Source organism: Suncus etruscus, chromosome 14, assembly GCF_024139225.1.
Source record: "Suncus etruscus isolate mSunEtr1 chromosome 14, mSunEtr1.pri.cur, whole genome shotgun sequence".
Classification (NCBI taxonomy): Eukaryota; Metazoa; Chordata; class Mammalia; order Eulipotyphla; family Soricidae; genus Suncus; species Suncus etruscus.
Genome location: NC_064861.1, coordinates 36,442,362 through 36,514,450, shown reverse-complemented (window position 1 = coordinate 36,514,450; position 72,089 = coordinate 36,442,362).

Sequence of the window (72,089 nt, the reverse complement as noted above, 5' to 3'; positions counted from 1 at the left end):
CTGAACCACACTGTCTGCCATGTAGGGGGAGAGGAGATTGACCCAGGCTGACCTATGGAACTCAGTCACTCCAACTCAAACCACCAAATGCAAAGAAATATGGACAAACTAAGGGAGACACTAAAAACTGGGGAAATGGAGAGAAATCCTAGCAAGTTCCCAAATTCATCAAAACACCTGGGCCTGATAGATAAAGGCCTAAAAGCAACATTAGAAGTCCTGGCAAAAAAAAATCATGGAATCACTAGCCAGCGAGTTCAAGAAATCCATAGACAAAGAAATAAACAAACTTAAAGAACTTTTACAGAACACGAGAGAATTCATACAAATTGAAATAAAGAAGAACTTTTACAGAACATGAGAGAATTAATACAAATGGAAATAAAGGAAATAAAAAATGTCTTAGCAAGTTATAGTAGCAGAATTACACAGTAGAGAATCACATAGAAGAACTTGAAGAAAAACTATGAACCAAAAATGAGAAAGAAGCCAATAAAGAAATAAAAGGTAAAGCATTAGAAGAAAAAGTTAGATATTTAATGAACAAAGACAAAGAAATTATCCACGGATTCTAGGAATACCAGAAAAGAAGGAAATAGGAAAAGGGGGAGAACAAGTGGTTAGAAAAATAATAGCAGATCACTTTTTATCCTCTGGAAAGAGGTAAAATGCAGGAGGTGAAAAGAATCCCTAATAAAATAGTAGACCCTAATAAACCAACACCAAGACATATAGTAATCCAAATGGCAAAAACACAAAGAGAAAGATGAACTCCTTAAAGCAATAATGGAGAAAAAAAAACCCTCAAGTACAAATGAAGGAATATAAGAATCAAACCAGATCTCCCATTTGAAATAATTCAAGCATGAAGACATTGGAATGACATATTTAAACAACTGAATGAAAGAAACTTCCAACCTAGAGTCCAATACCCAGCAAAACCTTCAGTCATATGGGAGGAAGGACTAAAACATTCTCAGACAAAAAAGAACTAGCATTATTTGCAAAAATAAAACTGATTCTAAATGATATACTCAGAGATGAATTACACAATCCAAACCCCCGATTGTATCAACAACCACCCTACACAATACAACTGCTCAACAGCCTTCCCTAGCAATAATCTCCTTAAATGTCAATGGACTAAACTCTCCCAATAAAAAACACATAGTAGAGACTTGGATTAGAAAACAAAAACCGGATTTCTGCTGTCTGCAAGAAACACACCTACAAGTGTAGGATAGACACAGGATTAGACCAAAATGACGGAAATCAATTATTCAAGCCTAAGAAACCAAAAAGAAAAAAAAAAGCTGGTACAGTCATTCTTATGCCAGATCAAATTGCACTCAACCTCAAGAAAGTGATCAGAGATGACAGGGGTCACTACCTACTGATCAGGGGAATGGTAGATGACGAAGTACTAACTGGTCAATATTTATGCACCAAAGGCAGAGCCAGCAAAATATGTAAGTCATCTTCTCACAAACCTAGAGAAACATATGGAAGGGAATATGATAGTAGTAGGATATTTCAACACTCCTTTATCACCACAGGACAGATCCACCAGACAGAAAACTAGCAAAGAGAAAAGAGCCCTAAATGAGAAATTAGAAGAAGTAGGGCTAATAGACTTATATAGGGCTCTCCACTCCCAGAAAGCAGAATACACATTCTTCTCAAGTGCTCATGGAACCTTCTCTAGAATAGACCATGCCTTAGGATATAAATATAACTTGCATAAAGTCAAATATAAAAATTATTAGAAGTACCCTATCAGATCACTATGTAACAGAGATCAAGCTTGACAGTAAAAAGAAGCTATGGAGAAAATCCAACACCTGGAGATTAAACAACATGCTGCTCAACAATAGCTGAATCAAAGAGGAATTCAAGGAAGAGATAAAGATTCCTTGAGACAAACAATAATGAAGAGATAAATTGTCAAAATCTATGGGACACAGCAAAAGCAGTAATTAGGGGATGACTCATAGCAGTACAGGAAAGAAGAGAAGGACAGAAACAATAATAAAGGGACAACTTTAGGAGCTGGAGAAACAGCAGCAAAGAAACCCAAATACAACCAGAAGACAAATAATAAAAACCAGAGTTGAAATAAACAACATAGAAACTAAGAAAACAGTACAAAAAAATCAATGAGACCAGGAGTTGGTTTTTGAAAGAATAAACAAGATTGACAAATCACTGGCAAGACTCACAAAAAAAAATAGAGAGAGAGAGAAAACCCAAATAAATAGGATCACAAATGAAAGGGGAGAGATTACAACAGAACCCCAAGAAATTTAATACATCATAAGGACTTATTATGAACAACTATACTCAGTCAGGTTAGAAAACCCAGAAAAACGGATAGATTTCTGGAAAAATGTCATCTTCCAAGACTGGATAAGGATGATGTAGAAAGCCTAAACAGACCAATCACATCTGAGAAAATTGAATCAGTAATTAAGAAACTCCCCAATGGGCCTGGAGAGATAGCACAGCAGTGTTTGCCTTGAAAGCAGCTGCTCCAGGACCAAAAGGTGGTTGGTTCGAATCCTGGTGTCCCATATGGTCCCCCGTGCCTGCCAGGAGCTATTTCTGAGCAGACAGCCAGGAGTAACCCCTGAGCATCGCGGGGTGTGGCCCAAAAACCAAAAAAATAAAAAAGAAACTCCCCAAGAACAAGAGTCCAGATCCAGATGGTTTTAAAGGTGAATTCTATCAAACATTCTGAGAAGAATTACTACCACTGATCCACATGCTTTTTTAAAACATCAAAAAGACAGGAATCCCTCCTAATTACTTTTATGAGGCTAATATCACACTCATTACCAAAGATGGCAAGACACTGCCAAGAAAAGAAACTACAGACCAATCTCACTAATGAACATAGATGCAAAAATCCTCAACAAAATTCTAACAAACCGAATCCAGCACTACATGAAAAAGATTATACACCAGGACCAAGTGGACTTCATCCCAGGGACGCAAGGATGGTTCAACATACACAAATCAATCAACATCATACACCACATCAACAACAAGAAAAATAAAAAATCACATGATTATATCAATCGATGCAGAGAAGGCATTTGACAAAATTCAACACCCATTTATGATAAAAACACTCAGCAAACTAGGGCTGGAAGAAAATTTCCTCAAGATAGTTACAGCTATCTATAAAAAGCCCACAGCCAACATTATCCTTAATGGTGAAAAACTGAAAGCATTTCCACTAAGATCAGGAACTAGTCTGTCCACTCTCTCCACTTTTATTCAAGATAGTTTAGAAGTCCTAGCAAAAACAATCAGACAAGAGAAGGGAATCAAAGGAATCCAAATAGGGAAAGAGGAACTCAAACTATCTCTTTTTGCAGATGATATACATAGAAACCCCTCAAGAGTCCACAGTAAAACTCCTAGAAACAATTAACCAATACAGCAGTGGCCAGCTTTAATGTCAATACACAAAAGACAGTAGCATTCCTCTATACAAAGAATGAAGTAGAGGAGAAAAAGATTAAGGAGACAATCCCATTTAAAACAGTATCCAAAAATATCAAGTACCTAGGTATCAACCTTACAAGAGAAGTGAAGGACCTATACCATGAAACTTCAAAACAGTCAAGAAATAAATTGAAGAGGACCTAAGAAAATGGAAGAATATCCCATGCTTATGGGTAGGTAGAATCAACATAGTCAAAATGACTATTTTACCTAAACTTCTATATAGATGCAATGCAATCTCTATCCAAATTCAGACATCATTTTTAAGAATTTAGAACAATCCATTATAAAAATCATCTGGAACCACAAAAGACCCAGGTTAGCCCACTACATACTAAAAAAACAGAAGCTAGGTTGCATCTCTTTACCTAACCTGAAGCTTTACTATAAAGCCATACTTATCAAAACACCATGGTACTGGAACAAAGACAGAATCTCATATCAGTGGGTTAGAACAGAATATCCAGAGATAAACCCCCAAATATATAGCCAACTAATATTTGACAAAAGAGCCAAGAACTTGAAATGGAACAAAGACAGTCCCTTCAACAAATGGTATTGGAACAACTGGATAACCACCTGTAAGAAATTAAAAATTGATTCATACCTCACACCTTACACAAAAGTCAACTCAAAATGGATTAAAGACCTTGAAATCAGACTCGAATACATACAATATATTGAGTAAAATTGGGCAGAACACTCAGAGATCTATATATCAAAAAAGTCTTTGAGGATAGAATGACAATGGCAAGAACTTTAGCATCAAATCTAAATAGATAGGACTACATCAAACTAAAAAGTTTCTGCATGGTGAAAAAAACCCTACTTAATGAAGACAGTTATTGGAATGGGAAAAATTTGCACTCAACACATCAGATAAAGGGCTGATATCTAGGATATACAAAGCACTCAGAAAGGTGAGATCCAAAAAATCTAATAAAGCCATAGAAAAATAGGGAGAAGAAATGAAAATACAGTTCTCTGAGGAAGAATGAATGATGGCCAACAGACACATGAATTCATGCTCACCTTCACTCATCATTAGGAAAATCCAAATTAGGACAACAATGATGTACCACCTTACACCAGTGAGGATGGCTCACATAAAAAATAATGGAAACAAATCTGTTGGCAAGGATATGGTAAGAAAGGAACTCTCATCCACTGCTGGTGGGAATGCTGCCTGGTCAATCCCTATGGAAAACAGTGTGGAGAGTGTTCAGTAAACTCAGAATTGAGCTGCCATATGACCCAGCAATTGCTCTCCAGGGTCTCTATCCACAAGTCAGAAGGACATTCATCCCAAAGTATTTGTGCACTCCTTTATTTATCGCAGCACTCAGTACAATAGCCAAGATTTGGAACCAGCATCGATGTCCAACAACAGATGAGTGGATCATGAAGATGTGGCATTTGTATACAATGGAATACTACATAGCAGTTAGAAATGATACAATTATAGACTTAGCAGCAATGTGGATGGATTTACAAAATATTATGTTAAATGAAGTAAGCCAGAAGATGAAGAATAAACACAGAATGATAGCACTTTTCTGAGGTACTTAGAAGATACACCATATATACATTTAATACTCCAGGAACCAATACAAGTCTAATAGGGTAGACACTCCAAGTGAGCAAACAGTTATGTAATCAGCATTTTACTGCAAAGGCCTATAATAATGTCTTAGGGATTTTAACAGGGTTATAGGTGAAGAATATGTTTGGAAACCAGAGACTCTAGCAGAAGCTTTTCATAACAATGTATTTCATTTTCTTAATATTACTAGATTTAAAATAATCTCTCAGCTTCTCTGTCCACAGGGGTTCTTGGATACAAAGGGTAAATACCCTAATTTGACACCTCTATGCTCATACTAGATAACTCATTCAGTTTGCATTATGAAAATGTCTAGATAAAACACTCCAATACACCCCTTTTCTCTGGTTTATAGCCTCCATTAGGACCTAAAGCATGTGACCATCCAGACCACTGAAACAATCAACTGCGAACCACAGACTTATATTACAGGACCCACTACTCATCGAACACATTTGGGCAAATTAACATTTCCGTACTCTCTCCTTTCTTCTCTATCCTCACTACTTCTTTCTTTCTCCCCTTTCTTCTACCTCTTCTTTCTCATAATCATCTTGATTTATTAATTTAACCTTATTTTTACTATATTTACCTATTTTTTGTTCTCTTATGTTTTGCTCTTCCTTCCTCTTTTTCTTAAGCTATACCTAACCTAATTATTCATCTTTATTCAACCAGTATTTAAGAGCTCAGGCCCATCCTATTAGGGTCAGACCTCTAACAACAGCTTAAGAACAGATCACTATTGTATGTTTTTATGTGGCCATGAGTACATAGAGAGAGGACTCCTCTATGAGAGCCAAACCTAAATTGTAAACAATCCATGCCTATAACATATATACCCCCTCCTTTATACTATCCCTCCTCCCCAACTTCAGATATTCTACTATCCCTTAACCCCACATTTCCAATTTGATATCCTGCCTTATTAATGCTCTTTACCCTCAGTTCTTAACCCATTAGGTATCAAGGCCAACCTTCTGCTCCAATAAGCCATCACCCAGCTCCCAAGTGAATGGACACACACTCAGCCCCACATCTCATCATCTGGCAAGAATCTACAACCAATACCCCTGCTAACTCATGCTCTGTGACCCTCCTCACCCTCCCAAATGTGGACTGTTGTTTAATACTGATCCCAGCTCCAGAAGATTACCTAGTGCAATAACTCTACCCAAGCCCTTTCTGCAGCAAATCGTTTCTCAATCTCAATAAGACCAAAGTGTGTGATGAAAATATGCTCTGAATTCCACCCCCACAAGAAAATCTCAAAAGGCAATGGGAAGTCTATATTTCCTTTATACGTTTAAGACCTATATAATACTACCTCTTAACCTGTTTATCTTCAAATGTAAGGTAGTCTCCTACATTAGTTTGTTCTCTTAATATTCTTAACTTATTTTTATTTATTTTTCTTATATATGCATATATTCATATTTATATGTATATTTATATACATATATATGTGTATATATATAATCTTGTTTTGGTTCTGCTTGATACAAAAACCTACAAGAAAAAGTCTTGCCTGGGATAATAATTCAGGTCAAAACCAGGGTATAGAGATGATGGAGCCTGACACTCTTACCCCCAAATGCACCAGCAATATAATATACCATCATTTATTCTTGCAAAGGCTTACTAAAAAGGGCAAATTTTATGTAAAGAAACAAGCTTTTATCTACTAGGGATAGGACTCATATACTTCATAATACAGGGGCACCTCCCACCTTGAACATATGTCATGTGGTCCCAATTTAGACTATGTGATTAGACAGTGATTAGACAGTGACTGTCCAACCCTGAACCCAAGATCTCAGACATAGAACTGACACAGTTCCCCGCAACAGCTCCAGGAACCAAACTCCCTCTGGGACATTCTTAATACTGCCATCATGCGCTGGTTTTGATATAACATTCACATAATGAGGAAATGGTCTAAGCTTTGATTGGTACAAAAGCCAACTTCAATATCTACAGAAGACTGACTGTGCTAAAGATGACTGGGCAGAACTTATCCTGGGACCAATAAAAAGACCCTAGTCTAGGCCTTGGCCTACGATCTCTACAAAACCAAGATCTCTAACTCCAGAGGTCTGATTGAGACAACTGCAACCGAGCAGATCCTCTGGAAACATAAGGAAAGACTCTATCCTATGCTTCATCCAAGGATCGGGGCAAAAACCAAGACCACCAACTATAAAAGTCTGATGAAAACAACAGTGATAGAATAGAACTCCTAGAACCATAAAGACTCCATCCTAGGCTCCATCCTTTGACCTGAGCAAATACCAAAATCTCTAGCTACAGGGGTAGGATTTTATCATCCACGATGGAGCAGAAAGTTTCCAGACACCACCAAAGGACCAAGGGGAGAGTAAAAGAACATGTATGGAGCCTGTAGTTATTCCCATAACAGTACACTTCAAGGGCAGAGAAACCCTGTATCTCTTAGACCAAGGGAATTTTCTTTCTAATTTCCCAATATTTACTGTGCCTATACAAGGGGAAAAAAAAAGAGAAGCACAAATTAACTTTTGCTTTTGGTTTTGTCATTGTTGTTGTTTTTTGCTTGTTTTTTTTTCCCATGGGTTTTCTTTCTTTCTTTTATTATTTTTCTGTTTTTATTTCATGACCCTGGTTATTGTGTGGTTGGTGTCTTTGTTGCTGTGGTGCAGTTGGAGTTTTTTGTTTGATATTTTATAATTTTTTTAGTATTGCTATGTTTTTCTTCCTTTTTCCTTTTCTTCTCTTAAATTGATATTTATAGCCTCTATAAGGACTCCTTATATTTTTGCTTGTTTGATTTTTGCCTCATTTTATTATTTTTTTTTTACTTAAAACAGAATCACATAATTTGAACCATCTTGTTCTGCCTCACAAACTGAGGGGGAAATAATGGAGGGTACCAAGACCAGACAGTCATATGAACATTAAGTAGAAATAAAAAAAATGATCAAACTTAAACACCAAATCCAAAACCAACGACAACAGAATATACAACATAATAGACACAGAGGGGACCACTTACACTAGCAATCCCGGGAGTAAGAGGGAGATATAGGACGCATGCTGGGAACAGAGGTGGAGGGAAAACAACATTGATGGTGGGAATGCCCTGATTCAATGTCATTATGTACCTAAAAAATTACTGTGAAAGATTTGTAATCCATTTTGGTAAAAATAAAAATTAAAAAAAGTTAATAACTTTTTCAGCTAAGATAATATGATCCATATATGATATTATCATCACACTCTAGAGTGTTTCAAATCCAGATCTTATTATTAGAAGACATTGGAAATAACACATTAAAATTATTTGTGGTGACTACCTAGAGACACTTCACTTTTTTTTTATTATAATGACTTTATATTTAAGCACCATGGTTTCAAAATGTTTTACGAATGAGTTCAACTCAGTTCTGTTATTAAATGTACACCACCTTTCACCACCAGTGCACATTTCTCTTCACCAATGTCCCCAGTTTCTCTCCCACTCTTCATTTTACTCTCTCCATTTTTTTTTTTGGGTCACACTCAGCAGCACTCAGGGCTCAGCAAGGGTTACTACTGTACTCTTCGCTCAAAAATCGCTTCTGGCAGGCTCAGGGGACCATATGGATTGCCGAGATTCGAACCACAGTCCTGCATAAAAGGCAAATGCCCTACCTTCATTCTATTTCTCTGGCCCTTTCTCCTTTTGACACTGTGATTTGCACTATTTTTAAAGAAGGGTTGCCATGTATGCTACTTTATCTCCTTTCAGTACCCATTACTTGTCCAGAGGCATCAGTTCCAATCACATGAGACACTTAACTTTTTTTAATATAATTTTTATTTTGACCATATTGGCTTACAAATCTTGCACAGTAGTACTTTAGTACTTTATTAACATTAAATCAGGGGAATTCCCATCACTAAAATTGCCTTCTCTCCACCCCCGTTCCCATCCTGCATCCCATATCCCCCACCCGCACCCCTGGGCTGCTAGAATAAGTGGTCCCCTCTGTGTCTAGCTTACTACTTAGTGATCTTATATCTGGTTGGTCCTGGTACCCTCCCTTATTTTCCCCTCTGTTTGAGAGGCGGAACTAGATAGTTCAGGTTATGTGGTTTTGTTTGAAGAAAGAAAAAGCAATGAAGTGGGATAAAAATCAAATAAGCCAAAAATGGGTGTAGTCCTGAGGCTCTCAACCTCAGTTCAATGTTCCCTAATATAATAGGATAAGTGTTTGAAAAAGAATATGCAAATTGTCACAAAATTCAATGATTTTTGCAATATTGATTAAAAGGTATTTTGAATTTTGAAAAAAAGTTCTGAATATGCAGTTTTGAATAAGATATTTTCATTTAAAATTGTGAGGTATAAATAAATAAAATTTAACAAATATTTATGAAATCAGATCTGAGAGAATTTTTAAGTCATAAAATGAAACACAAATTTTGTAACTTTCCTATAATCCCTACCTAATCAGATCTACTTTCAGTTTTCTTTACATTTTATGTTTTCCTTTATAAATTTGCCTCCATTATGCATCCTAAATGATGTGACTTAGTTTTTTATTTACAGGCATTTAAATTAAATCATAACATATCTTCATTGTTTTCTTATTTCATTTATTTAATCTTTTGTTTTTGAAATTTACTCACGTTTGTGGGTAGGGAAAATTTGCATTAATAACTATTTCTGCTCATTAAACCATTCTATGAATAAAAATTATTGTTTTATTCAATTGATGTTGGATTTATTTTCTAATTTGACTATTATGAATAATTTTTTGAGTTCTCTATATCTTAGACTCCCCAAGGCATTATACAGATTTAATGCTATCCCTCTAAAGATACCCATGAAATTCTTCAAAGAAGTGGATCAGGCACTTTTGAAATTCGTTTGGAACAATAAACACCCTAGAATAGCTAAAGCAATCATTGGGAAAAAGAATATGGGAGGAATACCTTTCCCCAACTTTAAACTTTACTACAAAGCAATAGTTATCAAAACAGCATGGTATTGGAATAAGGACAGGCCCTCAGATCAGTGGAATAGGCTTGAATATTCAGAAAATGTTCCCCAGACATACAATCACCTAATTTTTGATAAAGGAGCAGGAAATCCTAAGTGGAGCAGGGAAAGCCTCTTCAACAAGTGGTGTTGGCACAACTGGATAGCCACTTGCAAAAAATTGAACTTAGACCCCCAGCTAACTTCATGTACGAAGGTAAAATCCAAATGGATTAAAGACCTCGATATCAGCCCCAAACCATAAGATATATAGAACAGCACATAGGCAAAACACTCCAGGACATTACAGGCATCTTCAAGGAGGAAACTGCACTCTCCAAGCAAGTGAAAGCAGAGATTAACAGATGGGAATATATTAAACTGAGAAGCTTCTGCACCTCAAAGGAAATAGTGCCCAGGATACAAGAGCCACCCACTGAGTGGGAGAAACTATTCACCCAATACCCATCAGATAAGGGGCTAATCTCCAAAATATACAAGGCACTGACAGAACTTTACAAGAAAAAAACATCTAATCCCATCAAAAAATGGGGAGAAGAAATGAACAGACACTTTGGCAAAGAAGAAATACAAATGGCCAAAAGACACATGAAAAAATGCTCCACATCACTAATCATCAGGGAGATGCAAATCAAAACAACGATGAGATACCACCTTACACCCCAGAGAATGGCACACATCACAAAGAATGAGAATAAACAGTGTTGGTGGGGATGTGGAGAGAAAGGAACTCTTATCCACTGCTGGTGGGAATGCCGTCTAGTTCAACCTTTATGGAAAGCAATATGGAGATTCCTCCAAAAACTGGAAATCGAGCTCCCATACAATCCAGCTATACCACTCCTAGGAATATACCCTAGGAACATAAAAAATACAATACAAAAACCCCTTCCTTACACCTATATTCATTGCAGCACTATTTACCATAGCAAGACTCTGGAAACAACCAAGATGCCCTTCAACAGACGAATGGCTAAAGAAACTGTGGTACATATACACAATGGAATATTATGCAGCTGTCAGGAGAGATGAAGTCATGAAATTTTCCTATACATGGATGTACACGGAATTTCTTATGCTGAGTGAAATAAGTCAGAGAGCGAGAGAGCGAGAGAGCGAGAGAGAGAGAGAGAAATGCAGAATGGTCTCACTCATCTATGGGTTTTAAAAAAAATGAAAGACATTCTTGCAATAATAATTTTCAGACAAAAGAGAAAAGAGCTGGAAGTTCCAGCTCACCTCAGGAAGCTCACTACAAAGAGTGATGAGTTTAGTTAGAGAAATAACTACATTTTGAACTGTCCTAATAATGAGAATGTATGAGGGAAATGGAGAGCCTGTTTAGAGTACAGGCGGGGGTCGGGTGGGGAGGAGGGAAACTTGGGACATTGGTGATGGGAATGTTGCACTGGTGATGGGGGGTGTTCTTTACATGACTGAAATCCAAACACAATCATGTATGTAATCAAGGTGCTTAAATAAAATAAAAGAAAAATGATATCTATATGTCAAGGTTATAAATATACCTAGAGTGAACTAATAAGAAATGTATTTTCGGGGTCGGAGAGGTGGTGCTAGAGGTAAGGTATCTGTCTTGCAAGAGCTAGCCAAGGAAGGACTGCAGTTCGATCCCCTGGCATCCCATATGTTCCCCCCAAGCCAGGGGCAATTTCTGAGTGCTTATCCAGGAGTAACTCCTGAGCTTCAAATGGGTGTGGCCCAAAACAAACAAACAAACAAAATGTATTTTCACTTTACTAAATGCTACAAATTTTATCCAAAGTGGAAACCCACTGTATATACATTGTGGCATATCTAAGAGTTTCCAGTGTATTCCATCTTAGCCAGCATCTGGTTGCACAAGACATTTTATTAATGAATTTTTATTATGATAATATTAGCTACTACTATATTATATACAATAGATGTATATATTTCAAGATCTCAGATTAATCTTCAAATGAAGGTTATTTACATCCTTCACCAAATTACTGTGATAGCCCACTAAACTTCCTTCAATCTTTGCTCTTATCTTTTGCTCCTGGCCCTGATATCCTCATTCTGAAGTTCAGAACACAATGGTGAAAAACACCATGCAGAAAAACCTTCTGCATTCCTATGTTCATCACAGGGCTATTTACAACAGCTAGAATCTGGAAATAGTCCAAGTGCTTGAAAACATGAGTGGCTAAAGAAACATCTAAACAGCTGTTAGGAAAAATAAAGTAATGAAATTTGCTTAATCATGGATGATATGAAGATTATTATGCTGAGTGAAATGAATCTGAGGGAAAAGGATAGATATAGAATAATCTCACTCATTTGTAGGATATATAAAAAATAAAAGATAGTATAGTAATAATATTCATATATAATAGAGATGAGGGCCAGGAGGACCAGTCCATAGTAGGAAGCTTGCCACAAAGAGCAGTGAATGTGGTTAGGCTAGATAAAGGTCTCTTATGACTAATAATAATACTAATTGTGATCACTCTGGGCAAGAACTGGGTGTCATGCCTGGTACCCCTTCATTAGCAATAATGCAGATCACAGTGTCAAAAACATGAGAGAAAAAGAGAGTGAGAAGTAAAATGGGTGAGGACGGAAACTGGGGACATTAGTGCAGGAAAAGTGCACTTGTGAAGGGTAGTGTATATTATATAACACCAACTCAATCATGAAGAAAATTGTAGCCATGGTGCCTAAAGAAAGTAATTATTTTTTTAAAAAATAATATAATGGCATTAAGTTTAAATTTGGTTTGATCTATTTCCTGCTTTGTTTCTTTGTATTCCACACACTGAATGAAATAATCCAATATACATATTTTTCATTTTGACTCATTTCACTTACTATAATTCCTTGCAGTTCTATTTATCATAACAAATGGCAAGATTTTATCTTTCATTTTTGTTTTGATAGGCATAAGCCATATTACATTGCACGTTTACATAACACCTCTTTGTTTTTCAGCTACCCATTCATTTTGGGACTTGGATTGCTTCAGTTTCTTTGCTCTTTCAAGCAGGGCTTCAAATGATATTTTAACATTTGCTTACTGAGGAAACAATGGTATCTGATTGTTGTCTTATTGTAGCATTTTTTTAAAATTAAAGATGACCATTTTGTGTATTATTTTCTTCAGGGGTCACACTCAGCAATGCTCAATGATATATTATTAAAGTTGGGACATCATATTCAGATAATAATAATGTGAGAAATCAAGCAAAAAGCTTCTCACAGGCAAAACATGTGCTTTATAACATATTCCTGGCGAGACTCCAGGGAACATATGGCATAGTGTTCAAACAAGCACTCTACCCATACCAGCCCATGTTTTATGTATTTATTGGCTATATGAAATTTCTCTTTGATATGTTTATTAAAGTGCCACATCTTTCTGGTTGGGAAATGTTTTCTTTTTCATTTTTTGTATTAAGTTATTTTTGTGTAGGAGTTATTTTTATATGTGAGAATACTTCTTTATTCATTTAAAGAACTGCAAAGCATACAAATAAAAAACGAATCACTGTCTAGTTTTTCATTCTGCTCAAATGGTGAACAATATTTATAATTGTACTGTGATTATATTTGTCATATTTTTCTTTGAGAATAGTGCTTTTGTTGTTAAGATGCTTTCTTGAATTGGAGTGATAGTACATTCATCTTACTCATAGTACTTACTTACATACATACTTACTCATAGTACTTACTGTTTCTTTTTTAATCTTTTTTCTAATATTAATATATTTATTTATTTATTTATTTAAACACCTTGGTTACAAATATGATTGTAGTTGAGTTTCACTCATGGAAAGAATACCCCCCTTCACCGGTTCAACATTCCCACCACCAATGTCCCAAATCTCCCTCTTCCCCAACCCACCCCATCTGTACTCTAGACAGGCTTTCCACTTCTCTCATTCATTCACATTGTTATGATAGTTCTCAGTGTAGTTATTTCTCTAACTGCACTCACCACTCTTTGTGGTGAGCTTCATGTCATGAGCTGGAACTTCCAGCCCACCTCTCTTCATCTCTAAGGATTATTGCAAACATGTCTTTTATTTTTCTTAAAACCCATAGATGAGTGAGACTATTCTGTGTCTATCTCTATCCCTCTGACTTATTTCACTCATCATAATAGCTTCCATGTACATCCATGTATAGGAAAATTTCATGACTTCATCTCTCCTGAAGGCAAAGAATATTCCATTGTGTATATGTACCATAGTTTCTTTGGCCATTCATCTGTTGAAGGGCATCTTGGTTGTTTCCAGAGTCTAATTATTGTAAATTGTGCAGCAATGAATATAGGTGTGAGGAAGGGATTTTTGTATTGTATTTTTGTGTTCCTAGGTTATATCCCTAGGAGTGGTAGCTGGATCATATGGGAGCTCAATTTCCAGGTTTTGGAGGAATCTCCATATTGCTTTATTTCATTTATAAAAATCCTCTTTCTAATTCATAATTCATATCTGAACACTAGAAAAATCTAATGCTAGTTAACATTACTTAGTGTACTCTTGGTGTTATAGAAATTTTAGAAGATTCTTTACAGAATTTTTACAACTCTGAACCTACGTGTCACTGCCTACTTAACCAAGAAGACTTTAGTGCTGGAGAACTGAAAAACTATCCCATGATCATCTAGCATGCAACAGCTATGAGGCCTATGCACACTTCACTACAAAGCTTAATCAGTTGTCTGTTCTTGCTTCAAAAAGTATTAGCATATGACATCAATAGCCAAATAAGGGTAATTTACATTAGTGGTTAAGCCAGTCTTAATGGAGCCAGAGGTAGAATTACCATTTACTTTCAAACCATGTGGAATAATAAAACCTTTATTTTCCTTATATTGTCCTTGTGGAAGATTATATTATATCCACACTATATTAGAGGTAAAATCTGCTGTTAGGAAAGATGCAATTCACAATTTTGTATTATACCTAATATATGACATAAACTTAATTTTTTTCTCTTATACTTGACAATTTAAAGTAATGAGACTTGCATCCACTTACATCTTAAATTGCTCACTTTTTGAATTATTCACTTCACTAAAATCATTCCTACTTTCTTATCTCTCTTAAGTCAGTAACAGGTAAAGCAAGGTGAACTCTTCCTCAGGCTTCAGATATTCTTAATGTTGCTACTTAGCAAGCAACAAATCAGACTAGTACCAACATGGAAATCTTAGAAGAATGCAAAACTATGAGACAAAAAAATTTTCTGTTTGTGATTTTTTTTTTTTTGGAACTATGCTGAAAATTATAGAGCTTGCCTCTTCTATTCTGTTAGCCCCCTGGAGTTAATTGAAGCTAAATTATACAGTGCAAATTTAGACAAGGAGACTCCTAGAAAAATTTTCCCACTCTTCAGAATATATTATTCTACATGAAAAACTTGAGAGTTGCAGAACTAAATAAAGTTTAACTGAATAAATGAAGATGATGGAATTAATCCTCTGCTATTTAAAACTGTTTATCTTTAGTTCTTGCTTCAGATCTAGTGAGTGAGAGGAAGAGACAGGTTGGAGTTAAGAAGGATCATATGGACAAGCCCAATTCTTTATGTAAGTAAAATGATTGTGCTCTATTTTCTGTTTTAAGCATGGACCCAAAGAAAGAGGCAATTTTACATAACTAACACTTGTTGTTTAGGTACCTATTATTTTCTTGTTCACGTTTTATTATTTTCTTAACCATATTTTAGGCACTCTTACAAGGAAGGAATTTTAATTGTATCAGTCCTTTTTACCATACATTTGTTTTTGCCTTCAACCCTCTAATACCATGGTTGGCTGGAAAAAATGAATAAATAAATTCCTAAGGGGCCCAAACCCAGGGGCTTTTGACAAGATGGGGAATCCAGATGTTTATCTTGTACTACCTCCTATAAAGGTTTTCATAGAATTTGTTCCAGTGTTTTTTCCTGCCATTCAAAGGCAATATTAAATTAAGTTTCCACCTTTTGTTTTAAATAGCAGATAAAAAGCATAATATTCAGTACTAAAGAGATATAAATCTCTTCAGAGCAGATTTTGTATGTTCTTCAAGATGTCTTCTCTCAATACGATGTCATTTCACAATTACTAATTTGAATCATTCCTTTCTTATATTCCTGTTCTTTGGTGTGTCTCTAGTCTAGTCACATGAACAGGCTACTCTGAATTGCACATCCCAGCAGTTACTTTCAGAGACTGTGCATAGCAGGAGCAGGTATGTTTCGTATGATCAATGTTAGCCTGTGGAAGTCATTTTATCTTGGCTACTTTTATTTTATCCTATACTTTTTATTGCTGTAAGGCCACACTGTTGCTACTCAATCCTGTTGGTGCCAGAGATGGAATGAAGGTTTTTTTAGATTTTTATATTGGCCCTACTACTTAAACAAAAGGATTTGTTTGTTTATTTATTTAGGTCATACCTGGAGGTACTCAGGGGTTATTCCTGGCTCTGTGCTCAAAAATTACTCCTGGCAGGCTGGGGGACCATGTGATCGGTCTGGGATGCCATGTGGGATGCTGGTGATGGAAGAGGCAAACACCCTCCGGCTGTGCTATGGCTCCAGCCCCTGGTACAGATATTTTTAAGCAATACCTTAAACATCTCACCAAAGTCCAATTAACACAAGGCAGCACAAAGCAGAGATGCCATCGGCGTTCATCAGTGACAGGTGAGAGAAGGCCTGGGCGGGGGTAGGAGGGTTAGGCCAATCCCAGAAAACAGGGAAGAACTGTGGAAACCATGAATTTGCACAGCCATCAAAGGAAGGATGCAGGGCACTTGTTCCCTCTCCAAAAACTTCTCCAGGAGCAGTGGAGCCTGGTCCCTATACGAACAGAGACTGTCCACTGCCCATTGAGTCCTAATCGGCAGTTTCTTAATTTTCAGGCTTGAGGGCTCAAAGGACCAGCGAGAAGTGAACTTGTTAGCCAGGGCCAGGCTTGGCCTGAATCTTCCTTCAACCCAAAATGCCTGTTGACTCCTGGATGTTAGCATAGCATCTTTGAATGGGGTTTGAGTTCCCAATAAATTTTTAGAAGAGCTGTCGACTTTTAGTGCAGATATCACACATACCAGCATAAATTACATTTGTAAAAGGCCTGACTTGATATCAACTTCCACACACCTATTCCGTGTGTGAGCTTCCATTCCAGTTCTAGCGGGATAAAGTCCAGTAGGACTCATTTCTCCTCCTCTGGGCTTCCCCCAATCCTTTCTCCCAGTCGGTGCCCTCTCATTCTACAGCCAACTTCCTATCTTAGCCAAGTTGTAGGGACATCAATGATTAAGTCATAATCCTGCCCGTCCGGTCCTACCCTTCCCAGCTCTGCTTATCCCTTACTCAGCACCATTCTGTGTGCACACTGTGGTTTCCGGGTGCTTTCCAGACTGATATTTTGTCTTGTGTCTAGTTCTCCTCATGACACCCCTGAAAATAGCGTTTTAGGTGATCATTTCTAGTACCTAACCCCATGTTTGCTATCCTTGTAAACCAGAGGGCATTTACTCAAGGACTGCCTGCCTTAGATCTATAGCTACACATGGTCTGGGGAGCCTCTGGCTCCCTGACCCTGCTACCTGAACCACTTCCCTGACCTCTAATTTTAGGAAATCATGTTTCAACGTTGAAATATACTTTTTCCTTTATTTATTTAACCTTTTTAAACATGTTTAATGTATATTTATGAATGTACTTCTTATAAAAAGAGCATTCATAAAATCCATGTACATTTTAATAATTCTCTGGCCCACAAACTATTTACTGTATCACCCTGTATCACAGGAAAATAGTTGTAGATCTGAAATTAAACCAAATAACATAGGAAGTTCTAAATCTGAAATTATAAATTATTACCACTATCTCCATAGTAAAACACTCAGATTCTAATCTGTAAAAATTCAAGACCTATAAATTTAAAAAGAATGAGCAAGGCCTGAAGAGTTCAAGAAAAAAAAAATGAAAGAGGATTGGATAGAGAAATAATCCCTAAAGCAGGGACTTGACATTAGCAGTGGAATTTGAACAGGAAAGTCAATAAAATATATTAGTTTAGCAACTGATTTTAGGAGACAAGCCATTCTAAACCCCTGTTTTATGGATGAATGAAATTCTGAAATCTGAGATGGGTCTTCATGAATTTTAGGGCAGCAACTAGCAAATAAAATCACAGCTGGTAGCCTTGCTCTTAGAGAAAAAGGTCTGGTTATGTTTTAGTGTGTTAATAATGGTAATAATTCTTCAGATAAAAATCTTTTCAAAATATAAGGTTGATTTAAATTTTATATGTTTGCCTAACAGACTATGGGAGTTTAATATATAATATTCTATTTGTAGTGAAAAGGAGGAAGAAAAACTAAAAGAATGTATCAACTATTCAAGGTAAAACAAAATTCCTGTCCAAGTGTTTCTGAAAATATAAGTTATGTCTGAAGAATAAAAGGTTTCAATTATTACTCTTTGGCTTTGCCAAGAGAGCAAACACATTCTGTAGACAGTAGAATTTATGAGACTGTCAGTGTCATTTTACCTAAAACAGAATTTCCCTCCCATATCTATTCTTACCCTCTGAGAGAGGAGATTAAGATGCTATTCATACTTTCTAGGATAAGGGATTAATAGTTCTTCACTGTTATTTCTCATTCTTTATAGCTATATTACAATACTCTAGTGAGAATATAATATTACACGTAAAACTACAGGAGAAATAACATCAAAGAATTAATGAACAAAACGATGGAAGAAAAGAAAACTTTGTGAAGCTCAGACTACATTTATATAATTTACATGTGATTACTTAAATACTTGATATTATTAAGAATAATACAAGGGAGAAACTTGGTAGACAATAATTTTTGTACCAGACATTATCAGTCCCAGAGACTATGTCTATGATCCTTCCAAGAGTATAGCCATGGGCAACTATCTCTTTGACTCCCAGGCCCTTTCAAGATGCCACAACTGCTTTGATCAGGGATTGATGCTAGATTAAAGGACCGCTAATTCTCAGGTGAACAGAGACTATTGCTTTCTCAGGCCTGAAATGCCTAAAAGTATGAACATTAGCAATTTTCTAGACTTATTGCATGTTCTTTATCTCAGGAATTTGACCCTATAAAATAGAAAAGGCATCAACTAGACATCAACAAGAATAAAAATATTTGAAAATATAAAAAGAAAAAGACAAGTTCAGAGTTCTGGGAAATAATGCTACTCTCTTGCTCAGAGCTATCTGAAAAACAGAAGGCTACTAGGTGTAGTGCCAGTGAGAGCAGGTTTGAATAACTGACAAAATTCCCACATAGTCACACATATTTAGACTAATTGGATCGATTCTTTAAAAATGTATTTTAGTTTAATTATATTGAATGGGGGTTACTTTTGGCTCTGTGCTTAAAAATCACTCCTGGTGGGCTCTGAGGACCATCTGAGACTCTGATGATCAAACATAAGTGGACCTATATTTTGCAAGGCAAAAGCTCCACCCACTGTACTATATCACTTCAGTCCCTGGAAGGAGAACATTTTTAAAAATAAATTTTTAAATCAAATCACCATGAGACAAACAGTTACAAAGTTGTTCATGATTGAGTTTCAGTCATAAATTGTCCAACATCTATCCCTTAATCAGTATCACCAATTTCCTTCCCTCACACTCTCCTACCTTTCCCATATCCTGCCTCAATGACAAACATTTTAACCCACCCTCCTTTTATCCTTTATTCTTTTGGTTTTTGAGCCGGTGGTGCTCAGGGGTTACTCCTGACTCTGAGCTCAGAAACCACTCCTTGCAGGCTCAGGGAACCATATGGGATGCCAGGAATTGAATCTGGGTATGTCACGGATCAGCCTTGTGCAAGGCAAATGCCCTCACTGTATTATCTCTCTGGATCCCATTTTTTCTTTTATGCACTGTTTGCAATACTGAAGGTGTATCATGTATATCACTCTATGTCCTTTTGACACCCAGTTCTTGTCCAGAGTGACTATTTCTATCATTGTTACCCCACTTTCAACTTCCTACCATGGACCAGTCCTCATGACCCTCATCTCTACTGTTTTTGGGTGTATATGTATATATGTGTATATATACATATATATACATATATATATAAACCCATAAATGAATACGATCATCCTATGTTTCTCCCTCTTCCCTCTGACTCATTTCCCACAGAGTTCATCAATTCTTAATCTCAGTGTCTGAATACTACTTGTGTGATGATAAGAAATTAGGAGAAATAATAAGTGATAATAGTAATATGTGAACTGGGTTTAGAGGATAGATAGGATTCAGTAAAGCTGGAAAATACTGAGACCCTTATAGGGGATAGAATATATATTTCAATATTATTTATGTACAAGAATCAAAGGCCAGGTATTTCATCAGATATTGGAATTAGGTACATACTAGGCATTGTTTGAGCTCTTTACTATTCCCTCTGAATTACTATGTAATACAGTTGTTATTTAAATGGAATCAAGTTACCTAAGTTTAGGATGATTATAAATCTTCTAAATAGGTTTTGGAAAAATTGAATGAGATGATATATTTAATGTCCATAACAGAATGTTTTGTTTTATAATAAATCTTAACACCTGTTGTTATAATTAATACACATACATAGTTAATATTTTATTATTTTGTTAATATATTGTGTCTTTTTTTTTTAAGTTTTATAAGGTTTAGAGTGCATGCCTTACACACAGGATCCCCAATGCAACCACTAGTGTCATGTAATCCCTTAAATCTTGAGCCAACGGTAGCCGCAGGCACTTTTGAGTATGACTCCTAATTAAAAAAAATCAGTAAAACAGTTAATTTTACTTATTTTTTGGAGCTTTGCTTGAATATCTTCATATTCTTAGTGAAACCTCCATGATTAAAAAGCTATATAGCAATCATGTCTTCATAAATTTGGATCCTTCCTTTCACTCTTTGTTAGTTGTGTTACCTTTTATTTTCTTTCTGCCTTCTTTCCTCCTCTCTAGTTCCTCTTTTTCTTTATCTCATTCTGTCTCTGTCTCTCTGGCATAATTGACAAGATAAGACCTTTATTAGAACCACTCTTAGAACAGTGCCTGGCATGTAATATAACTCAGTGGATATTTGCTTAATAGATGGATGAGTTATCATTGACGCAAATATCTCCAGAAGTTATAAGTAATCTGGAAACTTTAAGCAGCTTTTTAACTTAAATTAAGTCACAGTCTTTAAAAACAATTCACTTGGACTGGTAGCCAAAGCATATGAAAAAAGGAAGAAAAATGGGGAAATGATTTAGAGACAATAATCAGAACAAAAACATCAGATACATAGCAAAGATAACAACTTGCCTGTTTAATTTTGGTACATCTTTTTGATTCTCCTTATTTATTAAGTTCCTTTAAAACATATTCAAATGATTTCTTGGAAAGGTGTTCCTTTCCTTTAGCAATTAATAATAATACTTTTAGTTTTAATTTGAATAGGAATACTACTGGGGGGCATTCTCAGTGGCGCTCAGGGGTTACTCCTGGCTCTGTGCTCATAAATCGCTCCTGCCAGGTTCGAAGGACCATATGGGATGCCGGGAATTGAACCCAGGTCTGTCCTGGGTCAGCTGCATTTAAGGCAAACACCCTTCTGCTGTGCTATCTTTCTGGCCCATGAATAGGAATTCTTTTTTTTTCTTTTTGTTTTTTTTCTTTTTGTTTTTGGGTCACACCTGGCAGCACTCAGAAATTGCTCCTGGCAAGCACAGAGGGACCATATGGAATTCTGGGATTCAGACTACCCTGCATCCTGGATTGGCTGTGTGCAAGGCAAAAGCCCTATCACTGTGCTATCTCTCTGGCTCCTGAATAGGAATTCTTTTTTTTTTATAATATTTTATTTAAACACCTTGATTACAAGCATGATTGTGGTTGGGTTTCAGACATATAGAGAACACCCCTCATCACCAATGCAATATTCCCATCACCAATGTCTCAAATATCTCTCCTCCCCACCCCACCCCCGCCTGAGGCTTTCTATTTCCCTCATATATTCTCATTATTAGGATAGTTCTCAATGTAGTTGTTTCTCTAACTAAATTCATCACTCTTTGTGGTGAGCTGAATAGGAATTCTTAAATAGATAGTATTAAAAATCAATCGATTTTCTCAAGGACCAATTGAAAAGCATATATTTAGGAGAAATACTGATGTTAGATATAGCTGAAAGCATTTTTTTCTATTTGAGTTAGTTACAAGTAATTTAATTTTTTATGAAAATTAAAAAAATCTTATAGGGGACATCCCCAGAAATGTTCTAGGTCAGGTTCCTGGGTTCACCCCCATGATGTTTGGCAGCAGTGTTCAGTGCTAAAAAAAAAAAGGAAGGGGTGGATAAAAAAAAAGGAAGGGGTAGATAAAATAGGGTGGGTAGAAGTAGGGGTTCACTTTAGTACAGTCTAACAATTTCAATCTAATTTGGTAAATCGACATGTATTTTAAGGATCAGTATTTAGCCCAAGACACCCAGCTCTCCTAATTTGTACTGTAGGAAAGCGTAGCATAATTATCTATTTAAAATAGCATTGGTACTAAATTGCAGTTGTACACATAAAATCAACTTTTTCCACTGTATAAGATTACTATCTTGAGCTGTTCAGACCATGCACATTTAAAATATCTGTGCCTTCAGCATGGATCTTTGATTCCGCTCTAGAAGGTATTTTTGAACAGTACATTAATATGTCTTTTTAGTTATTAAGGTGATAGCAGTCTTGACATTTTGAATAAGATAGATTTCTCCACCATAGTTTTACCTTCCCTGAGTACTGTTTTTAAAAAGGGTGGATTGTGCAAACTCATCTGATATTAAGTATTATTGGCAGATAACGTATTTTTTAAAAATCATAAAATATAAGATGTCTGTTTCCTCTACTGAAATTCACTAAATTTTTGATTTAGACTTGCCAGTTTAACCCTCACCAAGGAAAGAACAAAGACACAAAGTTGAGTAGAGAGAAACTTTCAAGTGGACTTGAGGTAAGAATAAAGACAAAAACAAACTATTAACAGCCAGTTTCTGCTAGGAATCCCTAGGAAAGGGTCTGAAGTCTAAAACTGGTGTGGTGTTTTTGCTGTAGGGTAAGATATTACCGAGGAACTGCTGTGACATAGGTCCTGTCAGAGGCGATTTTTATGGAGCTACCAATGTTGTTGATTTTAAAATTCACAAGTGCGAAACTGAGTAAGGAGGGAGTGTCTTTCATGCATCAGATTCTGGCTTTAATTCTGGGCATTGTATCGTCCCATAAGTACTTCAATATAGCCTCAGTAACTCCTTGAGCACCAAAACATCTGGCCCACACCATCCACCAGTAACCCTAAAATTCCTTGAAGCTCTGGCTTCTAGTGGCCCATATAAGAAAAGTAAAACCTAAAGGTATGGTTGAGCTTCATTCCACTCTTTGAGCTGTCATTCCTCATCAGTGTAGGCGCCTTTGATATTATGAAACCTTTTTATAAGAAACTGTTCCTCAGAACTTCTAGAACCGTAAATAAAGACTCCATCCTAGGCTCCATTCTTTGACCTGTGCAGATACCAAGATCTCTAGATACAGAGGTCTGATTTTATCATCCATGATGGAGCAGAAGGTTTCCATACACCACAAAAGGACCTAGGATAGTAAATGAACATGTATGGAGTCTGTAGTTATTCCCATGACAGTATATCGTATACTCCAAGGGTGGAGAAACCCTGTATCTCTTAGATCAAGGGCATTTCCTTTCTAATCTCCCCAATATTTACTGTGCTTATGCAAAAGGAGAAGAAGAAGAAGAAGAAGAAGAAGAAGAAGAAGAAGAAGAAGAAGAAGAAGAAGAAGAAGAAGAAGAAGAAGAAACACAAAATAATTCTTTTTTAGTTTTGTTATTTTTTTCTCCATTTTTTTGTGCTTTGTTTTGTTTTTATTTCAGGTCCGTAGTTATTGTGTGGTAATTGTCTTTATTGCTGTGGTGCTTTTTGGATTTTTGTTAGATTTTTCATTTTGTATTGTTATTTTTTTCCCTTTTTCGCTTTCTTCTCTCAAGTTGATATATATATATATATATATATATATATATATATATATATATATATATATATATATCCTCTTGAAGGACTACACTTATTTTTTGCTTGTTTGATTTTTTTCCCATTTTATTCTTTTCTTTGCTTCAAACAGAACCACGTAACTTGAACTATCTTGTTCTGACTCACAAATTGTGGGGGAAATGATGGAGGATACCAAGACCGAACAGTTGTAGGATCATTAAATAGAAATAAAAATGATCAGACTTAAACACCAAATCCAAAGCCAACAACAAGATAGACACAGAGGGGACCACTTATACTAGTAGCCTGGGGTAAAGGAGGGAGATATGTGATACATGCTGGGAACAGGGTTAAAGGGAGGACAACATTGGTGGTGGAAATGCCCCTGATTCAATGTCACTATGTACAAAAATATTACTGTAACAAAAAATAAATAAAATTAAAAAAATTAGAAATCGCTCCAGGCAGGCTTGGGGGACCATATGGGATGCCAAGATTCAAACTACTGTCCTTCTGCATGCAAGGCAAATGCCTTACCTTCATGCTATCTCTCTGACCCCTTTATGGAAATTTTATATAAATTGAGTCACATAATAAATGGTAAAAAAAAATAAAAGAAGCTGTTCCTAAAATGACTATAACATGGGGAGGCACAATTTGACTTCTAGGAATGGCAGAAAGTAGGTGGAGCAAGAGCATAGAAGAATAATTTTACATCTTAGCATAAATATAAAGTGAGGTTGTAGAAATGAGTATCCAACATAAAGTTTTTATTTTTAATTTAATTTGTGATAGGCTGCCTTCCCTGTTATTATGCTCAATGAAGCTTAATCCTAAAATATCTTGTGAATAGAGCATGTATTTGGTAACTTTTTTTTTCTTTCTTTCTTTCTTTCTTTCTTTCTTTCTTTCTTTCTTTCTTTCTTTCTTTCTTTCTTTCTTTCTTTCTTTCTTTCTTTCTTTCTTTCTCTCTCTTTCTTTCTTTCTTTCTTTCCTTTTTTCTTTCTTTCTTTCTTTCTTTCTCTCTCTCTCTCTCTTTCTTTCTCTTTCTTTCTTTGTTTGTTTCTTTCTTTCTTTCTTTCTTTCTTTCTTTCTTTCTTTCTTTCTTTCTTTCTTTCTTTCTTTCTTTCTTTCTTTCTTTCTTTCTTTCTTTCTTTCTTTCTTTCTTTCTTTCTTTCTTTCTTCCTTCCTTCCTTCCTTCCTTCCTTCCTTCCTTCCTTTCTTTCTTCCTTCCTTTCCTCCTTCCTTTCTTTCTCTCTTTCTTTCTTCTTTCTTTCTTTCTTTCTTTTTCTTTTTCTTTTTTCTTTCTTCTTTCTTTCTTTCCCTTCCTTCCTTTTCCTTCCTCCTTTTTTCTCTTCCTTTTTCTCTTTCCCTTTTCCCTTCCCCTTTCCCCTTCCTCTTTCCCCTTCCCCTTTTCCCTTCCCTTTTCTCCTTCCCCTTCCCCTTTCCCCTTCCCCTTCCCCTTCCCTTCCTTTCCCCTTCCTTTTCCTTTCCTCTTCCCTTCCTTTCTTCTTTTCTCTCTCTGTTTCTTTTTTGTTTCTTTCTTTCCTTCCTTTTTTCTTTCTTTTTCCCTCCCTTCCCATTCCCCCTCCCCTTTCCCTCTTCTCCCTTCTCCTCCCCTCCCCTTCCCTTTCCCTCTCCTTTTCTCCTCCCTCCTTCCTCCTCCCTCCTTCCCTCCTCCCTCCTTCCCTCCTCCCTCTTCCCTCCCTCCCCTCCCTCCCCTCCCCTCCCCTCCCCTCCCTTCCCCTCCCCTCCCCTCCCCTCCCTCCCTCCCCTCCCCTCCCCTCCCTTCCTCCCTCCCTCCCTCCCTCCCTTCCTTCCTTCCTTCTTCCCTCCCTCCCTCCCTCCCTCCCTCCCTCCCTCCCTTTCTTTTTTTGGTTTTTGAGTCACACCTGGCAGTCATCAGGGGTTACTCCTGGCTCTAAGCTCAGAAATCACCCCTGACAGGCTCAGGGGACCATATGGAATGCTGGAGTTCAAACACAATCCTTCTGCATGCAAGGCAAATGCCTTATCACTGTGCTATATCTCCGGCCCCATCTTTCTCTCTCTTCTTTTTTCTTTTCTTTTCTTTTGTCTTTCTTTCTTTCCTTTCTTTTTCTTTCTTTCTCTTTCTCTCTTCCTTTGTTCCTCTCTCCCTTCCTCTTTTCCTTCCTCTTCCTTCCTCCTTTTTCCTTCCTTCCTTCTTTCTTCCTGTCTTCCACCTTCCTCCTTTTTTTAAAACTTATCTGTATTAATTTAAATATATCTCATCTTTTCTAACAGTGAGTTCCTCCTCGCTATATAAAAAAAAATAATTGAAAAAGAAGAAATAAAATTTTTTCAGGTAAGTTTTTACTTCCAGGTAGTCTTATAAAAGGGGGAGGTCAATGATTTAAAAGAATTGCTTCAAATTTTAGTGTGATTCAAACCATAGATCAGATATGATATTTATAATCTTGTTATTTACTTCATTGAGAAACTGATAACAAATGCTTGGTCTTCATCTCAATTTAATTTCTTTAATCATAGCTTCGCTGAAAAAAAGAATATTGTCGGGGCCGGGTAGGTGGCGCTGGAGGTAAGGTGTCTGCCTTGCAAGCGCTAGCCAAGGAAGGACCAAGGTTCGATCCCCCGGCGTCCCATATGGTCCCCCCAAGCCAGGGGCAATTTCTGAGCACATAGCCAGGAGTAACCCCTGAGCGTCAAACGGGTGTGGCCCAAAAACAAAAAAAAAAAAAAAGAATATTGTCATTTTGGATGCAGCTAGTTTATCTGATGAATGCAAAATCAAAATTTGTTTGATCTAATTTATCTTGTTGGCTCAATTGACAAGTTAATTCCAAGTGATTTCCATGAAGGCAAGTATCACAAGCCTTATCCTATTGTTGGAAGGAATGTTCTTGGCAAGGAAAGAAGCCACATTTGTGAAGTTTTATAAGTATATGATCTTTTTTTCTTTTTGAGAATGTTTTTCTGTTTTGTTATATCTTAGTATGTATCCCATTGAAATTGAATATCTATAGAAAATACAGGCATTTTGGTTGATGGATGAGAAAACATGGGCTTAAAACTTAAGTTTTTGTATGGTGCTCACATACTTTATTTAACTTAGATTTCAAAAAAAATACCTCTTTTTACCAGTGTTTCAACACAAAACCATTGATCAAGGAAAGTACTTTATTATTCTATACGATACCTATCAAATTCTAGCAATTTTGTTTAATAGAGTTATTTATATTTTTAAGTTCAAAAATGTTAATGTAATCTCTGGAAGGTGATTTAATGTCTGTTTAGCTATTTAATGCCTGTTTCTATAAAAGAAATAGAATGAAATTAGATAATTTCTAATGTAGTTTCCCATTCTAAAGCTTTTTTCAATTCATAGTTTTTAGCGTATATGCTCCAACTGTGTTATCTTTAATTTAGTTTTGTTTTAGTCTTGTACATTCAGAGTTCATGTCGTCACAAAATCAATAAACATTCAAAAACAATGTTTCTACACAAAAGAAGTCCATATGCTCTTTTAAACATATGTCTCTGTTTCTTGCCGTTCACACTTCTCAAAGTAAGTTTCTTTAAATGAAACTAGCTTCAATTAAAAAGAGATTTTTGAAAGTAATAATCTCATTGCAGCCACAGAATTACCTAAACTTGCCCTGAACAACTTATGTTATTACCTTTATAGATTTGAATTTTTACTATTCAATTTTATTGTAAACTATGTTATCAAAAAGTATACATTGTGCCTTAAAAGCTTTTGGAATTCAGGGAATGTTTAGTAATAATTGAAAAAGTATGAGCGTCTCTTGTGTCACAGCATTTCTATTCTCCATTCAAAACTGTATCGAGGAGATATAAATTGTTTTCCAGTTTCTTAAATATTCTACATATTTCTTCATTCTTTTTTTTTTTTTTTGGTTTTGGGGCCACACCCAGTAACGCTCAGGGGTTACTCCTGGCTACGTGCTCAGAAGTTGCTCCTGGCTTGGGGGACCATATGGGACACTGGGGGATCGAACCGCAGTCCGTCCAAGGCTAGCGCAGGCAAGGCAGGCACCTTACCTTTAGCGCCACCGCCCGGCCCCCATTTTCTTCATTCTTAAAGCTAAAAACTATTCTGCAAAGTATCAGAATACTCACAAACTGGACCAAAATTAAGTAGAAACTAGGGAATAAAATATATTGCTTATTATTTGCAGTAAGTTTTTAAAACCTTAGCATATATTTAGGTTCTTGTTAAAAGATTGACCATATATATTATGATATGGGAAAGAAGGTAAAAGAGATGGAAACATTCTGAATATTTGCAGGTATTTTTGATTGAATTATGTCAATGATATGAAATTGTTGGTAGGATAGCTGCAGAAATCTGAGTCACTTAAATTTCTCCTATTAGAAAGTACACCTGGTCAGTTCAGCTTTAGGCTTAAACCAGCTGCTAGAGGAATTTTAGCTACATTTCCATAGGCGTTATTCCTATACTCATTACCTCTTGCTCTTATCTTGTATCCACTAACCATGATACCTATGTTCCTGTCATTTGGTCCAGGCATCTGCTTCTGTTTCTAGCTGTAGTGTCCTTGCAGGACTGCTTTCTTAAGCATTTTAGATTTATCTTTTTGAGCTACCTCATACAACTTCACTAAAGAAAGTATTTCGAAGGACCAGAGATAGTTTAGCAGTTAAGGCTATTGCTTTGTATGCAGCCAACTGGGATTGATTTCCCACATTACACTATGGTCGCATTAGCCTCTCCAGGAGAGATACCTGACCACAGAGCCAGTAGTATGCCTTGAGCACAGCTGCATACGGCTCTATAATAAAAATAAAAGGGAAAAAATATAGGAAAGGAGAGAAACAAAACAAAAGAAAAAGAAAGAAGCAAAAGAAATGAAAAAGAAAAGAAAAAAAGAAAAGAAAAATGTTTTCTTTGAAGCTTCCGCTTGTAGCTAAATGCACCATTTTTTTAGAAGGGGGCCAAGCTTTAATGGTGCTGAGGAATAAACCCAGGGCCTCATGCAAACAAATCAAGATCTCTACCATTCAGTTAAATCTCTGATCACTTAATAAATAGTAATAAATAAACTTAACTTCTGTATCAGGATTTTGCAAGATCAATCTACTCTGATACTTGCTGGATTCAACATCTGCATAGGATTTCAAATTGCTGCTGGAGGACAGGCATGTTCATATTTACTTGCAATTAAGGCATTTTGATCAGCTATGTGAATCAATAATTAAAGCTAATTACAATGAAAATAATATAAAGCTTTGAAAACAATCATATTGTATTAGATATCATTTTTTGTGTTGGCGTGTGTATGTGGGGCAAATAAAGTGTGATGCTCTAAGCAAAGCTCAGGAAGCCCAGACCCTTCTCCCCTTTGTCTACATATCATTGGTCAATCGAACCAGCAAGCTCAGGACCAGGGTCTAAGGATGAATGAGTTTAGTCCCTGTTTTGACAAGGACTACTTAACCAGACTATCCTTGCAGTGCTTGGGAGACCTCCAGGGCCAGCTGAGTGGTTCTCAGAGAAGCATGTGATACTGTGGCTTAAACCAAACTGGGTTTCAAGCAAGACAAGTACCTTAATCTCTGTACTCCCTGGACCCAGAATTTTTTTTTATTTTTTTCCCCTAGTACTATATAAGTTCCATGAGATCAGCAAATTGTTTAGTTTGATTTAATTGATTACTTCCATAGTCTTCATAGTGTAGCAAATGGCTGGTATAGAACTGTGGTTTGTCCTAGGTTAGCACCTGCAAGGCAAATACCCTACCACTTGTGCCACATGTGGTGAGTGCAGTTAGAGAAATAAATGTACTGAGAACTATTATAACAGTATCAATGAGTGAGGAAAATAGTAAGCCCTGTCTCCAATACAGGCCAGGGGTGGGAAGGGAAATGGGGGCACTGGTGATGAGAATGTTGCATTGGTGAAGGGGGTATTCTTTTTATGACTGAAACCCAACTACAATCATGTTTGTAATCATGGTGTTTAAATAAAGATATTATTTAAAAAAATAAAATTGTATTAGAGATAATCACATTATATTGTCTGAACTAAAACTATTTCATTTTCTACCAGCAGTCTGAACTTTTGGATTTTGTCCAAGTTGATCAATAAGAAATGATGCCTTGGTCTATAATTTTATTTTACATTTCCATTAATATAAATGAGAATAAGCAATTTGAGGGACTTTTATTCCCTAATTTTTATTATAACATTGTTATACATCAAGTTGTTCATAATAATGTTGTTTCAGGCATTAAATATTTAAACAGCAACCTCAACAATCATTTGATGTCTAGTCACCAGTGTCCCCAATATCCTAGTCACACCATGGCCTGCCTTTATGCAAGCATAAACAAATTTAGTTTTTACAACACAAAGGCAAATGGAATGATCACAACTTATAAGAGCACGGGTCAATTTGAAATGATTTTTATATCTCCTCACAGTGTTACAAAATCTAGTGTCTAAGGATTTACTGGGCTATGGTTAATGCTAGTTGAGCCTTCTGTGTTATTGTTTAGGCACACTGAGGTGGGTAGATTACTATGTGTCTTTTCTATCAGATTTCCTGTGATACTACTAGGCAAATACTATTATAAAACATTGATTATCAACATTGAAATGGTAATAAGAAGGTTAGAAATAGGAGTGTACCTGTTTAAAAAATAGTGAATTTATGATTGCATATTCAAACTGAATTATTTTTCTAATGATAAATAATCTAATGTTTTATATAGAAAATTCTAGGCATTAAGAACTTAGATGCTCTTAAACTTATGTTACAGTGCTCATAACATCGGAGCTATATAAGTTATTATATTATTATATTGATATATAATTATTATATTGTACATTATTATATTATATATAATTATTATATTATATTGATAACCAATATCACTATATATGATAACAATTTATCATTAGTAAAGAAAAAATATTGAGGTGAACACGTGGCTGTGTGCAGCTGTAAGGCCCAGGATTTATAGATCTAAAACAAATTTGGTGACTTTTAAATTTGATACTGTTAAGTCCTGGAGTCTGGCCATTTTTGTAAGAGGGTGAGGAGTGGTTTTGGGCTGCTTTAGTTTATGGAGAAAGGAAAATCTGCCCTGCTACTTTTCTGAGAATGCCACAGAGGTATCAGTTTGGACTAGACTATCTGGGAAATATGGGCAGTCCATTATTTTCCTTTGGAGTTTTGTGGAGGAGCAGCCAGGCTTTTTTTTTCTGCTGGGAAGACAGTGGCTATGGGTAGGGCTGCTGGGTTTTCTGGTGTCTGGAAGGGTGAAGGGGGGCTTGGCCCAAACCTGTTTCACAAGGGAAGCCCTGTAGTTTTCAGCCCTATATAGTCCAATCTCACCTGATAGGATGTAGCTGCTCAAATTACATGATTTTAATCTTGGAGCTGGGCTGTTTCTATTGGAGTGTGTCAGGGGTGGGTATTCAGCTGCTGTAGTTCATGCAGAAAGGTGAATCTGCCCTCGCATTCCTTTTATTCTGACAAGGCCACAAGAAGTATCATCAAGCAACAGACAAACTAGGAAGTATTAGTGACCATTTTCTTTTGGAGCTTTGTGGAGGAAATTTTTCACATTAAGGACTTTTTTTTCCCCAAAGATTTTTTTTTTAATTTCTTTTTTTTTTTTCTATATATCAGGATGTTTTCTCAATTTAACGTTCTGGTGGTTTCTTACATAATAGTAATGTTGCCTTTTACAATAAGACTTTCTATGTTTGTTTGTTTTTTCTCTCAGTACGTCTTAGAATTTTCTTATGATATTTAGTTCACGATCAGTATTTTTTTTCTCTGATTTTTGGATTTTATCTTCTCTTGCTGAAGGGAATAAGGAAATTTATCCATGTTTATTATATAGTACTAAAGATGGTTTTCTTTGGAAATAATTATTCTTTGGCTGGTGAGATGATTGAGTAGACTGGAATGTGTGCTCAGTGTGGAGGCCTGGGGTCAATCGTGGTATCACATAATCACTGTATAGCCAGGAGTTACTCTCAAGCCCCAAGCAGGATTAACTCCTGGGCATTACTGGTTGTGATCCCTAAACTAAAACAAAACATCTTGTATCAATGTTTGGAGGTTTTTTCCTGGAATATGTATTGACATATCAGCCCAACTTTAACATTTTTCAATTCGCTATCTAGTAGTTTCAATTACAAAGAACAGCAGTAATCCATTAGTATAAATATCCTAATCTATATTGTTTACCCACAGTTTTCGAATCTGTTCTAAAATGTCTATTCTATTTTATTGGAAACTTGGTTATTAAAATTCAATAAAAACCAGTATAACTAAAGGTAATTTATAGTAATTCTTGTTATTTTTTTGCTTTAGTCTCTTTCTTTGTTTATAGTTTTACTGGATTCTGTTGTTTGTATAATTTTATCTAAATTTTAAAATATTTCTTTTAAATTCTAGGGAAAATATCTTTTATTGTGAACTTGAACCTCTTTTAAGTATCAGATGGTCAGAAATTCTATTTACGACTCTTAGAATTACTAACTGCTTAAAAATGGTTTTCTGATTAAAATTCAAAACTGATAATCATAAAGAATAAAAGTTAATAAACCTTTAATAAAAGTTATTTTTATTTAAGGCATTGAATATTTCTGGTACTTAGAATACTAGGTTTTAGGGTGCTTTCTGCAAATTTTTCTGAAGTGGTCACTTCTAGGCAAATGCTTCGGTATGTAAGGTCACTTTGCCAGGACTTTCACTCAACAACAAGCTGCTTCCAATTTTTTAACTTTTTAAAATAAAACTATATTCTCCTAAAATTATTGAAAGTGCCCTAGGGAAGAACCACTGGTTTGGAGGTCTGTATACAATTGTGTAATTTTTGGCTCAAATAATTTTTAGTTTTCCTGGAATTTTAACAATAGTTCTGAGATTTTTACATGGGACAGACAGAACATTTTGGCAGAGGAGATCACAGTGACACAATTGAGTATTCCTGTGAAATTTCTACCTATGAAAAGGGGTGGAAGAATATATTTCTTTTTGCTAAATATTCTATTCAAAAACATGAAGAATGATTTTTTAGACAAACCACTTGAAATTATATTGTACTGAGGTGCAGAGATATTGCCATCCAAAATTAATATAGCCTAGTAGGACAATGTGTGAGGTAGAGCCCTCTTATTAAGGATATTATACCCACAGTGCATGTATGTCAGTTTTGTGAATACTAGCTATACTCTTAAATGGGGTATATAAATAGACATTATGTATAATATGGGTAAATCAGCATTTATATGTGATTAATAATACAAAATCATAATGAAATTATTATTATTTGGTTTTTGGGCCAAACCTGGTGACGCTTAGGCGTTACTTTTAGCTATTCGCTCAGAAATCGCTTCTAGCTTGAGGGACGATATGGGATGCTGGGATCAAACTGCAGTTTGTCCTAGGTTCAAGGCAAATGCCCTATCACTTGTGCCACTGCTCCAGCCCTGTAATAAAATATTTTAATTAAGCATTTGTATTTGTATGTGATCAAATGCTGTAATATGTTTATTAACTTTTTGTTAATACCTTTGTTGAAAGATTGCTCAATGTCAGGTAGGTACTTGTGACCTACCATGGAAGACAATGTAATTAATAAAATGAAAGAAATAAAATGCAAAATGTTGGAATGATTCAGGGTCTTAAGAAATAATATTAAGGGGCCTGAGTGGTAACACAGCGGTAGGGCATTTGCCTTGCATGTGGTTGACCCAGGACACGGTTTTTTTTATAATTATCTTTATTTAAACACCGTGATTACAAACATGATTATAGTTGTATGATTACAGTCATGTAAAGAACAACCCCCTTCACCAGTGCAACATTCCCACCACCAATTTCCCAGATCTCCCTCCTCCCCACCCCCCACACCTGTAGTCAAGACAGGCTTTCTACTTCCCTCATTCATTCACATTGTTATGATAGTTTTCAGTGTAGTCATCTCTCCAACTGCACTCATCACTCTATGTGATGAGCTTCATGTCATGAGCTGCACCTACCAGCCCTCATCTCTCTTGTCTCTGAGATACTGTTAAAAAAATGTCTTTCATTTTTCTTAAAGCCCATAGATGAGTGAACCCATTCTGTGTCTTCCTCTCCCCCTCTGACTTACTTCACTCAGCATAATAGATTCCAGGTACATCCATGTATAGGAAAATTTCATGACTTCATCTCTCCTGATGGCTGCATAGTATTCCATTGTGTATATGTACCACAGTTTCTTTAGCCATTCATCTGTTGAAGGGCATCTTGATTGTTTCCAGAGTCTGGCTATTGTAAATAGCGCTGCAATGATTATAGGAGTAAGGAAGGGATTTTTGTATTGTATTTTTGTGTTCCTTGGGTATATTCCTAGGAGTGGTATAGCTGGTATAGCTCAATTTTTAGTTTGTGAAGGAATCTCCATATCACTTTCCATAAAGGTTGTACTAGACGGCATTCCCACCAGCAGTGAAAAAGAGTTCCTTTCTCTCCACATCCTCGCTAGCACTGCTTGTTTTTCTTTTTTGTGATGTGTGCCAATCTCAGTGGCATGAGGTGGTACCTCATAGTAGTTTTGATTTGCATCTCCCTGATGATTAGTGATGTTGAGCATCTTTTCATGTGCCTTTTGGCCATTTGCCTTTCTTCTTTTTCAAAGTGTCTGTTCATTTCTTCTCCCCATTTTTGATGGGGTTAGTTGTTTTTTTCTTGTATAGTTCTGTCAGTACCTTGTAAATTTTGGATATTAGCCCTTTATCTGATGAGTATTGGGTGAATAATTTCTCCCACTCAGTGGGTGTCCTTTGTATTCTGGGCACTATTTACTTTGAGATGCAGAAGCTTCTCAGCTTAATATAGTCCCATCTGTTTATCTCTGCTTCCACTTGTTTGGAAAGTTCTTGATATCAGATCTGAAACTATAAGGTATATAAAACAACATGTAGGTGAAACACTCCAGGACATTGTGACTAAAGGCATCTTTAAGGACGCGGGTTTTATTCCCAGCATCCCATATAGTCCACCGAGCCAGGAAGAATTTCTGAGTGCTGAGACAGTGTAAGCACTGAGTGCCAAGTGTGAGCTTCCAAAAAAATAAATAAAAAAGAAGTAGCTCTGGAAAAAACTTTTTGAGCAGCATATCATTTAATATTAATAACAATCTTATTATTTCATATTATACCTTATTTCATGAAAAAAGACTTTGAGGAACTGATAAAAGCTTATAGAATTTGGAGGCATGTTCAAAGCCTAAGTGGAACACAACATAGTGAAGATATTGGAGAGTGGACTATTGGTCGTTAGAGTACAGATTTATGGCTCTAAATAAGTTAGCTGCAGTTGAGAGAGGAATATCAGTTAAAAGTATAGTTAAAAATAACATTTTATACTACTAATATACTTCACTATATATACTAGTCCACTATATATACCGGTATACTTCAGTATAACAATAGACAAATCTCTGTTCAGAATTCATGTAAACAAAATGCTCTAGTCTAAGATCTGTTGGTCTTGACACCTCGGTCTCCCGAATGCACTATTAACTCCCTGTGACATTGTCCCTTTTTGCATAGGCACATCAAATGGGAAAAGTTAATAGTGGCAAACAAGTTCTTATCTAATAGAGATAGGAACACAATTTTTTTTATACTGCAGTGGGACCTTACACCCTAGAAACTTGGCATAATGACTTGGCTAAGACTCCAGTTGATAGGACACTGACTATCAACACTTTGACCCGAGGATACCACTTATGAAAAAAAACAAGGCTTCCCACACCAGCACCAGGAACATAAATACTACCAAGGAAGTCCCTACTTCCACCACAGCACTGACTTACTCCAAAAACAGTTCTTATATCACCCTGACAAATAGGCAACAGCAATAGTCTGTTTTTAGGGCAGGACTCTCTGCAATGTTAACTAATGGAGAGACGAACCAGAAGATACAACACACTACCTCTTCTTTGACATAGGACCTATACAGAAACCAGGGTCTATAACTAGAAACTTGACAGCAACAACTATGAGACTGAAGAGCTGACAAACAAGAATGATTAGGGTGTTGGACAACCGAGTATGCCTGGAGCCTTGAGTTAGTCTTATGCCAAAGTTCTTCGGGGATAAGATCTCCCTGTTTTTTAGGCAAAAGTTGTTATTTCCAGTTTCTTCCATATTTGCCATAGTTTTCCATAATTGCCACACATACGTTTTTAAATGTATTTTCCATCTCTGGAGAAAAAAAATGAAAGCATACTAAACCTTTGGCTATAGCACTAATGACTTTATAGGTGATACAATTAGTTTCACAAATATAACTGCTAATAAACTCTCTCCCCTTCTTCCATTTGTTGATTCTCTGGTCTCTTTCTATTAATAACTTTTCTTTCTGTTATTTAGAAACAAATGTATTATGATCAATTATGTCAACAATGTGATACATTTTCTTTAAATAATTTTAAAAAATAACATTTTAGTGAACTGAAAATGGTTGAATCAGGGGTAAGATATTTCTTTGTTTCTTGCATAGAAAATTAGTAGGATGAAGTAGATTGTGGATATCTTAATTATGGAAGGTGAAATATATATATATGTATATATATATGTGAGAGAAAGTAAATTGCTTATGTACTTAAAATTATAGATTTTACTTTTTTCCTTTGTTTTTAGTATATGGACCACACCTGGCAGTGCTCAGGAGTTACTCTCAGCTTCGCACTCAGATCACTTTTGGCAGGCTCAGGGGACTATATAGAATGCCAGGATGCTGGGATCAAACGTTGGCTCTTCCCAGATCAACCATTTGCAAGGGAAATGCCCTACCATGTGTTATTGCTCTGGCCCAATAAAATATTTTTCTGATTTGTAATTCTTGACATTTTTGCTTTTCATTTGTCTATTTTCTTCTTAAAAAGAACATTATTGTTTTTTTTAATTTTTTTTTGCTTTTGGTGAAACTACGACAAATATTCTTAAACATTTAATTATGAAAAAATTTAAACACTTTATTTTATCTGGAATAAAGGTGATTGCAAGACATAAAATAGGAAAGTTCCTTCAAAAGCATTGGGTGTGTATATGTTTAGTAGTGCGAATTCTTCCTGTTGCACATAACCCTTGATTAGTATGAATGTCCATCTTTGTTTCTTACCACTTTTCTGAATCTAAAGTTTATGTTGTGTGATATTAATATGGCCACCCCAGCTTTTTTAATGTGTTGTTTGCTTGGGTGATTTCCCTCCAGCCTTTGATTTTGAGTCTATGTTTGTTTTTATTATTCAGGTGTGTTTCTTGTAGGCAGAAGGTTGGATTCATCTTTTTTGATTCATATAGCTACTCTGTGTCTCTTAACTTGTGTATTTAGTCCATCGACATTGAGGGAGATGATTGTCATGGGATTTAATGTCATCTTTGTCTATAAGTTTGGTGTGTCTGTTGATCTGTCTTGTCTTAAAGTAGACCTTTCAGTTTTTCCTTTAAGGCTGGTTTTGCATCTGTAGAGTTTCTGACCTGCTGCATATCCATGAAACTATGTATCCTTCCTTCATACCTGAATGTGAGTCGGGCTGGGTGCAGTGTTCTAGGTGAAGCATCTATTTCATTCAATCTCCCACCACTCTCTTCTGGCCTTGAGAGTTTCTTGTGACATGTCTGCTATAAATCTTAAAGATGCTCTTTTGAATGTGATTTCCCTTTTTGATCTTGCTGCTTTCACTATTCTGTCTCTATCTGTAGGATTCATCATTGTGACTAGGATGTGTTTTGGGGTGTTTTTCTTTGGTTCTCTTTTACCTGGTACTCTTCGGGCATGCAGGGTTTGATTGCTTGCAGTGTTTAGCTCTGGGAGTTTCTCTGTGATGATGTCGTTGACTGTTGATTCTTCCTGGGATTCCCCTTTTTGGGAGCAGAGACCATCTTAAGCAAAACTTTGGTATTAGAGATTTCAAGTTTTATTCAAGTAAAAGTGTGTATATGTGTGTATGTTAATGGACATGCAGGAGCATATAGACGTTTAAAATATTAATATGTCTAGTGCAAATCGTGGCTGGTTTAATTAATTTTAATTAATAAGCTGTATTTATTATATGTCTTAGGAGACAGATTACTTCTGATCTGTTTAAATTTTCTAGAAACAATTATTGCTCATTATGTGAACTGTCCATTTTAAAGACTGACTCTTTCCGCCATGATATACCTTATATTACAGAATCTAGATAGTTACTTAAAAAAAGAGGTTTGCTTGAAAAAGAGGCTTGTGTGTGTGTAAAATTGTAAAAATAACCTCGTCACTAAACATGATAAAATTGTTCCCTTTACTAGAAAACAACAGCCTCAGTTGTCTGATAGGGATTAATTAATACTGAAGCCTTACTTCACTACTGGGACAGTTGATTTTTTTACTGACTTTTGACCATCAGGTCTGAGACTTATGCTCCTGAAAGTTGCACAGGGAGAGGAAACAAATGCCTGAAGACCTCTACAACAATATAACTGCTCATCTCTTTACTAGTCATTGCTCTCTTTGCTTGTAAACTTTCATCAAGGAAGAATAGTTTTTTCTCTTCTAAAGTAGAATAACTATTATGAAAGCATGTTTTACCAGTGGATGGCTGAAACTAAAAACTGTTTCAAAAGTGTAGCGACACTGGAGGAATAATATAGGGTTTAAGACTCATGTTGACATGTGCCCCTAGACACATGGTTTCTTGGCATCAGACTTCCTGACCATTGTTTGAAAGTCTCTCTGCCCCATCATCACCAAATGCATGCAACTATATATGTATATGTTAAATTTGATTATGGTTTGTAGAAAAATGCCTTCTAGATAAGAATCATTTAATGGACAATGAAATTTTTGGCAAATTTTTCAAAATAACACTCACTGAAACATAGTTTTTTTTTAGCCCAATAAAGAACTAGAATAGGTTGCTTCTGGTCTGATTTTTTTCTTTTTTTTCTGTTTTATTTGAACATCTTGATTACATAAATGATTGTGATTAGGTTTCAGTCATATAAAGAACACCCCTCCCCCTTCAGCAGTGCAACATTCCCACCACCAATGTCCCAAATCTCCCTCCATCCCACCCCACCCCCACCTGTACTCCAGACAGGCTTTCCAGTTCCCTCATTCATTCACATGATTATGGTAGTTCTCTGTGTAGTTATTTCTATAACTGCTCTCACCACTCTTTGTGGTGAGCTTTATGAAGTGAGCTGGTGTTCCAGCCCTCCTTTCATTGTCTCTGAGGATTGTTGCAAAAATGACTTTATTTTTCTTAAAACCCATAGATGAGTGAGACTATTCTGCATCTCTCTATCCCTCTGACTTATTTCACTCAGCATGATAGATTCCATGTACATCCATGTATAGGAAAATTTAATGACTTCATTTCTCCTGACAGCTGCATAATATTCCATTGTGTATATGTACCAGTTTCTTTAGCCATTCGTCTGTTGAGGGGAATCTTGGTTGTTTCCAGAGCCTGGCTATTGTGAATAGTGCTGCAATAAATATAGGTGTGAGAAAGGGGGTTTTGTATTGTATTCTTGTGTTCTTAGGGTATATTCCTAGGAGTGGAATAGCTAGGTAGAATGGGAGCTCAATTTCCAGATTTTGAAGGAATCTCCATATCGCTTTCCATAGAGGCTGTACTAAACGGAATTCCCACCAGCAGTGGATAAGAGTTTCTTTCTCTCCACATCCCTGCCAGCACTGATTGTTCTCATTCTTTGTGATATGCACCAATCTCTGCAGTGTGAGGTGGTATCTCATCATTGTTTTGATTTGCATCTCCCTGATGATTAGTGACGAGGAGCATTTTTATGTGCCTTTTGGCCATTTGTATTTTTTTTTAATCAAAGTGTCTGTTCATTTCTTCTCCCCATTTGTAAACTTGTAAAGTTCTGTCAATGCCCTACATATTTTGGATATTAGCCTTTTATCTGAAGGGTGTTGGGTGAATAGTTTCGCCTACTCGGTGGGTGACTCTTGTATCCTGGGCACTATTTCATTTGAGGTGCAGAAGCTTCTCAGTTTAATGTATTCCCATCTGTTGATCTCTGCTTCCACTTCTTTGGAAAGTGCAGTTTCCTCCTTGAAGATGCCTTTAGTCTCAATGTCATGGAGTGTTTTACCGACGTGTTGTTCTATATACCTTATGGTATCCTGTCTGATATCAAGGTCTTTAATCCATTTGAATTTTACCTTCGTACATGATGTTAACTGGGGGTTCTATGTTCACTTTTTTGCAAGTGACTAACCAGTTCTGCCAGCACCACTTGCTGAAGAGATTTTCCCTGCTCCACTTAGGATTTCTTGCTCCTTTGTCAAAAATTAGGTAATTGTATGTCTGGGGAATGTTCTCTGAGAACTCAAGCCTATTCAACTGAGCTGAGGGTCTGTATTCCAATACCATGCTGTTTTGATAACTATTGCTTTGTAGTACAGTTTAAAGTTGGGGAAAGTAATGCCTCCCATACTCCTTTTCCCTAGGAGTGCTTTAGCTATTCGAGGGTGTTTATTGTTCCAGATGAACTTCATAAGTGTTTGATCCACTTCGTTGAAGAATGTCATGGGTATTTTTAAGATGATCGATTAAATCTGTATAATGCTTTGGGAAGTATTGCCATTTTAATGATGTTAATCCTGCCAATCTATGAGCAGGGTAGGTGTTTCCATTTCCGTGTGTCCTCTCTTATTTCTTGGAGCAGGGCATTATAGTTTTCTTTGTGTAGGTCCTTCACGTTTTTGGTCAAGTTGACTCCAAGATATTTGAGTTTGTGTGGCACTGTTGTGAATGGGATTGCCTTCCTGACTTCCATCTCTTCCCTATCATTATTGGTGTATAAAAAGGCCATTGATTTCTGTAGATTGATTTTGTAGCCTGCCACCTTGCTATATGAATCTATTGTTTCTAGAAGCTTTTTATTAGAGTCTTTAGGGTTTTCTAAGTAGAGTATCATGTCATCTGCAAACAATGAGAGCTTGACTTCTTCCTTTCCTATCTGAATTCCCTTGATATCTTTTTCTTGCCTGATCGCTATAGCAAGCACTTCCAGTACTATGTTGAAGAGGAGTGGTGAGAGCAGACAGGCTTGTCTTGTACTAGAATTTAGAGGAAAGGCTTTTAGTTTTTCTCCACTGAGGATAATATTTGCCATTGGCTTTTGGTAGATGGCTTCAACTAGATTGAGAAAGGTTCCTTCCATTCCCATCTTGCTGAGAGTTTTGATCAAGAATGGGTGCTGGACCTTATCAAATGCTTTCTCTGCATTTATTGATATGATCATGTGATTTTTATTTTTCTTCTTGTTGATGTTGTGTATGATGTTGATAGATTTACGGATGTTAAACCATCCTTGCATTCCTGGGATGAAACCTACTTGGTCGTATTGTATGATCTTCTTGATGATGCATTGGATCCTATTTGCCAGGATTTTGTTGAAGAACTTTGCATCAGCATTCATCAAGGATATTGGTCTGTAATTTTCTTTTTTGGCAGTGTCTCTGTCTGATTTTGGTATCAAGGTGATGTTGGCTTCATAAAAGCTGTTTGGGAGTGTTCCCATTTTTTTAATTCATGGAAGTGCTTGGCTAGGATTGGTAGTAGCTCCTCTTGAAAAATTTGAAAAAATTCATTAGGAAAACCATCTGGGCCTGGGCTTTCCTTTTTGGGCAGATGTTTGATTACAGTTTCAATTTCCTCAGTCGTGATGGGGGTGTTTAGATATACTACATCCTCCTTACTTACATGTGGAAGGTTATAAATGCCCAAGAATTTTTCCATTTCTTCTAGGTTCTCATGTTTAGTAGCATAAAGTTTCTCAAAGTAGTCTCTGACTGCCCTTTGGATCTCTGCAATTTTTGTCGTGATATCCCCTTTTTATTTCTAATACGGGTTAAAGACTTTCTTTTTTCCCTTTGTTTAAACATCTTGATTACATATATGATTGTAATTAGGTTTCAGTCATGTAAAGAACACCCCCCCCTTCAGCAGTGCAACATTCCCACCACCAATGTCCCAAATCTCCCTCCATCCCACCCCACCCCCACCTGTACTCTAGACAGGCTTTCCAGTTCCCTCATTCATTCACATGATTATGGTAGTTCTCTGTGTAGTTATTTCTATAACTGCACTCACCACTCTTTGTGGTGAGATTCATGAAGTGAGCTGGAAGTTCCAGCCCTCCTCTCATGGTCTCTGAGGATTGTTGCAAAAATGACTTTTATTTTTCTCTAAAACCCTTAGATGAGTGAGTCTATTCTGCATCTCTCTCTCCCTCTGACTTATTTCACTCAGCATAATAGATTCCATGTACATCCATGTATAGGAAAATTTAATGACTTCATCTCTCCTGACGACTGCATAATATTCCATTGTGTATTATTGGGATCATGTTTGGCTTTGACAGTTGGCACTTGAATCAGGTGAATAATGATCTTTTGAATTATCCAATTCATGATCCTGTGTATTAATGATCCTGTTATGGATCAAACACCTATTTATTTCATGGATTCTAAATGCAAGTTACATGCCATATACTATAAAATATATTTTGTTTTTCATGATACTGGAGCATCTACTTACAAGTTATGTTATAGAGGAACAACAAAATTTTTCTTGACCTAATTAAATCTATTACCTCCTTAACTCCTCTTGGGACCCACCTCTCTAGTAAGGAAGACCATACCAAATCCAATTTTGCACAGAAGAGAAGTTGCTTCTTAAAGGATCTTTCCAATTCTGTGTCTTGCAATCACCTTTATTCCAGGTATGAATAAAGTGGCTAAGAAATTTTTCATAATGAAATGTTTAAGAATATTTTTATAGTTTCACTGAAAGCAAAAATGATAAAAACAATGAAAAATGATAAAAACAATAAAAAATGATAAAAACAATAATGGTCTTATTAAGAAGAAAATATACAAATAAAAAACAGAAAGGTGGTCAAGAATTACAAATAAGAAAAGTCTTTTATTGGGCCCAGAGCAATAACACAATGGTAGGGCATTTCCCTTGTACGTGGTTGATCTGGGATGGGTCCATGTTTGATTCTGGCATATTGGCATTCTATATAGTCCCCTGTGCCTGCAAGTAGTGACCTGAGTGCAGAGCCAAGAGTAACTCCTGAGCAATGTCAGGTGTGTTCCATAAACCAAAAACAAGGAAAAAAAAAGATAAATCTAATATTGTAAGTACATAAGCAATTTACCTTCTCTTACATATATATTTCACCTTCCATAATTAAAATATCCACAATCTACTTCATCCTACTAATTTCCTATGCAAGAAACAAAGAAATATCTTACCCTTAATTTAACCATTTTAGTCCACTAAAATATTATATTTTTTAATTATTTAAAGAAAATGTACCATATTGTATACATAATTGATCATAATACAGTTTCTGGATGACAGAAAGCAAAGTTATTAAGAAACAGAAAGAGAACAGAGAATTAAAACGTGAAAGAAGGGGAGAGAATTTTTTTAGCAGTTATATTTGTGAAACTTATTGTATCGCCTATAAAGTCATTAGTGTAATAGCCGAAGTTTTTGTATGCTCCCAATTTTTTCTCCAGATATGGGAAGTACATTTAAAAAATGAGTGGTGCAGCAATTATGGAAAATATGGAAGAAATTGGAAATAAAACCTTTGGCCAAAAAAACAGGGAGATTTTACCCCCGAAGAACTTTGGCAAAAGACTAACTCAAGGCTCCAGCCATACTCGGTTGTCCAAGTCATTCTTTTTGGTCAGCTCTTCAATCTCATGGTTGTTGCTGTCAGGTTTCTAGTTATAGATCCTGGTTTCTGTACAGGTCCTATGTCGAAGACCAGGTGGTGTGTTGTATCTTCTGGTTCCATCTCTTCATCAGTTAACATTGCAGAGAATCCTGCCCTAAAAGCAGACTATTGCTGTTGCCTATTTGTCAGGGTGATATAAGAACTGTTTTTGGAGTAAGTCAGTGCTGTGGTGGAAATAGGGACTTCCTTGGTAGTATTTTTGTTCCTGGTACTGGTGTTGGAAACCTTGTTTGTTTCCATTAGTGGTATCCTTGGGTCAAAGGGTTGATAATCAATGTCCTATCAACTGGAGTCTTAGCCAAGTCATTATGCCAAGTTTCTAGGGTGTAAGGTCCCACTGCAGTATAAAAAATTTGTGTTCCTATATCTATTAGATAAGAACTTGTTTGCCACTGTTAACTTTTCCCATTTGATGTGCCTATGCAAAAAGGGACAATGTCACAGGGAGTTAATAGTACATATGGGGGGACTGACATGTCAAAACTAACTGGGATTTGTCTATTGTTATACTGAAGTATACCACTATATGTAGTACACTAATATATATAGTATATATAGTGAAGTATACTAGTAGCATAAAATGTTATTTTTATCTGTACTTTTAACTGATATTCCTCTCTCAACTGCAGCTAACTTATTTAGAGCCATAAATCTGTACTCTAAAGACCAATAGTCCACTCTCCAATATCTTCACTATTTTGTGTTCCACTTAGGCTTTGACATGCCTCCAAATTCTTTATGCTTTTATCAGTTCCTCAGTCTTTTTCATTAAATAAGTTTATAATATGATTGAAGTAATAAGATTGTTATTAATATTAAATGATATACTGCTCAAAAATTTATTTTCAGAATTATTTCTTCTTTTTATTTTTTTATTTTTTTGGGCCACACCTGGCACTCAGTGCTTACACTGTCTCAGCACTCAGTAACTGCTCCTGGCTCAGGGGACCATATGGATACTGGAAGTCAAACCTGCATCCTGGGTCATCTTCATGCAAGGCAAATGCCCTACTGCTGTGTTACTACTCAGGCCTTCAGTATTACTGCTTAAGACCCTGAATCATTTCAACATTTTGAATTTTATTTCTTTTATTTTATAAATTACATTGTCTTCCATGGTAGATCACGAGTACCTACCTGACATCGAGCAATCTCTCAACAAAGGTACTGACTAAAAAGTTAATAAACATATTACAGCATCTGATCACATACAAATACAAATGCTTAATTAAAATATTTTATTACAGGGCCAGAGTAGTGGCACAAGTGGTAGGGCATTTGCCACAAACTTAGGACAAACTGTGGTTTGATCCCTCAGCATCCCACATGGTCCCTCAAGCCAGGAACGATCTGAACAAATGGCCAGGAGTAACTCCTGAGTGTCACCAGGTGTGGCCCAAAAAACCAAAAAATAATAATAATTTTATTAGTATTTTGTATTATTAATCAATATAAATGTTGATTTACCCATACTATACATAATGTCTATTTATATACCCCATTTAAGAGCATAGCTAGTATTCACAAAACTGACATACATGCACTGTGGGTATAATATACTTAATAAGAGGGCTCTACCTCACACATTGTTCTATTAGGCTATATTAATTTTGGATGGCAATATCTCTCTACCTCAGTACAATATAATTTCAAGTGGTTTGTCTAAAGAATCATGCTTCAAGTTTTAGAATAGACTAGCAAAAAGACAAATACATTTTTCCACCCCTTTTCATAGGTAGAGATTTCACAGGAACACTCAATTGTGTCACTGTAATCTTCTCTGCCAAAATGTTCTGTCTGTCCCATGTAAAAATCTCAGAACTATTGTTAAAATTCCAGGAAAACTAAAAATTATTTGAGCCAAAAATCACACAATTGTATACAGACCTCCAAACCAGTGGTTCTTCCCTAAGGTATTTTCAATAATTTTTAGGAGAACATAGTTTTATTTTAAAAAGTTGAAAAATTGGGACAGTAGAGTTTTGAATGAAAGTCCTGACAAAGTGACCTCACATACCAAAGCATTTGCCTAGAAGTGACCACTTCAGACAAAATTTGCAGAAAGCACTCTAAAACCTAGAATCCTAAGTACCAGAAATGTTTAATGCCTTAAATAAAATAACTTTTATTAAAGGTTTATTAACTTTTATTCTTTATGATTTTAATCAGAAAACCATCCCATTTTTAAGCAGTTATTAATTCTAAGAGTAGTAAATAGAATTTCTGACCATCTAAGAGGTCCAATTCACAGTAAAAGATATTTTCCCCATGAACTTGAAAAAATAATTTAAAATTTAGGTAAAAGTAAACAAGCAACTGAATCCAGTAAAACTATAAACATGCAAAGATAGAGGCCAAACCAATAAGATAAGAAAAACTAAAAATTACTTTTAGTTATCCTGGTTTTTATTGAATTTTAATAACCAAGTTTCCAATAAAATAGAATAGACATTTTTAAATAGATTCGATAACTGTGGGTAAACAAGATAGAATAGGATATTTATGCTAATGGATTACTGCTGTTCTTTTTAATTGAAACTACTAGATAGTGAATTGAAAAATGTTGAAGTTGGGCTGATACCTCAATACATATTCCAGGAAAAAAAAACTTCAAACATTGATACAAGATGTTTTGTTTTAGTTTAGGGATCCCAACCAGTAATGCCCAGGAGTTAATCCTGCTTAGTGCTTGAGAGTAACTCCTGGCTATACAGTGATTATGTGATACCACGATTGACCCCAGGTCTCCACATTGAGCACACATTCCAGTCTACTCAATCATCTCACCAGCCAAAGAATAATTATTTCCAAAGGAAACCATCTTCAGTACTATATAATAAACATGGATGAATTTCCCTATTCCCTTCAACAAAAAAAAGATAAAATCTAAAACCACGAGGAAAAAAATACTGATCTTGAACTAAATATCCTAAGAAAACTATAAGACATACTGAGAGAAAAAAAATACATAGAAAGTCTTATTGAAAAAGGCAACATTACTAATATGTAAGAAGCCACCAGAACGTTAAATTGAGAAAACGTCCTGATATATAGAAAGAAAAGGAATTCAAAAGAAAATCTTTGAAAAGAAAAGTCCCTAATGTGAAAAATTTCCTCCACAAAGCTCCAAAAGAAAATGGCTACTAATACTTCCTAGGTTGTCTGTTGTTGGATACCTCTTGTGGCCTTGTCAGAAAAGGAGTGAGAGGGCAGATTCACCTTTCTGCATGAACTACAGCAGCTGAATACCCACCCCCAGCCAAACTCCAATAGAAACAGCCCAGCTCCAAGACTGAAATCAGGTATTTTGAGCAGCTACATCCTATCAGGTGAGATTGGACTACAGGGCTGAAAACTATAGGACTTTCCTTGTGAAACAGGTTTGAGCCAAGCCCCCCTTCACCCTTCCAGACACCAGAAAACCCAGCAGCCCTGCCCATAACTACTGTCTTCCCAGCAGAAAAAAACAGCCTGGCTACTCCTCCACCAAACTCCAAAGGAAAATAATGGACTGCCCATATTTCCCATATGATTTTCCCAACTGATTTTCTCTGTGGCATTCTCAGAAAAGTGGCAGGGCAGATTCCCCTTTCTGCATAAACTAAAGCAGCCCTTAGCCACTCCCCACCCTCTTACAGAAATGACCAGACTCCAGAACTTAACATTATCAAATTTACAAGCCACCCAATTTGTTTTAGATCTATAAATCCTGGGCCTTACAGCTGCACACAGCCAAGTGACATTTCAGTATTTTTTTCTTTACTAAAGATACATTTTTATCATATATAGTGATTTTGATTATCAATATAATAATATATAATGCAATAATATAATATAAAATTATATATCAATATAAGTTATGTAGCTCTGATGTTATGAGCACTGTAACATGAGTTTAAGAGCATCTAAGTTCTTAAATCCTAGAATTTTCTATTAATACATTAGATTATTTATAATTAGAAAAATAATTCAGTTTGATTATGCAATCATAAATCCACTATTTTTTAAAACAGTTACACTCCTACTTCTAACCTTCTAACTCCTACTTCTAACATATTGATGTTGATAAATCAATATTTTATAATAGTATCTGCCTACTAGTATCTCAGAAAATCTGATGGAAAAGATACATAGTAATCTACCCACCTTAGTGAGTCTAAACAACACAGAAGACTCAACTAGCACTAACCATAGTCCAGTAAATCCTTAGACACTAAATTTTGTAACACTGTGAAGAGATATAAAAGTCATTTCAAATTGACCTGTGCTGTTCTAAGTTTTGATCATTTGTCTTTGTGTTGTAAAAAATAAATTTGTGCTTGCATAAAGGCAGGCTATGGTGTGGATGACTGGGATATTGGGGACACTAGTGACTGGACATCAAATGAGTGATGAGATCTTGCTGCTTTCACTATTCTGTCTCTATCTGTAGGATTCGTCATTGTGACTAGGATGTCTTTAGGTGTTTTTCTTTGGTTCTCTTAGCTGGTACTCTTTGGGCATGCTAGATTTGATTGCTTACAGTGTTTAGCTCTGGGATTTTCTCTCTGATGATGTATTTGACTATTTTTCCTGCAAATCTCCTTCCTGGGCCTCTGGAACTACAATGATTCTTATGTTGTTTCTGTTGAGTTCATCATAGACTTCTATTTTCATCTGTTCACATTCCTTGAGTACTTTTTCCATTGTCTGATTGTTTCTCTTAAGATTCTTTTCCTATCTCTTTTATTGTATGGAATTGTTCTGCATTTCATCTTCCAGTTGACTGCTTCTGTCCTCGTCTACTGTTACCTGTTGGAGAGGCTTTCCATTGAGGTTTTCAGTTCAGTTACCTTGTTTTGCAGATCTGTTATTTCAGTTTCTAGTTTTCTGATTTCTTTCTTTGTATTCTTTTCAGCTACAGCTATGTTTTCTTTGATTTCCATGAGGATCCTCCATATTTTATTCTAAACTCCTTATTTCAGAGATTAATCAGATGGTTGGTATTTTTTGGGTCATCAGAGCTATCATCTTCATTCTCTGTACATGTTATTTGCCTGCGAGGTTTCTTTGTTGTCACACTTGTAGTGTGATTTTTTTCTGCGTGTTATGGTGGGGTTCATTAATTGGAAAGACCATGCAGCCACAAAGTGAAGTGCAGTATCCATGTTCTTCTGGGGCCTCTAGAAGACAGGTTTTGTTGGCCCCTTCCTGGCCCTCTCAGGAAAGCTTTAGGAGAGAGAAGAGAAGAGAAATCCGCAAAGCTGACAGGTTGCCTGGGTCTCTCTCAGTCACCAATCTCCTTTAGGAATTCTGTGCTGGATTTGGGCTCAAAGCTTCAGCGCTCTCAGTAATGATGTAGGCGACCTGGACTCACCCTGGTCAGGTGTTTCCAGGGCACCTCAATCTCTGTGTCCTTCAGGAATTCTGTGATGGATTTGGGCTCAAACCCCTGACGTCCTCAGTAATCTAATTTGATAAACAATTTTGAGTGATTACAAAGCAGACTTTAACTTTTCATTATTATATGAACATATTAAAATCCATTCACATTTGGATTGGATAAGTATGTTCTTATACTTTCACTTGACATTTATCCTAAAGAAAACACAACCAGACTAACTTTTATAATTTTACTCCAAATCCACCTGTTCATCAGTATATACATTTGTTATATCCTAGGGGTAAACTCTCACTAGTAATAATTAACATTAACCATACAATCGGTCCTTCTTTGGTCTTAAAAAAGTTGATCTCATATTTTATTGTAAAACTGAAACTCTTTCAGTCAAGTTCCTTATGCACTTCTCCAAATGAAAATGTTTGAGTATGTACTTCAGGATCAAATCAACAGCAATAATGTAGGTACTATCCTTATTTTAGATGTCATGTTCTTATGAACAGATTTAGCTATGTATGTGTAATATAAGAATTAATTAATTAGAAATAATGAACAGATTTAGCTATGTATGTGTAATATAATTAATTAATTAATTAGAAATAGGAAAGCATTTAATTTTTTTTTTTGGTTTTTGGGCCACACCCAGCAGTGTTCAGGGCTGTCTGCTCAGAAATAGCTCCTGGCAGGCACGGGGGACCATATGGGACACCGGGATTCGAACCAACCACCTTAGGTCCTGGATCGGCTGCTTGCAAGGCAAACACCGCTATGCTATCTCTTCGGGCCCGCATTTAAATATTTGTCAGCTAATATTATGGACATAAGGCAGATAATTCTCTATCTGAAAACATTTATCCCAACCAAAATACAAAATATTCATAAAAAGGAGTATTTGAAATTCATAGTTGTTTTCATTTTGGTGTGAAAAAGAAGGAACTAAGGAAAAACAACTTTTCCAAGCAATATATGAAGAAGTATCACCCAGTGCTCAATGAGACCATAAATATATGGTCTAGCATAAAGTACAGTGTGTAAAGATAAGACATAACTAGAGAATTACATTGCCAATAATAATTGCCAAAGATTATATCATATATTATCATCAGCAAGTTATAACCACCATGCTTATTCTAGTGATTGCACTCTTCAGCAAGTTTGAAAGTTTAATGGCAATATTTTCTAGGAGTAACATCAAAGGTGCTTTTTACTTAAAATTCCTGAGTTCAATGACTAGAAATCAATAGGAATGAATGAAGGTCATGCTGGGTAATTCTGAAAATGGTGGAAGTAGAATATTGGTGTGTATTAAATTGTGTGACATGTAAAAAGTTTGAGTAACAACTCTAGTATAGTAATGGAAAGGGCATGATGGAATATAATTCTTTTGGGATAAAATTCAGGTATTGCAGGAACAAATGCCAATATATTTTTTCCATATAGGGATTAATTACATGGTCAACAGCTGGAATTTACAAGGAGGCATATTAAATAAAATTGCAGGCAAGCTTGAACTGCATTCCCACAAAAGCCATAAAATGGGAATACCAAGAGTACTGGCAAATGTAATCTTTCACCTATTATTTTAGGCACTGCTGTCCATATACAGGTTAGGGAGATGGAAATTTATAAGTCACAAACCTATGCCATATTGGAAAAATTTGATGTGAACAATTTTAGTTCTAAAAAAATACTAAAAAAAAAAAACCTCAACCTTTATGCCTCAACTAAGCATTGTCCAGATTTGAACTGAGACTAACATGTTGTCATTATTGTCATTTATTTTTACAAAAGGGAATTTCCTCATTTATTCATTCCAACTTTGGCTACATGAACTCAATCTTGTACTTGCTACCTCCTAAAACCTAGAATCTGTCAGTTTTTCTAAAATTTCACAAGTTCTTTCTGAAACTATAGTATGAATTTTCAACAATGAAGGTGAAAGCACAAAAGGATTTACAATTAAATTAGCTACATAACTTAGATTGAACACAATTCAGAAACCTTTCAGACTGCCCACTTCGCATAGTTTTAAATCTAATCTCTTTGGCCAGGAGATAGAGCAAAGGACTTGTGCATATGCTCTGCATGCCAGGAAGATAGCTTGATCCCTGACAATTCATGCCCCCACCCATTATGACTGGAAGGTATCCAGAGCAATATTCAAGATTTTTTTTTAATGAGTTCTGCTAGGTATGATCCAAAAACCAAATAGAAAGCAAACAAACAAAAGCAGCCCTCATTGGTCTTTCTGAGAAAGTCTTACAACCTGGACCCTACTTCCCTCTTGAGCTTCATTTCTTAACCATCTAGCCTCTTACACAAAAAACACTCTTGCTTCCTACCAGGTTATCTGATGTGGTTGTCTTTCCCTGGAGTGCTGCTCTTGTCCCTGGTATGTTTCTTTTGCTTCCTTTTCCTCTCAACTTACTTTCCTCTTCAGAGGTGTTCTCTGACCACATTTTTGTCAAGTTAGATCTCTTGATTTCATCAGAGCTTCCCCACTTGATTTTCTTCACAGAACATAATATGCATTTAAAACACTGGTTTAGTTCTAGAATAACTCCTGCTCTGATCTACAAACCAAAATGAAGGTCAAATCATACACATGTCTTCAAAGACTAATACTGGGTCCAAACATTCTACACTGCTTTTTCAAATCAGAAGTAGTTGTAAGGTAGGATGAACAATAAAAATTCCAAAAAAGTAAATAATGCTAGGATGCATTTATCAGGTTGAGTATATTTTTGTAACCAATTAATTTTTACACATAACTAAAGTGATGTTACAGTACATAAGTTTTTTTTAAACTATTTAGTAATGTGTTGCAAAATAATCTAGAAGGCAGCAAAAGTACGTTGTGAAAGTGTATAAGAATGTACAATGCTTACGGGTACACTTTTCGTATGATTATTAGCACCTTAGCATTTTAAGTTATGTTCTGAGAAAGAGAAACAAAATACCCAAGAGAGATAGTACAGTGGTGGGGCGTTTGCCTTGCATGCGACCCACCCAGGGCAGACGTGGTTTGAATCCCGACGACCCATATGGTCTCCCTTCTGAGCCTGCCAGGAGCAATTTCTGAGCGCAGTCAGGAGTAACCCTGAGGGCTGCCAGGTGTGTGTGTGTGTGTGTGTGTGTGTGTGTGTGTGTGTGTGTGTGTGTGTGTGTGAGAGAGAGAGAGAGAGAGAACGAAAAAAAGAAAGAAAGAAAGAAAGAAAGAACGAAAGAAAGAAAGAAAGAAAGAAAGAAAGAAAGAAAGAAAGAAAGAAAGAAAGAAAGAAAGAAAGAAAGAAAGAAAGAAAGAAAGAAAGAAAGAAAGAAAGAAAGAAAGAAAGAAAGAAAGAAAGAAAGAAAGAAAGAAAGAAAGAAAGAAGGAAAGAAAGAAAGAAAATATACAAACCACGTGAATTTGCTTCCCATGAAAACGCCACTGGAGAACCTGACTCAGTCCCTGTGGCAAGAAAGGGCTGCATATCTGAGGCTGTGGCTTGAAGTACTTACTCCCTGCCTCCTAACCTGTTAGAGAGGCCATTGCTGTAAGGGACGGAGATCTGGGCTTTTCCGTCAGAAGACCAGAATGGAACAGTGAGTCCTAATGCTGACTGGAAGCAGACCTCGGGTCACTGAGCCCCTGCTCTCCACACAGCCTGGAGTTCCAGGCAGCAGCTGCAGTGCCAAGTGGATGCCATATGCCCTTGCCTGTGTCGTATGGTGACGTCAATGTTGACGTCAACAATGGGCAAGTAGAAGGACAGTACGTCATTGACTCACAGAGACTTGTGTCCAATGGGGGCCAGCTCCTGTACCTTGAATTATTTTTTATTTTTTTGCCTTGTGCTACTGGCAGGTCTTCATGAGGTCGTACTTGTCCATGTCCTGCAGCCACGAGATGAACTCGTTTATGTTGAAGCGGTCACGCTTCACTCTGGGTCACTCTGGGTCTCTAGGGGCACGTTGTACACCTCTGAGTTCAGCAGCACTGTGCAGGCACTGAAGGGCAACCTGGCTTGTGATGGTTTTCTCTGCCCTGCAGTGCACGTGGGGAATCTCTTGTTCACATGCACGATGAGCATTTCCCCCATGATGCTGAGCTACAGGGTTAGAGTTAGGTGTTAGGATTAAGGCTAGTGTTGGGGGTAGGGTTAGGGTTAAAGGTTAGGAGTAGGTGTTAGGTTTAGGTTTATGGTTAGCATTAGGGTTAGGGTTAGGACTAGGTTAGGGTTAGCATTAAAGTTAGGGTTAGGGTTATGGTTACATTTATCGTTAGGGAGTTGTAGCATAGGATTTTGTGCTTCTCCACGATCTTGTGGATTTTCTGGCACTCGAAATATGGGTTGGCCCTATTGCTGTGCTATGTTGGACTCGGTGGAGTACAGCTTGATTGCTTCCAGTGTCTGCCAGGATCTGCTGGATCACCACCTGAGTCTGTAAGGTGCCTGTAGTAGTGGCCTTCAGTGATCGTCTCGCGTGTTGCAGGCAGTGGTTGTTGGTTGCTGGGCTAGCTCTTCTCTTCCTCGGGGCCAAGGCCCTTGGTCCAAGATTATGGGGAGCAAACTCCTTCTCGAAAGGGTGCAGCTCTGCTTGCTCTCTGGTTGGCCAGCATTTGAGCCCCAAAGCTTCCCACCTGTGCCAAAACCATTACAGGTGGGGGCTTTGGGGCTTCTGGAGAAAAACTCTAGAAAATGGGTACAGACTGGCTGCCCTAGGCCAGGTTGAACCTGTTTTCTGATCAGACACCATTGCCGATTCGGTGAATGACTTGGACAGAGGGAGCCCTTCTTTCTGCCTGAGCTTCCTCTTCAGACTAATGGCATCTCATGTGGAGTTGGACCCTGTAGAGGGGAGCCCCTCGTGCCCCACAAGTGGTTTTAGGGGGTCCTCAGGGGGAATCTTTGGCAGCACCTTACAGTTACTGAAGAAGGAAAGAAGGAGTCCAGGGTGGAGGCTGGGGGAGGGAGGAGGCTTCTAACTCCTCGGCAGAAGAAAGGCCCACAGGCCCTAAGGACACAGACTGAAGCAGCAAGGTGGAGGGAATGGGGAGGATAGAAAGGTTTCAGGAATTCTGGGAACCTCTGCACAGTCTTGAGCAGGAGCTCTGGCCCCATAAAACAGGGGTTGTGGCTCTTTACAGCGTCCCCCAGCAGGATGGAGGCTATGCCTGCTCTGAGGCTACCAGGTGTGCCCACTCCAAAGGCTCTTCCATGATGACCAATGTGAAGGGGCCCTCATCCAGGGACTCCAGGTAGCTGGGCTTTGTGGGAATGATGGCCGCAGTGGTGTGGCCTGCTGGCCTTCTGTAGTGTATGCCCAGGTCAGGGGGGAAAGGCCCCCTCCATGGAAGGGGTTGAGAGTGTGTCTGTGTGAGGAGGGACTTATTTATTTGCAGGATGGCAGATTAAGTACTTTTTAATTAAAATATTATTTCTAAAGTTAAACTATATATGCAACTATGTCTAAGCTGGATTATGACTTAAAAACTGTGTCTTGGGAGTGGAGGAAATAAGAATTACAGCAAAAGAAGAAAAAACACAAAATATGTTAAATCAATTTCTTATTTTAAAATGTAAATGCTATCTTCAGGTCTTCCCACACATAAAACTATTGAGAGTAGGAAGATGCTGGTGTGTTTTTTTCAATGGTACTAAGAAGTTGTTTGCTTTTTTTTTTTAGTTCATGAAAATTAAAGCTTACACTGACTGCCCTTTGAAGTTGCATACAATGTCATATGCTCTAACTTGTATCCACTTCTCATGTCAATGTTTTTGTGCCATGTAACACTTGACACTACTGAGAGGAAAAATTGAGTTTGCTTGGAGGAAATATTAAGGATAGATCATGAAATATTTCCCATCATCATAACAATTAGAATAGGACTACACAGTCAGCAGGACTGAGGAATGTTTTTATTTTTATTTTTTATTTTTTTGTCCACGCGGTCTACCGCTGTGCTCTGCCCTCTCAGGACTGAGGAATGTTAAGAAGTATACCTTGATTTCACTCACTCCATCTAATAGTCTCTTTTATAGTTTTCAAAAGCAATGATGGTTATTTTGCAAGATGATGCACCAATAAAGTGAAATAGAGGAAAAGAAACAAAGTGCATATTTCTTGGTTAGTTATTAAAGCTGATTGCTTTGATTCAGTGAGTTGGATTTGATTTGGTCAACTCACTTGTAGTTCTTATGTAGAAAATGCACTCCACATATTGTAGTGATATTAAAACATATTGAAATATTTCAGTTGTATGTCCACTTTTGAACTGAAGGCAAATAGACACTTGGTTCTTTTTAGTACTGAGACTCATTTTGGAGACATAAGGACTCTTTCTATTCATGCTATTCTTCTTTTTCATATAGGTGATCATAAAATCTTTCAAAATTTCCAGACAGATTAAGAAAAAAATCCCAAAATAATGAGAAAAAAATTTAAATAAATGCATTGTTTCTAATTTGAGAGTTCAATGTAGTTCCATTTTCCTTTAAAGTTGCACATGCTGGAAGTCTTCATTCACATTCCACCCAATCAACCACACCCACATCCACACCCACTTTCCTTTTCAAGGAAAACATTTACTTTTGTGACTTAGTTCTAATGCAATACAAAGGACCTCTTTGTGTATGAAAATGAAATTGGGTGTGAGCCTTTTAAGGAAAAAATTAAAGAAGGATGTGTATGTGGAGGGTGAAATTCCCAAGACTTGCTCAGCTGTTCCTGCCTACCTCCTACTTAGAAACCAGGCTTCCCTGAAGAGAAAGGTCCAGATGTTGTATTTGAGGGAGTAAAATAGCACCTTCAGTGACTGCTAGCTGAGCTGTTGAAACAGCACCAGGCTAACACTGTTCATAGAGCTGAGATATCTCATAATACATGAGATAGAGCACATCTCATCAGACTTCAGATAGTCTATTAGATAGCATCTACAAGACTGACCTGCATCTTCCACGGAATTTTGTATACCATTCAACTTCCCAAGCAAAAACTGAACTTGTATCTAATGGTAAAAGCAAATGGATATATACCTAGTTAAAATAATTTTCTATGTCACTCAGGAGACATTTGAGTGTTATTGGTGTCATTTGTTTGTAAAAGAAAAAACATTGCAAAAATACAAAAAGAAGAAAAACCTTTAAAGAAATTTCTGAAGTTGACCAAGAGATGTATGGAAGCTTAGACTAACAATTTCCCTAGATTTCCCTAGATTACTGGCCCTACCCTAATCAATATTTATACTCCACCTTAAGGTGTGAGGGTTATAGGATTATGGATTATTCTCTACTTGATATTTCTCTCTCACCCTTCTGTGTGGCCTGGTTCCTATGAATAACAACAGGGGCCACAGAATGGCAGGTGCTCATTCTTTGGTCTTCCTCCACTAAGCTCCTTTCCTTCTTAGGAGCAAAAGACTTGTGTAGTGGTAGTCCTGGCTTGAGTACTGGATTTCCTGAAACCATTCTTGTACCTTTTCACTGTGTGAATTATTTCTTGCATCAACGTTTGCTTCCAGACCTATGACTTGCCATACCCTTTTTGGGAGTCTGGAGCTTGGGTTATATTCCTCTACCTGAATTTATTTTCCTTTGCCCTTCTTTTTCCTTTCCCTTTTCTCAAATAATCTATTTTCTTATGTTAAGGGTCTTTCTGTAGTGCCTCAAGTTTAAAAAGCATATTTTCTCTACCAATTTTCATCCAATTTTTATTCAGGATCTCTTGTGACTTTCAAATTTACCCACTTCCTACATTAGACCTTTCTCTTTCAATATTCTGTTTCTCCCTGTCATCCTCTGTTTTCCCAACCCACTGTATTTTTCTCAGCTTGTAGATAGATTCCTGTGGTTTAGTCAATTCTGAAATAAACTAACCCTCTGTCTTTTAATTTGTGATACAACCCTTTCTGCAATTGGGAAATTTCATAAGAACTTGGACAAGAACAAAACTTCCATCTATTCAGAGGTAACTATGGTTCCACCAGAGTCTTGAGAAATTCATTAAATAATTCCTAAAAATTCAGTGGTCTTTGCTAATCTGTGCACTACTTATCTTCTCTACAACACTCCACATGATTAATCATACTCTGCTTTTTGAAAATAAATATTATTTTTCTATTTCTTTGCTCTGTGAAAATATCTCCTGGTGCCCAGGGTTTACTACTAGCTTGATGTTTGATATTTATCCTCGGTTGTACTTGGACTTTTCCTGGTAAAGGTGTTTAGAGGATTGTGAATTACCAAGGATCAAGCCTGGTACTCCTTAATGTGAAGCATGTTGCTTCAGCTTTTGAACCATTTATCCAGACCTAAAAATTAATTTTCCTCTACCTGAATTTATTTTCCTTTGCCCTTCTTTTTCCTTTCCCTTTTCTCAAATAATCTATTTTCTTATGTTAAGGGTCTTTCTGTAGTGCCTCAAGTTTAAAAAGCATATTTTCTCTACCAATTTTTATCCAATTTTTATTCAGGATCTCTTGTGACTTTCAAATTTATCTTTGATTACCAATACAACTGAATCCTGTTGCACCACCTTTTATTTTGGCCATCCATTCTAACTCTCAATCATACTGATTTTTTGAAAGCATTTTGATCATACGATGTCAGTTCTCAGCTAAGAACCCTTCATTGATTTTTTAGCTTAGAAAGACAAATTCCTTTAAATCCCAAGATACCCTCTTGATGGAGTCCAGGCCATGTAACTGAGCTGAAACATATCACATAAAATAAAGTATAGGTCAAGCTCAAAGAACACAAAGATAGAAATCAGAAAACTCTAAACTGAAATAACAGGACTGAAAAGCTCAGTAGATGCAATGAAAACCTAAATGGAAAGCCACTCAAACTGGGTAACAGAGGCTGGAAGATGAGATGAAGAGCAACTCCACAGAGCAGAAGAGATTGGAAAAGAACCTTAAAGCAAATTATTAGACAATGAAAAAATACCCAAAGATTGTGAACAGATGAAAATAGAAAACTGATAAACTCAACAGAAACAACATAAGAATCATTGGAGTCCCAGAGACCCAGGAAGAAAATCTCCAGGAAGAATCAATAGTCAAGGACATCATTACAGAGAAACTCCCAGAGATAAAGACTGCCTGCTACTAAATTCTGCATGCTTGAAGAGTATCAGCAAAAGAGACCTGAAGAATAGCACCCCAAGGCACATCCTAGTCACAATGATTAATCCCACATATAGGGATAGAATACTGAAAGCAGAAAGATCATAAAGGGAACTTACAGATAAAAGTGAATACTGTAGATTTACAGCAACCTGTAACAAGAAACCCTCAAGGCAAGAAGTCAGTGGTGGGATATAGTGACAAAAATCAATGAAATTAATACTTTGCCTAGGATACTGCACCCAGCTAGACTTACTTTTAGGTTTGAAAGAAGTATGCATAGCTTCACGATAAACAACAGCTCAGAAACATACAGAATCAAAAACAGCCTTAAAATGATAAACTAAATGGCCCACTTTAAGACAAGACAGACCAGTAGAAACACCAAAGTTCTACACAAAGATGGCACTAAATCCCATGACAATTATATCTCTCTATATCAATGGACAAATTCACCAGTTAAGAGTCACAAAGTGGCAAAATGAATCAAAAAGATGAACCCAACATTATGCTGCTTACAATAAACACATCTGAATAGTCAGAAAAACAGAGAATCAAAATCAAAGGTTAGAAGAAAATCATTCAAGCAAACAACTCCTTCAAAAAAGCTGGAGTGACCATAATATCAGATAACATAAACTTTAGATTCAGAAAAGTTTTAAGGGACAAATATGGATATTTTCTAATAATTAGAGTTGTACAATAGGAAGAAATCACACTCATAAAAATATGCACACTCAATGAGAGACTAGAAAAATATTCAATATAATTATTAAAAAATCTTAAAGAAGATATCAATAGCAACACAATAATAGTAGTAGACCTCAATACTGCCCTGTCACACCTTGATAGGTCAACCAGGTTTCAACCCAACAAGAATATAGTAGCTCTGAAAACAGAAATGGAAAAAAAACGTGGACTAGTAGATACATATAGGGCACTTTATCCCCAGAAACCTGGAAACACATTCTTCTCCACTGTACATGGTCATTCTCCAGGATAAACCAATGCTGGCCCATAAAATTTACCTCCATAATAACAATAGAATAAAAATTGTGCAGATTACCTTCACAGATAACAAGGCACTGAAATTAGAAATGAACTAAGGGAAACAAAAGAAAAGCTTTAATACCTGAAAATTATACAGCTAATTACTGACCAACCAGTGGGCCAGAGATGAAGTCAAAGAGGAAATCGAAAGGCCCTTAAGAACATATGCCAATGAAGACACAAATTTTCAAAATTTATGGGACATTGCAAAAGCGATTTTCCAAGAGGAAAAATTATAGCTTTGTAAGCATATATCAGGAAGGAAGAAGGGGCCTACATAAATAGCTTAATGACATGACACAGCTTATAAAATTAGAAAGTGATCAACAAAATGAACCCAATAAAGTAGGCGAAAGGAAACAAGAAATTATAGAGCAGAAACTAATGAAATGGAAACCCCCCCCCCAAAATTAAAAAGATAAATGAAAGCAAAAGTTGGTTCTTTGGAAAGATAAACTAGATTAATAAACCTCTAGCAAAACTCATAAAGAAAGGAGAAAATATAAACTTAATAAACTGGATTAGAAATGAAAGGGGGGGAAATCACTACAGATACAGCAGAGATTCAAATGGTAATCTGAGACTACTTTGAGCAACTCTATGCCACAAAACATAAGAACCTGGAAAAAATAGATAAATTCTTAGACTATTATAATTTCCATGGTTGAATCAGAATAATTTTCTATATCAAAACACTCTCATTACTATTGAGAAAATTAAAATGATACTAAAAGGTCTTCAGAAAAACAAAAGCCCTGGTCCAGATGAATTTACTAATGAATTCAAACTTTTCAAGAGGAACTACTACCAATTCTTTTCAGGCTCTTTAAGGAAATTGAATAAATTGAAACATTACCAAATAGTTTTTATGATGTTAACATCACCCTGATATCAAAACCAGACATGATGCTACCAGACATAAAAAGGAAAGAAAAAGAAGAAAGAAAGAAAAAAGAGAGAAAGAAAGAAACAAAGAGAAAGAAAGAAAAAAAATAAAGAAAGAAAAAAGCAAGCAAGAAAGAAAGAAAAAGAAAGAAAAGAAAGAAAGAAAGAAAGAAAGAGAAAGAAAGAAAGAAAGAGAAAGAAAGAAGAAAGAAAGAAAGAAAGAAAGAAAGAAAGAAAGAAAGAAAAGAGAAAGAAAGAAGAAAGAAAAAGAAAGAAAACTACAGACCAATATCCCTGATGAACACAGATGAAAAAGATTCTCAACAAAATCCTGGCAAATAGGATCCAATGCATCATCAAGAAGTCATACACCATTACCAAGTAAACTTCATTCCAGGAACGCAAGGATGGTTTAACATATGTAAATCAATCACCATAATACACCATATCAACAAAAGGAAAAATAAAAACCATGTGATCATATCAATAGATGCAGAGGAATGCATTTTTTTTACAGACCAACACCCATTTATGATAAAAATTTTCAACAAGATGGAAATAGAAGAAATTTTTCTCAATATAGTCTAGCCATTTACCACAAGACAATGGCAAATATTATTCTCAACGGAGATAAACTAAAAGCCTTTCCTCTACAATCTGGCACTAGACAAGGCTGCCCCCACTCACCACTCCTATTCAATATAGTACTAGATGTACTTGCCATAGCAATTAGGCAAGAAAAAGATATTAAGGGCATCCAGATAGGAAAGGAATAGGATAGGAAAGGAAGAAGTCAATCTCTCACTGTTTGCAGATGATATGATATTATATATTGATAGCATGGAGATAGGGTGTTCGCCTTGCATGCAGAAGGATGGTGGCTCAAATTCCGGCATCCCATATGGTCCCCTGAGCCTGCCAGGAGTTATTTCTGATTGTAGAGCCAGGAGTAACCTCTGAGCACTGCCAGGTGTGACCCCAAAACCAAGCCCCCCCAAAAAGAAAGAAAACCTTAAGGACTTTACCAAGAAACTTCTCAAAACAATAGATTCATATAGCAAAGTGGCAGGCTACAAAAGTAGCACAAAAAAATCAATGGCCTTTCTATACACAAATAATGATAGAGAAGAAATAGATATTAAAAAATCTACCTTTGGAGCAGTGGCACAAGTGATAGGGCATCTGTCTTGTATGTGTTAACCTAGGACGGACTGTAGTTCGATCCTCCGGAGTCTCATATGGTCCCCCAAGCCAGGAGCGATAACTGAGTACATACCCAGGAATAACCGTTGAGAGTTACTTGGTGTGGCTCCCAAAACTAAATCCCCTCAAAATAAATAAAAAATAAAAAAATGTCCCATTCACATTAGTGTCACACAAACTCAAATACTTTGGAATCAACTTAACTAAAGAGGTGAAGAACATATACAAAGAAAACTACAAAACATTGCTTCAAGAAATAAAAGCAGACAAAAGGAGACACACATCTTGTACATGGATTGAGAGTATTATCATTAAAGTGCAATACACTCCAAAACTTTGTACAAATTTAATGCAATTTCTCTATGAATACCCATGACATTCTTCAAAGAACTGGATCAAACACTCCTGTAATTCATCGAGAACATTAAACACCCTTGAATAGCTAGAGCAACTCTTGAGAAAAGGAATATGGGAGGCATCACTTTTCTCAGCTTTAAACTATTACAAAGCTATATATAGCCATTAAAACAGCATGGTATAACAACAGACCTTCAGATCAGTGGAATAGACTTGAGTATTCAGAGAATGTTTCCCAGACACATAGCCAATTAGTATTTGATAAAGAGGCAAGATATGCAAAATGGAGCAAGGAAAGCATCTTCAACAAGTGGTTTCTGGGTCAACTGGTCAGCCACATGTAAAAAAGCAAACTTGAACCTCTATCCAAAACCATTAAAAAAAGGTCAACTCCAAATGAATTAAAGACCTTGATATCAGACCCAATACCATGATGTATATAGAAGAACACATAGGTAAAACTCTCCATGACATTGAGACTAAAGGCATCTTCAAGGAGGAAACAGTACTGTCCAAAAATTGGAAGTTCAAATTCTCTGAGATCCCACTGGAAAGCCAGGGATAAAAGACTTGCCTGGGAATGACTAGAGTGTGTGGCTTAGTGGCAAAGTACTTGCCTTGCATGTACTAGATTTGATCTGTAGATACATAGCTGGGGAATAGCTAGTGATGTGCCCAGGAGAAATTATATCCTAGTTTTGCTCAAATGTGCCTGTGTTTAATGATGATGCTATTTTAGCTCTCAAACAGAAACAGTATTTATGAGACTAAATCAGAAACTAAGAGAAGTAAAGAAGAATGTGGAAAGATGAGTGGTCCTGAGGCTCATTCATGCTTCACACCCATAAACATTCTCTAAAAAAAAAAAAAAAAAAAAAAAAAAAAAATGTGCAGATGTCCTGGCTTGTATATAGCTTAGTTATTATCAGGTATTTACCTTATAAATAATATAAGTAAGCCATTTTTATATTTTCCACTTAGTGCTTCATTCTATGAAATTGCATTGCAAAACTATTATTGGATGTAGTGAAATCATTTTCAGGTACTTAATTGTCCCCAGTGTTTAAAAAAGTTCCCAGAAAATGGGACAAAAAAACCATGAACACCAAAAGGCAATAGATACAAACCTGTGTGACTATATAAAATCCTAAGAGCAAATTACATATCTTTGTTTTAAATTTTATTTTTACTCTGTGCAGGAGCTCATACCTTACAGCAGGGGTCTCAAACTCAGTTTACCTGGGGGCCGCAGGAGACAAAGTCGGGGTGAGGCAGGTCTGCATAAGGGACTTCGCTTACCGAATATTCACAATTAAAAATCGCTTTAGTAAGAAAAAAAATTGCAAAAAATCGCATTAAACATTTTCATACCCCGAACAGAACTGCTTGGGATATGCGAATGTTTAATGCAATATTTTTCTTACTAATGCGATTTTTATTGCGATTATTCGGTAAGCGAATAATCGCGAATACTGCGATATTTGAAGGCCGGCTGCGGGCCACAAAATGTTGTACAGAGGGCCGCAAACGGCCCGCGGGTCGCAAGTTTGAGACCCCTGCCTTATAGGAATGAGGCTCTGGATTTGGTCCCTAGCACCATGATTATCTTCCAAAATCTGTTCAATTTTGTAACTGTGTAAATTTGCCCCTGTAAATATGCTGTGAGGCCGGTGAGGTGGCGCTAGAGGTAAGGTGTCTGCCTTGCAAGCGCTAGCCAAGGAAGGACCACGGTTCGATCCCCGGTGTCCCATATGGTCCCCCCAAGCCAGGGGCAATTTCTGAGCGCTTAGCCAGGAGTAACCCCTGAGCATCAAACGGGTTTGGCCCCTTCCAAAAACAAACAAACAAACAAACAAACAAAGAATATTAGGTATCAAACATTTTCTGAACCAATTTTAATTTCAGAACCAGCTTAATATCTTTAACAATGACTAGTTCTCTGAGTAGTTTGTTTCTACAGTGTAGTGCACACTGAAAGGAATGTTTGGAGTAATGCACTTGGCAGATTCTTTAAAATCATTTTGTGGAAGATGTCACTTTTTCCACATTAAAAATTATCTAGATCAGCCCATCTCAGGTGAGTCATATGAGCGGGGTGAATTTTGGAACCTCAGATCAACTGGGACTCTCACAGTGGTCAGTGCTATCTCCTAACTTTTCCCCCAAGCTGTTCCACATCTTTCCACCTGCCCTGACATTCCTTTTGCTGCCCCATCTCAGGTGCATCATCCGAAGGAGGAAACTTTTGAACCTAATATGTACTGTGAACCTCATTGCTGCCAGTACTAGCATTAACTCTTCCTCCAAGCTGTTTCTGCATCACACTTTTCGTCCTGACATCCATTCTGTCTAATTCCCCATCTCAGGTGTGTCATCTGAGGGAGGGACTTTTTGGTCTTTTATATCAACTGGGATCCTCACAGCTGCCAGTGCTTCCACCTAATTCTTTTTTGTTTGTTTGTTCGTTCGTTTGACTACACCGGGCGGCACTCGGGTTACTCCTGGCTCTGTGCTCAGAAATTGCTCCTAGCAGGCTTTGGGACCCATATGGGATGCCTGGAATTGAACTGAGGTCTGTCCTGGGTTGGCCGCATGCAAAACAAAAGCCCTATCCCTCCACGTAATTTTTAAGGTGCTTAAGCATCCCATCACCCATAGTGACATTTGTTCTCTTTGTTTCTCCATCTCTGGTGCATCGTTCTAGGGAAGGACATATAAACCAGAACCCTGAAAAGCTGCCAATGCCATACCAAAGTCTTCCCCCAAACTGTTTTCACATCCTGTCAAATGTCCTTACATCTGTTTGTCTGCTGCCGCATCTCAGGTACATCATCTGAGGGAGAGACTCTGGTTCTCATATCAAGTGGGACCTTCATGGCCACCAGTGCCACCACCAAACTTTTCCCCCAAGCTGCTTCTGCATTCTGCCACCTGTCCCATTAACACATCTGCATGAAGACCTCTTAATTTATATCAGAAATTTTTAGGCATCTTAGATATAGCACTTTTCTCTCTTTGAAAAAATATAGCCTCAAAACTCAGTTGAACAAAGCAATAATTTAGTGGGAATATTTCGTATCAGACTTAGATAACCTTGTGTGTTTAGGGAAATCACAGTTGCAATCCTTTATACAAATAATTACTCAAAAGAGAAGAGATCAAAGAGTCTATCCCTCTTAAAATAGTATCCAAATCTGTCAAGTAAAGAGGAATCAACCTAACAATAGAGGTGAGAGATCTATACCACGAAAACTTCAAAAAGACTTAAGAAAGAAATCGAAGAAACCTAAGGATATGAAAAAGCATTCCATGCTCAAGGATTGGAAGAATCAATATTATTTAAATAACCATCTTAACTAAACTACTATATACAATCAATGCAATCTCTACCCATATGCAAGCAAGAGTCTTCAAGGAATTAGAACAATCAATTATAAAGTTTTTGTGAAACCTTAAAAGACCTAGGATAGTCAAATCCATATTCAAAAACAAGAAACTTGGAGGCATCTCATTACCTATCTTGAAGCTCTCCTAACAAAGCCATATTGATAAAAACAAAACAAAACATGGTATCGGAACAAAGACAGATTTTTTTTCAGAACAATGGGTCAGAATAGAAGATACAGTTTCAAGCCCCTAAGTATATGGTCAATTAAAATTTGACAAAGGAGACAAGAACTTGAAATAAAATAAGATAATCTCTTCAACAAATTGTGTTGGAACAATTGGATAGCCACGTGTAATAAATTAAAGATTAATCCGCATCTCATACCTTACACAAAAGTCAATTCAAAGTGAACAAAAGACCTTGGGATTAGACCCTAAGCCATAAAGTTCAGGAAGGAAAACATAGGCAGAATATTCCAAGACTTAGAACTCAAAGGAGTCATCAATGATAGGTTGCTAATGGCAAGGACTATAGCATCAAATCTGAATTAATGGGACTACATCAAACTAAAAAGTCTCTATGGCAAAAGTAATATGGGCTAGAAGTAAAAGACAGCTAACTGAATGGGAGAAAATTTTTGCACTCATCACATCAGATAAACTTTTGATATCTAGGATATACGATATACAAAGTACTCACAAAGTTTATCTTCACAAGACCTAAAAAAATCAAAAAACAGAGAAGAAATGAACAGACACTTCTCTGTGGAAGACCAACAGATCGCCAATAGGCACAAGAAAAAATGCTCATCATCACTAATCATTACGTAAATCCAAATCAAAACAAAAATGAGATATCATATTAGACCCATGAGGATAGCACATATCAAAATACTGGGAACTATTGGTGGGGCCTTAGTGAGAAAAGAACTCTCATTCACTGCTGGTGCGAATACTACCTGGTATAACCCCTATAGAAAATAGTATAAAGGATTCTCAGTAAACTCAAAATTGAGCTTCCATTTGTGCCAGCAATTTTACTTTTGGTTATCTATTACCAGGACAGGAAAACATTCATACAAATGAATACATGTACACTACTATTCATTGAAACAGTACAATAGCTAAAAGTTGGAATCAACCTAGATGTTCAAAAACAGATGTATGGGTCATGAAGATGTATTACATATATACAATAGAACACTGTAAGGAATAATAGAACACTGTAAGAAATAATGTAATCTATAATTCATTACAACATGGATGAAACTGGAAGATATATTAAATGAAATTATTAGCCAGAAGAAGGATAAATACAGAATTATATGACTTATATGTGGTACTTATAATAAATGCATGAGGAAATTCAATATTTTAAATGAGATTTGTCTCAAATACTGTTAGCCCAAAATATAGCAAAAAGGAAAAAAATTGATTTCATGCGGGGAACTATGGTGGAGGGAGGTCAATACTGGTGGTAGAAAAGGCCCTAATTCACTGTCACTAAATGCCTGAAATACAACGGTGAAAAAGTTATAATTCACAATGGTCTCAATAAAAAATTAAAAAAAAATTAATTGGAGGAGTATAAAAAAATATGAAAGAATGGGAGCCAGGGGCCAAATGGTCTCAGGTTTATTGGTGAAGATTTTAAAAACAAAGGACAGAACTAAATTTCCAACCCAATAGCAACAACAATGGACTCAAGAGATCCAAACTTTAACAATCTAAACTTAAAATGGGTCTGTTTACTGTCAGATTGGAAGGCAAAGGAGGATGGTATACGATGCGCTCATGGAACATTGGTGGAGGAAGGTGGACGCTGGTGGTAGGATTGGCCTGAGTCATTGTATGTCTGAAAAACAACTATAAAGGACTCTGTAAATCTCAGTGGTTTTCATAAAATAAAGTTTAAATTTAAAAGTTCAAAAATTTAAAAAATATATAGATCAATGCACTGGAAAGCTAAATTAAAGAGGAGAGTGTCTGCAAACATGCTTTGTATGCAAAAGACAGGGTTCTGTCACAGGTACTTCACAGTTCCCTGAACACTCCCAGAAGGAACATCCAAGCATGTAGTTGGATATATCACCTGAGCACTGATGAATGTGGCCTGAAAAAAAAGTGTGAATTATTATATTTTATTATATTCTAATATAACACTATCCTTAATTTATTAGTCTTTATAATATCAATTACTAATCATTGATAAAAATGCATTTTAAAATTGTCAGTTACTTTTTTATTTGTATGTGGTATATATAGAGTCATTTCAAGAAGAGACTTCTCTTCTTTATCTAGAACTATATCTTGAACTAATAAAAAAACTACTGTTAAGAATTATAGCTAAAAAATTTCTCGGAAATAAATGTGTGAACCCAAATTGACCCAGGTACTTACATTTTTTTCATTCCTTTTATTTTATCTACTTCCCTCTCAGGAAGTAAAAGACAGTCCAAATCTTTTAACACTTTATTTAATAAGTTAAGTACACCAAGTATTACATATATGATTTACATCCCATTTATTCAACTTGAATATTTTAAAAAATCTCTTTATATTATAGTGTAATTATTTATTGAATACATCGATAGAAGAGAATTAACTCCTTTGTGGAAAAATGATTAAGTACTCTCAGGAGAGATGATACCTCAGTATACTTGGCTACATGCATTTCAGTGCAGGCATGCAGGAGGTGTAGTTTCTTCTTTTCTAATATTTTTTAAATATTGAAAATATTCTATTTTGGATAACGATGACATACAATGAGAGTGTTATTTATTTGTATAACTACAAAGTTGTTCAAGTCATACAATGTCTAACAACCATCTCTTAAACAGTGGTACATATATTCCATTTCCCTCTAGTTGTATGGACTCTACTCCCCACCCCACCCCAACTGTCTCTATGGCAGACATTTTTCTTCTCTCTCTTTTTTTTTTCTTATCTTGTTAGACACTGTGGTTTGCAATATTGTTACTGAATATTGGGTATCATGAATATGGGGATACATTGATATCATGTCTATCACTTTACCTCTTTTTAGCATCCAGTTCTTTTTTTTTTTTTTTTTTTGGTTTTTGGGTCACACCCAGCAGCGCTCAGGGGTTCCTCCAGGCAGGCTCGGGGGACCATATGGGCTACTGGGATTCGAACCACGAACCTTCTGCATGCAAGGCAAACTCCCAACCTGCATGCTATCTCTCCGGCCCCAGCACCCAGTTCTTATTCACAGTGATCAAGCCAACTGTTGTTGTCCTAGTGGTTTCTTCTTTGCTCTAAGTGCACTCTACCGTTGTTTGTGACAAGGGAAGCTCACTTTTATCATCAGAAGCACGTGTTCCCCCAAGATATGCAACTAGCAACCTGAGTAGACCCTGAGTACCTCTAGGTGTAGCTCCCAAACAAACAAAACAATACAAAGGACATTAAGTATTCTCTTCCCAATCCCCTACCCTTTTTAATTATTATTTTCAAGTTGATTCAAATATAAAGTAAGTAGTAATTTGTGGCACTTAGGGGAAAGATAAAAAATTTTTCAAGAAAGGGTTTATAAATAAAAAGGAACGTTACACAAAGTGTTATTGACCATGTTTGTACCAGGAATCAGAAAGGCAACCAATAGTGTACTTTATACCCCGAAGCTGATTAATTTGGATAAACATCACTCAGGGGTACATGAAAGATTGGGGGCTCAGTGCTTGCAAAGCAGGGTGGTCCTTTGAACCCGAGGTGGTTCCAGTAAAGTGACTTTTTGAGGCCACCACTTTGCAGGCATTTGAAGAATTGACCCGGAAATTTGTGTGGCCTCAGCAACTCTGGTGTTGGGATTTTGCCTTTGCCTATTCTGTCTGCTTCATCCTCAGGACTTGGTCATTCATGACCAGGAGAGAGATACTCCTTTACCAAGAGAGGTTTCCTCAATACAGTCTAGACCAGTTTAAAGAGTGAAACACCCGGGGGGGGGGGGGGAGGGGGCTTCAACTCATTTTCTTCTGCATCTCTGAAGTTTGGAAAAACTCCAGGACTCTCTCAGCAAACACCGCCCCAACCACAAATTTGTTACGGATTTCATGAATTTTAGGTACATTATGAACTTCAAGAATTAGTGTGGTTGCTTGCTTTCTGGAAAAAGGCCACTGGAAATAACTTCTAGTTCACTATAAACCTCCTCCCCCATAATTGTGTGTGAGAACAAGGCATTCTCCATTGTGAGTTTTGTTCCTGGCAAAAGAATAGATCATGTAGCTGGCGTGTTCTTTAAGCCCATCTGGAGCGAATGGTAAGAAAATGTATGTGCCTGACTGCGCTTCCAAGACTGCTTGTTTTCTTTTCAAACATCCTATTTCTTTAAGGGGAACAAATGTTTTCTCCACAAAGGCTGTCTCTGCCTCCTCCCAACTGCTCAGGTTTCAGCCTGCCTTTTGGTTACCCTGTGACTGGTGATTTCTCAGGGTCCCCAAGGAGGACTCCAGCGAGTTGTTAGGACTGAACAAACAATCCTGGCTGAAAACCAGACCAGAAATGCAGCGACCGGGCTTTCACCAACCTGGTCTTCAGCAGCTCAGTTTCTGTTTGCCCTGCCAGAGGAGATAGAATATCAAACCTGGAGATGCTGCCAAATTCAGCAATAACACAGACTTGCAATAATCTCTGCCTCTGGGTGCCAGAATTTCTACCAGGCAGTTTACTCAGCCAACTCAGCGTCTCTATGCCTTACAACAAAGCTCTGAGCTGAGTGGCAACCTGGCAGCTTGGAGGCTTGAAGACACAAAGAAATGGAGAAAATTGCTGCCCATGATCACAAATTCTAAGAGACCATGTCAGAGTATTTCGGTAACATCACTCTTCCTCTTTTACCTGTCCTTAAGAAAAACCAAGAAGCTGAGTGCCTTCATCTTCTAGAGACGGTGCCTATTATTCCAGGTGGGCAAATGCCCGTGGACCCACTGATGCTTGAGATGAGGTCTTGAGAGGTTGGAAATAAATAGTAGGTAGACTTAGCCTGCCTGAATGGAGCTATGGTTGAAGCCCTCACACCCAAGTGGGCCCGATACTTCTCTAATTTCTGTTTCTGTGCTGCTGTGGCCCCTACCACTATGCCCTCACGCATTGGCCTTTGCTTTTCTAGTCCCTGCTTTTCTTCAAGACTTGGAATACAGACCTCTATACAACGAAGTGAGAACTCTTCCTTCTACAGATAAAATTGTTTCATCTGCAGCAGGGCTCCTAAAACATACTCACATAACACATAAACACCAGTTGCTTGTCTGTCTATGCATTATCATGGGGTATCTTCATGGAACAACATCTAAAAACAGATTGACAAACTTTTTCTGAAAAGAACCACATACTGAATATTTTACACTTTGTGAAATATATGATTACTAAGAAGTAACAAAAGCTTATAGGAATACTATAGTGTTAAACTAAAACTGATTAGTTAATAATGAGATTGCTTAACAGTAATTTTAAAAATCAAAGTATGAAGGACTGGGGATATGAATTAGGTTGTAATGGGGGAACAAGAATATCATGTGAAAAGATTATATGTTTTTGTTTGTTTGTTTTGGGTCACACCCAGCAGCATTCAGAGGTTACTCCTGGCTCTATGCTCAGAAATCACTCCTGGCAGACTCGGGGGACCATATGGAATGCCGGGATTTGAACCACTGACCTTCTGCGTGCAAGGCAAACACCTTACCTTCATGCTATCTCTCCGGCCCCAGATTATATGTTTTCTTGGTCACCATTTTCAAGTGGCTTATTCTTAATACTTATTTTATGAGGTCTTCTCTCTCTTTTACACATAGTTTTAAATAAACCTGGAACTCAAAACAAATAATGCTCATAGTTCATTTATTTATCTACACATTAAACTGTCCACCTAAGATGCACCAAATTTCTTATAGATTTCATAGTAGGAAATGAGAACACAGTAATGACAGACCAGTTCTTGTCCTTGAGAGACCTCTAAATAGTGAGACTTGTATACACTTGTTAAAGCTGTCAAAAGAAAAAAAAATAGATTTATATTTATCTATCTATCTCTTGCCAAATGCTTCCCTCTTTTAGTAATGTGGTAGTAAACAAATTCATCAGTTTTATAGATGATTTTATACATTTTTAATTATGTTCTTTTCTGCTTCTGCTTATTTTATACTTTACAAACTTTAAATGTTCTAAGATATGGTTGACCATCCAGTCTACAGAGCAGCTCTCTCTGGTCTCAGAACCCCTCTAAATTATTGTAAACTCAGTATGTTTGGGATTTTATTTTGTTTGGTTTGGTTTTTGGGCCACCTCCAGTGACTTTTAGGAGTTACTCCTGGCTGTCGTTCAGAAAATGCTCCTGGCTTGGGGGAGCATATGGACACTGGGATTCAAACCATCTTCCTTCTTAGACCAGCCACGTGGAAGGCAAATACCCTACCGCTGTGCTATTGCTCTGGCCCCTAAACTAAAAATTGTTAATGAATACATCCTGCTTAACTTTATTTTGCTCGTAAAAGTTCTTATGACTTAAGTCTTTGCTGATTTGTGTGTCACCTAGTTATTTTCAAAATGTAAGAGGTGTTCAGAATTATAAAAACCATGCCAAGAAATTCCTCTTCTCAATAATCCATGAGCAGTAAATGAAATGAGTCTTAATATGTGTCCTGGAAGACATCTCTCATTTTAAGGAATATCTGTTT